At 38.5% G+C, this 72,089-nt stretch overlaps 1 protein-coding gene and 1 pseudogene across 1 annotated transcript; both read right to left on the bottom strand.

The window, feature by feature from the left end:
- Positions 1-32,428: 32,428 nt before the first annotated feature.
- Positions 32,429-55,175, bottom strand: LOC148008842 (potassium transporter 10-like). The gene is made up of 10 exons (XM_087673986.1): positions 54,808-55,175; positions 53,734-53,888; positions 35,730-35,955; positions 35,403-35,648; positions 34,868-34,918; positions 34,516-34,776; positions 34,386-34,438; positions 34,077-34,191; positions 33,692-33,946; positions 32,429-33,606 (listed from the first exon to the last, which is right to left on the bottom strand). The coding sequence occupies exons 2-10, from the start codon at positions 53,872-53,874 to the stop codon at positions 32,579-32,581; spliced, it is 2,376 nt and encodes a 791-aa protein (XP_087530112.1). The 5' UTR covers positions 53,875-53,888; positions 54,808-55,175; the 3' UTR covers positions 32,429-32,578.
- On the bottom strand, positions 37,039-37,529 carry LOC148008843 (uncharacterized; annotated as a pseudogene).
- Positions 55,176-72,089: the final 16,914 nt, after the last annotated feature.

Genomic DNA, 72,089 nt, shown 5'->3' with positions numbered 1-72,089 from the left:
TTGATAGCCCATCACACCCAATAAGGAAAGGTTGCCACCACTCTTCTTTGGCATCAATGCAAAGGTTGACAAAGTGGCTATGGTAAGTCTCTACCTTCAAGCTCTACTACTACCTACCTATTATGTTGAGCTTCTAACAAATATGGTAGATAATACATTTTCTCTATGTACTCACCTACTCTATCGAAAAGGCACACTAAAACTGCACAATTCACTAAAAGAATACATGAACACTAAAGGATGCCTTTAGCATGCACTTAGGCTAGTTCTCCCTAAATTGTGAAAATGCCTATTAGAATTATTTATTTTTTAAATGGAAAAAGAAAGAAATAAATAAATAAAGATAAGCACATGACACTCTCACAACACCTAGGGGCCACCCTAGCCCACACCCCACACCATAACCTCAAGGCCCATCAAAGGCAGGACATCCCAAGCTTTCTTGGCAGACATGCCACCCTAAAGATATTAGACAAACTATCCCACTAAGCTCAAGGCACAACTAGGAACTACACACAACATCCTGGATAGCATGGAACATATCAATGAAGTCTACTTAATGATAGCTATGCTAGCCAAACAAGATCTCATATGACACCTAGAGCAGAAAGGGTATGAGGATCGTGGGTAGAAGTAATGGGGTTTCTAGAAGATAAGCATTATTCTCCTAGGTCCCCTATTACTTTGGAACCACCAACTTTCATGACACCACCAATAGATTTTCTAGACCTACCAACTTTTGATGATTTCATAACAAGGTCCATTGAAGAATAGATTGATGTACAAAAAGAAGCCTATGATGCTATGGTGAAAGAACTTAAAGCACAATCCCAAAATGTATTAGATCATCCCATTCTAAGTGAGCGCATGAGGAATGAAGAGGAGAGTAGCTCAAAAGAAAAATCAGAGGAGAAACTACAAATGTACATGGCACATGAAGAATCCAATGAGGCAATAGTTTTTTATTTCAAGATCAATGAGGTCGATAAGTTTAAGGAACCCCTACCCCACAAATAGCTAGAGTCCTTATCCAAGTAGCCGATAGCATAGTAGAGAAATGGGCTCACCAAGTGGACCATGACTCCTTCAAAGCATCCTATCAGATTATGAGAGGATGCCTGAGGGCATAGGGGAAACCCTAACCCTAGATTTTGCATATAATAAGGTTGAAAAATAATGGAAACAACTATTCTTGTGTGTGCCAACTTTTGATTATTGCTTTCTTGCTTTTGCAAAGAGAGAGAGAGAGAGAGAGAGAGAGAGAGAGAGAGAGAGAGAGAGAGAGAGAGAGAGAGAGAGAGAGAGAGAGAGAGAGAGAGAGAGAGAGAGAGAGAGTGTGTGTGTGTGTGTGTGTGTGTGTGTGTGTGTGTGTGTGTGTGTGTGGTGAGTTGAGAGCAAGCAAGAGTGAGGGTGACAGATAGCTCCATTTAAGTGGACATATGGCATTGATGCCATCATCTAATTGAATTCTCTATCCCAAGTTTAAGAGTAGCCATACATGAGAGATGGAAATGTTATGAAGCTTGGACCAATTGCTTGAGCTTAATAATTTTCAAAAAATCAATTGATATATACTCTCATTTACAAGAAAGCTCGAGAGAAGGTTTGGTTTGACAAGTACATCAAACAAAAAGATTTCCAAAAAGGTGATCTACTAGTGATTTATTCTATTAAGGAACATAAACAAAAACTAAAATGTAGGGACCTAGGTCTTTTTGCATATGATCAATTAGTAGAATTAGTAGTGTGGAACTTGAAACACTTGACGATGAAGGTATAGGTTTTTTCAATGACAATCAAATCAATAGATATTGCCCACCAGCACATCAACTACAAGAATCCCCAATGGCACTACCACAAATTGCCATACAAGCTGTCAAAATCATTGAGCTTGACACCAAAGTTGAAGATCCAATACCCACCACTTATCTTAGGATCAAGATGATGAAAGTATGCTTACCATCTTCTATGTGCTATTTGACACAAAGGGAGTTGGAAATGAGGTACTATTGGGCCACCCATTTAAATTACAAACCAAACGTGTGGCTAATTTTGAAATGCAATGCATTTATTTGGAGCTATCCAACATAAAGGTCAATTATAACTTTTAGTAAGGGTACACGTGCTTCCTCCAATAAAGCAGCACTAGTGACATCTTCAACATCTTTCAATACACCTCCTATGAAGGGGGGACATATTCTCCTCAACAAACTACCCAAATCACAAGTAGCTCAAAGCATGCCAAATAGATGAACAAATAAGCCAAATATAGTCTCAATATAGTCCACCAAAAATGGATTCTCAAAACACCATCTCAAAAAGAAGAGGTCCAATCTCATACTTACTCCTCATGAAATTTTGTTCCTCACCAAGAAATAAGGAAACACTAATATTGCAGCCACAACAAAGCTAGATGGGGTTCTAAGTTCCTCCTAAAGGTGCATGGCTACTATACTAGCAACAAATTGATATGGCTATGCCGAAGATGGCATATACCACAACCATAATAGCCTGGCTAATTTACATTAGAACAACTCAATTCCAATAGCCCAAAAGACAAGCTCAACAATGACAAGTGATGAGTGCTACACCTTCAACTAGTCTATTGAAGGAAGAAAGCACACTTGTTGTCAAATTATCTCACAAAGAGCCCATGCTCTGAACTCCATTAGGAGAGTTGCCAAGGAAATAAAGATCGCATTTCCACCAAGTTCAAATTTCCTTATTATTATATCATGTGCCACTGACAGTGATGTAAAACCAATAGTTGTAATAGTGTTGCACCCCACATGAATCCTCAAACCAACCCACAAAAGGTTGTTATAGAAGACTCATCCAACTCTAATAATGCCTTTATCTTAACTCAACCCCCTCATAAAACTCAATTGGTTATTCTTAAATTATCACGGGAATATGTTGTTAGAATTTTGGATATGATAGGTCAAGGAGAAAAGGCCACACAAGAGAAAACAAGAAAATCACTAATGCCATTTATAAAGGAAGAGTAGGTTAATTACAAGTTAAGGATGGAAATGAAGGGTACTGCCACCTGTGATACTAAAAAATTCATAACTTGGGGGAAGTGGTAACCAAGAATCCAGGCACTAATGAATTGGTTGACCAATGTGGATTAAGTGCCTATATGGAAAAGTTTGAAAGAGAGGTGAACAATGAGAAATGCAATGAGTTCCTCACAACCTAAGACATGAATAGACATAGTGGTATATTCTTAGTGAATGATAACAATGGTTGACACATGTGGAAATCTCACTCATATTGGGGGTAGTCCATAGAGCCTTAGGCCTATCAGAAAAAAAGGAGAAGAGACTAAAGAGGGACATCTATGCAATGTTGGGCATGGACAAGAAAAAGGTATTCACCAATGATGGTATGAGCTTGGTGGATATCCTACATCCAATTATGAGAATCTAGGCAAAACTAATACACATGATATTTTCTAGCAACAAATACAATTCCATGATGAGTAACTAGAAAGTGTAGCAGTGGTGGGGATGATGGATAATAAGAATGTCAATCCCTATGTTAGAAAGACCATCCTTGATGCAACTAAGACACTTAGATCTGGTACATAGGACTCAAATAGATCTAGTGACAATATAAGGAAAAGAACCACAACCAAAGCCACAATAATAGGATTCAAATGTGTGTTAACAAAAATCATACAAGATGTCATCAAGGAACCATAGACAAGAGAGAGACTTACAACCCAGAAATCTCCAAGCATGTCAATACAAAAAGTCTTCCACATATGCAAGTACATGAGACCTTGATTCCTTAGGAGATTGAGGGGAGTAGAAAATCAAGAGATTGTAGCTAGAAGCAAGGAAAATTGCTAGAAGATTTTTAGCAACATGACAAAAATTGAAGACTCAAGAAGAACCCATTGATAGGAGGCAAGACCTTCAAGAAAGCCACCAATATCAAGCAAAGGGAGGTAGGGCTCCACTAAAAGCACTTCTACCACCAATTATGGAAACCACACCCTCTATCTCATTACATACATTAAAAAATGTGGCTAGAAGTTAGCTAACGAACATGATCTATAGACTAACAACACAAGTTGTTACACTTTGTTAAGAAAGATCTAAAGAGGCCACATTCATAGGCACAAAAAGAACAGCAATTGTAGATGCTAAATCTAGGAAAAAAGTGCAAAAAACATCTAGGTTTGAAGGGTCATCAACTTCTATGCCTTTGGTCACACTAAGTTCAATGCAAGGTTTTGAACAACTATTGAAGAAGCTAGAGCAGTAGAGAGATTAGGGGAGTTTTGAGGTCTCGAAAATGCCCTATAAGCAATCCTAGAGTGAGAAAATATTTTAGGAAATAAAAGTATTTTTTAGATTCTTAAAACTTTTATATTTTGGTAAGTAAATATATCAAATTTTTTTAATAAGTCATTATCGTGATATTCTCATGGTCACATCAAACCTAGAAATCTAGGCCACCATAAAGGTTATAAAGATTTTCATAATGAAGATCTTACTCATCCTCATTAAAGTGAAAACTAATATTCAATTTAAATTTTGTTCAATGTTTGATTACTTCCATCCCCATTCTCACACTCTTCTTCTTCTTTTCTGCTTACTAGTTTCTTCTTCATTTTCCTTCTTGTTTCTAATTCACATAGTTTTTCAATCCAATCTTCTAATCACATCCTTAGCTATGGATCAGTTATCTAATGATCTTTGTAGCTCTAGTAAAAGACCTCTCTATCATCTTCATATTGACTTGGATAGTGAGTATGAACCAATAAGGAAGATAACAAAACCCACTATTATTATAGAGTCTACAAAAAATATGCTTAGGTTTGAAGGAAAGAAGAATCTTGATCTTTGGTTAGATGGCAAGCCATGTCCCAAAGATCCTAGCAAAAATAGTACTCCACCTTTCTATAATAGCTCTTCATTGATGAGGTTCATTAGTGATGGTTATAATGGGTTTCTAAGTTATATACTTGGTTGCAGAAAAGGATGTCCTAAGATTGGAGAAGTATCTTTTATCAAAACATAACAATGAGTTGTTGTAGAAGCTAGAGGGCTATCAATAGAGGATTCATTCGTTGGAGAAACACATCAATATTATCAACGAAAGAAAACTATTTTAGGCCTTCGAAATCAACAAAAGGCTCTTAAAAATATTGAGTCTCAAACGAGAAGGAGGTGGTTGTAGTAAAAGAATCCAAGTAGCAAGGTACCACTTTTTTCACTTTAGAAATACTACATATGGTTTTATTTATAATAAATTATATTGATTTATGATGTTAATTTTGTTTAGTTCTCTTCTTCAACCGAATATAAGTGAAAGAGATTCTTTAAAAGCATCTCAATTTTACTGTCATATTCCTCCTTCAATAGTTTCAAAAGATATTTTGGAGAACAAAAATTTAAAAAGACAAAGAAACAATGCTTGGAGTCATTCATAAAGGATCATTCTTTCGATATAGAGTTAGTGCAAAAGACACTAGATAGTATTGGTATTAGTTGAGATGCTTATATGCAGCTTTTTCAGCTTTTACAATCAAATTTGAAGCAAGGACAAGTATGCAACTTCCAAGGCTATCTGTGGTTAGAACTATTAGATAGAGAGTGAATAACAAAGTGATGGAGATTTTGGGTGAGTCTTTCTATATCAAGGCTAGATTCAAGGGCAAGAAAAAGGAAGTTGTATTCAATGAATTTAACAATATTTTCCTTGTTATCAAGCAAGAACAAAATACTTTAGACACAGAAGACATGTGAGGTACTCACTCTTGGCTTTGAAGTTTACTATTTCAATGTAAAGCATGCTCATTAAGGGAACTTGAGCAAGGCTTCAATGTCCTCTTCCTCCTCTTGGACCAAAAAACACAGAACAATGGGCCATAATGACACTTGATTTCATTCATCTCACATGTCCAAAACCATATGTCATACTCGACATTTATAAATGTTTGCATAACATATCATAAATGTTAAAATTCATTTTCATTACAACTCATAATTGGAAAAAATGAAAAGAAGATTGCCTTATGAAATGTTAATTGAGTCTTTAGGCAGGAAAGTAGGCATGAAATTTCATGTCTCATTAGGCATCAGACTTAATTTTGGTTGGAAGACTTATGAAACGTGATAATGGAGGTCATAAAGCCTTTGCAGAGATTGATATTATTGCATTTCATAAGGCAATGAATTGGTTTAGAAGAAAAATAACAGATTTAATCATTTTTAATGCTTAAAAATAGCTCATTCAATTGTTTTTCAAAAACTACAGAAAAAAAGTGACAAATAGGAGTTTGTTACTTAAGAAATGTATTACTTTTTGAGAATGAATGGGTTTTGTTAGGAGTACACATACTATCGGCTTGCGATGCACAAAGGATACGGTTGTGGAAAAAAAAAATGTGTGGAAGAAATATTTGCACAAATACCAACATAAGTTCGTGTATATATTTATCAATGGTCACCATGCATTTATCCAGAAAGGTACCATGCACTAATTCAAAAGACTTGTATTTAAAGTGAAAAAGAAGAGGTTAAAAATTCTCCTATTCACTCAAAAAGTGGTGCCATAAAGGGGCCATCATGTTTCAAAATGTCAATGACACATGGCACAAGTTCTGAGGCAACAACAGCCTATGTGCTGCATGTATCAAGTAAATTGTGCATTATAATAGCCACACATATGAACAAAGGTCCTTTTAAAACCAATTTTTGAATCACAAAAGCATTTTTTTGAAGACTACGCTCTTTTCTTACTCTGAAAAACCAACACAAGGTAATTTCATCACAACTCAAAATTCTCCAAGACCCACCACACAAGGTAAGATTTCATCACCTAGTATACAAGGTGCTAAAGTCTTAGATTTATTTTTTTTGAAAAATCTTGGCTAGCTCAATAGTAGCAATATCATTTTTTGAATTGCTAACGAAATTTTCTTTGAATTTTTCTCTAAATCTATCCAAATTTTCTCCAAAAATTTTGACATATGAAACACAATAAAGCATAGCTCTTCCTCATGTAGAGTACCCAGTTCACGTTTCATATGTCAGGGGACTGCACTATTTGATGGAGATTCAAGTTGAAATGATTTGATAATTATCATCAATCATTAAACCTTTAGTTTCATCATTTGGAAAAGTAACTCCATTGATAAATAGTAAATATAGGATCGACGTGGGAATGAGGCTATCTTACTAGTGTAAGTTTACCACTAAGTGATTGCAAATGACATCACATCAAAGATTTAGAGGTCTATGGCCCAATCTTGCACTATTTTACAACTAATTTAAATAGCCTAATTTGATACGGTCCACTTGTTTTTTCACTCCTATCTAGGATTGGTTTGGGTAACTAAATATATTAGTCACCATGCTTCTATGTTCAAGGAACTTGAAATTTGAAAAATCTTGACAAGCTCAATAGCGATATCATTTTCCGAATTGCTAATAAATTTTTCTTCAAATTTTCTTCGAATCTATCTAAATTTTCTCTAAAAAACTTTGATGTATGAAATGCAAAAAGGCATAGCTCTACCTCACACAGAGTACCCAATTTGCATTTCATATGTCGGGGGGCGAGGCTACACCATTTAATGGACATTCAAGCCGAAATGATAAGACAACTATCATCAATAATTAAAATTTTAGTCTTATCATTTGAAAAAATAACTCCATTGACAAATAGTGAATATATAATCGATGTGAGAATGGGGCTAACTTAATAGTGTTAGTTTACCAAGTGATTGCAAATGACATTATATCAAAGATTCGGAGATCTATCCTAAATTTGAGTTTTTTTTTGCTTCGTCTCAAGATTTCAGATGGCTAGAACTAAGGCTACTACAAGAAAGCAGAAAGTTGATCCTAGATACCTTACTTCAAAGATCCATTAATCCTCCTAGCCTTCCAAACTTGTAAGGAAATCAAAGGGCCAAGAAGAAAGTTTTCATAGCATGTTAGATGCCTAAAGGAGATTAGAAGTGCAATGAAGGCTTTGGATAATGCAATTCCAAAACTACCCTTTCAAAGGCTTGTCAAAGAAATTTGTGATAAGCATAGTCTTGATAGTTTTAGATGGATAAGAGCAGCTCTCAATTGCATTCAAGAGGCTGCATAAGATTTTTTGATTGAGTTTTTTCAGGATTCCTATATCTGTGCTACTCATGCACCTAGGCTTACACTTATGGACAAAGACATGATAATTCTTAGGAGGTTGAGATACAGGTTTTCAAAGGTCCTTGAGCCACTCCCCCTTTCTAATGTGAAGTGTGCCTCCATATAGAAAAAAGAAAGGTGATCTAGGTCCTAAGGTTAAAGATGTCACCCAACCATGAAAAGGACACAAGACTACATGAGAAAGAGAAAAAGGCAATAGAAGAGCAAACAAATAAATAGAGGGAATATAAAAGGAAGAAGGCAGAAGAAAAGGAAGTAGAGCACCTCCTATCTTTTGAAGAAGAGCTATCTATCCATCTTGAAAGGGCTGATCCTAAGGGCTTCAATGTTTGTTACTTTTTACTTGGTGATATTAACAAAAGATTTGATATGGTACTTTTTTTACTCTGACTGTGTTCAAATCCTTAAGAATAAAATGAGAGAAGTAAATGACTCTATTCTTCTTGCTCGAATGAGGTATAATATACCAAAAAGTATTTGTACTCACTATATTATTCTAGTAATAGGCTTTCATATTTATGCTCACTATCTCTATTCCTTTGCTAGATGTGTAATGCATGATCTCCCCTTTGATATACATTTTTTTTTTTGAGGTTCTTGATCTATCTATCTCATACTATATGAGGAGTGAGCTTGATGCAAGCACATTTGATCATTGGTTCAATCCAATTGACTTTGAAACTTTGGAGGTTCTTCTAATTCCATACAATGAAAAGTAAGCAATTTGATATTCTTTTATATTTATTTGAGATTTTATTTTGCTAAATTATTGAACTATGATTGTTTTTAGTTCTCATTGGAGCCTAATTGGAATAGACTATGTGGAGAGGTAATATTTCCTCATCAATTCTATGAAAGGAAGCCATGGAAAAGCTAAGTTATAAGTTATATAATCTAATGTATCCTTGATATTTTGATTTTTTTAAATACTTCAAATATTTTGATCTTTTTTGCAATTACTCTAAATTTTGTTATCTTTTTGGTTTAGAGCTATAAAAAGATTGATTAAAGTGCTAGAGAAAAAGCCTCACATGCCTTCTGATTTACTTGCAACAATGCAATATAGACAAGTTGCAGTAAGGTCTTGATTTGAATGGTTGGAACATAATAAGAAAATTTATTCTATAAACTACCATAAACAAGTTTCATAGTTTTACTTTATATTGTTGGTTGCATTGTCCTCATCAGGTGATAATCACTCTTGTGGCTGGAGAGTAATTGCAAATGCCAACTGGCAAGAATAGACAATAGTGGGGGCTTCAACAATGAAGGGGACTTGGACAATGAAGGAGAGGAGGCGCATGTAACTATAGCAAGTAAAGCTATGCCTTCAATACCCAAGGCAACCAAAGCATCAAAGAAAGGCAAAAGGACTCCTAGAAAGGATGTCCCTTCTCCTAAGAAAAGTTCTAAAAAAAGGTGTAGTTTTGCCTCATTGCTTGTAAGCCCTTGTGGATAGTAAAGAGATATTTTCTTCAATATCTTTGCATTGTATATTCTCTCTCTTCTCATTGATATTTGTAAAAAATATGTTACAAATGTTTATTAATCAAGAAGTAAAATTAAATGTACACCTAAGTGGATATAATATGATATAAATACTTACTCGTTTATTATTAAGTTGGAACACAAATAAGCATGGTAGTTCAATATCTTCATTCTATAAATCCATCCTTACTTGATATAGCATACATGATGATCTAGCCTTTAGGATTGCAATAATATCCTCATTGAACCAAACATTAAGATCCACTATAGGATTGCTAAAATTATCAAGATTTTGTTCTAAAGCAACCAAACTACCACCAATATAATGCCATCTATTGTAATAAAAACTAAGGATAAAATTTTGAGTAGCAACCATATATTTACAAGCTATAGAGTCTTGATCTATCTTACATATAATTTTTCCTTCTATCCTAGTGTCCCATACCTCATCAACAAATTGTATGACATGATCATATATTAGTTTCTTCACTGAAAGCATGGCCTTTAATCTTCTTATCTCAGCATTAGAAAAGAAGTCAACAAATACATTAATAAGCATGAACAAAGTAACTTTGCTTAGCCAACTTGGGATATTAGGTTTTAATGCTCTCTTTATCTCAAAATTTTTTTAACATCTATAGCTCTCACTAGTAGCTGGACTTGGCAAAGGCCACTCAAAGCTTGAAAATTTTGGCAAAGCAAGGGGGGATATTGATCCCCATTGGCTATGCTACATGGGGACAATATAAGAATGGTCATAAAAGAATATTCCATTCTCTACAAGCTCTATCTTCTTTCTACCTTTATACATTTCTTCTCCAATCAAACCATGCATAACATCAATAACATCAACAATAGGCTCGACCGATTGCCATTTCTTAATATTAAAGGGATAGACATCTAGAAGACAAAGAAACAAATGTTATAATGGAAAACTTTAAACCAAGCTCAAGAAAAGAAAGACTTTAAGAATCAAATTCTTACAATTCGATCTATGCATTGGAAGATTTGAAGTTCCAGGTTTCAAATATAGTTCTCTATGCATAAACACAGGTTGCACCAACACCTCTTTTATGCTATTCTTATTTACTCTAAGATTGAAATCTCAAATTCTACCCTTCCAAGCAGAGATGAATGAGCTCTCATATCTTCCTCTTTTCCCACATTTTGCCTATTGCATGGTGATCCAACTGTCTTTGTTAATAATAGTAGGAATCCATCTTTCGTCTTTTTGGAATGAGTTAAAGACTGATTTGGATGCTTGGATGCCTTGTTGAAGGTCAAATTTATGTATCCATGGTAGAGAGAGAGAGAGAGAGAGAGAGAGAGAGAGAGAGAGAGAGAGAGAGAGAGAGAGAGAGGACTAGGCTACCATAAAGGAGGGACAAACACGAGAGGGATAAATTAAAGAAGGAAAAAAAATAAGTGTCAAGCTTTTACTAATTTGAATTTAGATTAAACTGACCATTATCATTAATCCAAACATATCATTAAATAAAAGTGGCCGAGATTATACGTCATTAATGCAAATAATGTCAGAATCACAAATATAAGAGGTTAAAAATAGATATTGATCATATAAATTTGTAATATATATATATATAACCTTTTTAAAATAGAATTTTTGTTATGGAGGCTTTGCTTCTATTGGTCTAGAGCACTCTCTCTCTGTCTCCTAAAAGGCACTTTCAAGACCTCAACACTCCTATAATTGATCACTTAGAAATAAAACTCATATAGCATATTAGTGGCAAAAGACCAACGAAACCTTAGATGTGTTGGAAAGAGAGAATAAAACTCATATAGCATTTTAGTGGCAAAAGACCAACGAAATCATTAGTCTAAAGGAAGAAACTCATGCAACATATTGGCAATGAAAAACCAAAGAAAGAGAGAAAGAACTCATGCAATATATAGACAACAAAAAACTAGGGAAAGAGAGAAAGAAACTTATATAGCATATCAGCAACAAAAAACCAGAGAAAGAAAGAAACTCATGCAACATATCAGTGTCAAAAGACTAGGAAAATCTTTAGTCTAAAGAAAGAATTGGATGTATTGAAGGAAAAGAATAATAAAAGAAAGGGGTATGAGGAGCTATGAGAGCAATACAAAGTCAAAAGAGAGAATCAAGTGCATCTCGAGAGTCAATATGCCCAATCTATAAAAGAGAAGACCAAAGTGGAAGGAGAGCTAGATATACTAAAATAGCTACAAAGGCAACTAATGAGAAAGTTGGAAGAAGCAAGAAAAACAGAAGAGGAGGTACAACATAGGAATAGAAAGCTTATGGAGCTAGAAAATGAAATACAAAAGACCATATATTACTATAAAAAACTCTAGAAACAACTAGAATATGAAATGCAGCAAAGGCAAACCTTGAGTCAAACCTAGAGGGAACAACAAATGACACTAGAACTTCTTATTACAAAATAGAAAAATAGGGGGCTAGAGCATGAAAAGGAGAAGATAGGCCAATGAGAGGAAAAAAATGCCAACATCATGCATGACTTGGCCATGCGCCTTACTCAAGTCAAATGTGGGAATAATTTGGTGATTGGAAGGCCTAAGGCAATAGAAGAGGTGATTTGGGCACAACAAAAAAACTTCACCAACATATTGCTTGAAGTGTCAAGGCCATGTGAGGTGGACACCACTAAAAACCTTAAAAGGAAGTTGCAACTCAACAAATCAGCACTCAAGCACACAGTCTAGAAATAGGAGTACCCCAACTAGAATATGAGATGATGAAGAAAGATCAAGTGTGTTGCAAACTAAGGAAAGCTAGACTCTCAATAGAAGAACTAAGGCTGATTAGGATTGTGATGGGTGAAGAATCCACTCCAACCATAGAGGAGCCACCAACATCACCTCATGTGCTTGAGTTAGACTAGAGCTAAAAGAACTTAAGAGGCTAATATCACAAGAACCAAAAACCATAGCAAAAGATGGAGAGGAACCTACATGTCCAAAAATAATAACAAAGGCTATGCAAAGAAGAAGGGAGAAGGTGGAAAGAAGTAGGAGAAGGAATATATTGGATGATAACCTAGAAGCATGGGTAGCATTCTACAGTGCACTTCCCTTTGAAAGGGGGGATCCCAACTATATGCCTTATCCAAAGAGACATGGACTTCAATATGACTCCAAAAAGCATGGCAAGTATGATTTTCCTCTAAGATGAGCTGGAAGACAACCTCAAGTTTCATGAAACCTGATTCTCTTTCAATTGGTTTGTGGATGACTTCTCAGGTTATGTAGAACCTACTTTCATTACCATGTGCAACCACCTATGACTACTTCTCTAGCTACTCAATTAGATAAAGGTGGCAAGAGAACAGGGTTTGGGTCCACTTATCTTTGGCATAAATGCAAGAATCGATAGATATGCCATGGTGAGGCTACTCCTTTGAGTCACTTTTCTACCTGCATAAGAAGACAATGCCTCCACAAGATCAAGGGTTACGGTCTAGGACAGTTCAATGTGCAATGAGTAAGGAGGCTAGTTCTAGAGCTTCAAGTGTTGCAATGCCCCATGATTCATGATTGTTGTCATCAAAGCCTGCAGTGGATGGATGCACAATCCATTGCACAAGAACCACCAATGCCTCCTTTAGTGTACGATCACTTCTAGCACTATTGCTTGCTAGGATGATGTAGGTCCATCTCATGTGGCCAAAATGGAGGATGTTACTTGGATTCATGTATCTGAGGCAAGCATGATTAGTATCCCTATCAGCACATCAAATCATGATAGTTCAATTAGAAAAGAATTTGAGCTAGAAATGTTGTAGGATGTGGTGGATACATTTATCATCACAAGCAAGGATCAAAACCCCCATTGGTGCTATTATGAAGAATGGTGCAGAATGAGGCTATTAGGGTAGTGGGTTTGCAAGTTGAGAAGTTCAAAGATGCATTTGATAGATATGCCTATAAGACTATTAGAAACCTCTTCCTTGTATATATCATGCAACCAAATTTTGACATGGTGATGGAGGTTATAGATATTGACTTGTTAGAGTGGGGGCTGCTCTAGGCAATGAAGAATGAGGAGTTTGAGTGTGCTTGAAGGCATGGAGTGGGAGGATTTGAAGAGCGAGAAATTCATAATCTAAGATGGCAACTACTAATTCAAGGCATGGTATAGCCTCATCTCCAAAGGTGTGTGGTTTGCAATAGGGTTTCCAAGTGTTGTTGACACATAATGCACACAATGACAACAACATTTCTTTTCATGTAGTATGGTCCCATATAAAATCTCGTCGTGTCAAAGTGAAATGCTAGTTTTTGGAGGTCAAGAAAAAGAGAGAGGGCGAGCTCTTGATGGCACTATAGGCTCAAAATGAGTAAGTTTCTTTTTCATGTGTTCTTATGTCTCTTGTTTGATATTTTGAGAGGATGTTGGGCTCCAATTTTAGTCCACCATAGGATAGCATACATAAATGTGGCTCTAACTCTCTCCCATGAGAGCTTTTATTTTTAGATAGTAGAAATGAGGGGGGATTTGGAGCCACTTTTATGCTTTATAAGAATTTCCATATCATCGTCCTATTAAAAAAAGGCGAGTCCACAGATAACTTTATCTATTGTACCTCAAATTTGTATCATATAACATCTCATTGGAAAGTTCTTGATGAGTTGATTCTAACATGCCAACCTCCTACACTTTTGAAGTTTATGTGCTCAAGCTATGGCCTCCTAACCAAAAATTAACCTCAAAAGGTCTATAATGGTAGCATCACCCTCATTGGTCCTTAAGGAATATTCTCTAGAATCCCAATAACTTTAAAAGGCACAACAATGAGTCCAAATCTCCCCAATGCAAGACATCCATCATGGCAAGCCTAGGAGACAATATTAGTAGCAAGTATATAATACAATTCAAATTGTAATAGTATTGTATGCTCTATGAAGATCTCTATAGCATTTCTATGTAGAGTTTGCGATAAGTATTAATTTATTTTACTTTTTAAATTAAATTTATTTTGGCTTTGTGTACAAATGGAGACACATGTTGTTGTATATATTATGGTAAGCACAATAGTCCTTTGCAAAGCACACTCGCTTACATGTTCATCAACATACTGCAAGCAAAGGTGGAGGCCATGGACATGGAGTAACATGTCACACTTACTCCACCTATGACATGTATGTTGTCCTAAGGAAATGCATGTTGAGGATGCTTCTTACATAGTTTTAGGTTTCATTATATCTCTTTTCTATTATAGCCAAGCTAAATCTAGCTTGGAATCTCTCTATATGTTCAAATATTTTAAACAAACTCTTTCATAAGTCAAGATAAAATTGGCTTTAGAATATCTATTATTTTGACAATATATTGTTCAATAACTTTTTCTCTGTATTCATTTTGTTATATTTGAGTTTAATTAGTACATCTAGGCATTGATCACAATTGGTTTGATGTAATTGATATCCAGAAGGGGGGGGGGGGGGAGAGAGAGAGAGTCATTGGTTGCAAAATTGCACTTCCAAGCCTTTATATGGAACCCCTCTATGCATAAGAAATTTGTAAAATAGGTATTTCAAAAATCCCTTCTTTTGAACCCCCGTGATATACTTGGGTATTTCTATGATCCACCTAAGTTTGTCATATGCACAACCTTCTACATATATTCATGAATGTGTGTACAAACTTAAACTTCTCATTCAATCGTATGTTTTGTTTAGAATTGTGCTTTAAAAATGTTTTCATTATTAGTAAACCATTATAAGTGGCATCATGCATCTACAATGCAAGGTTTCTATAGAGTATGACTAAAGCATCCCTATTTAGAGACCGACTTCACACTCGTATTAACCATTTGATTGTATTATTGATGCCTCTTAATTTCTTTGTGAATAAGAGTGTGGCTTGCAAATAACCAAGGTTGCCTTTGCCACAAGCCATGGCCACGGTTCACATTCATGAACAAGTATGCTATATTAACAAAATGCAGAGAGAGTTGATATATTGACTTGATGGGAATCCACTTGTGGGAGATGACCATGACAATTTCCAACATATATGAGAGTTCTTGAGGATAGGGTTTAAAAGATGACCATGACAATTTCCAACATATATTAACAAAGTGTAGAGAGAGTTGATAGACTTGATGGGAATCCACTTGCAAGAGACAACCAAGACAATTGTTAGCCTATGTGGTGTGACATCTTGAAGATATGGCATATTAGATAAGGGATGTGCCATGTCTAAGTCCAAAGACTTAGGTGAGTAAAAATGGGAGTGAAAGCACCAAGGCCACCCCTACTTTGACTAGGCTAGGACCTCAGTTATGCTAATAAGGAGAGATAAGGTATTTGAGGTGAGAGACAGGCGTATAAAGAAGAGAGAGAGGTGAGCTAGAGAGAGAAAAGGGTCTTGGGGAGAGAGAACATGATTTCTACCAATCAATGATTGCCAAGTCTTTGGACTTTAGCAAGTTCATGGAATACCACCATTTTTAAATGGTACTCCACAAACACTCTAAAGTTCTAACTTAAAGTTAAGAGTGGTCAAATAAACCATCCGCACACTATTGAACTGCACTATGTGAAATTGTGCAAGTAAAATTTACAAGGGAGTGGCCTAGGTCTAAGGCGGGAGATCCAATGTCTGAAGATTATATTTAAGAAAAACCTTGATATTCCAATTATGTTTCTAGATATCATTGCAAGATTTATCAATAAATACAATTGCTAAGGCTAACAAAAAATTTAATAGCAATGGTTTTGAAACAAAAAAATACAACTTGTTAAATAAAGAAAAACTAGAGCTTTCTTATGACATAATAGATAACTCTACACCTCAACATGACTAAAACACTAAATATTCTATAAGGGTGTGTTTCCACCCTATTGCCACATTGACATGTCAAAGATATTTTAATAGTACCAATAATTTTGGCCAAGTTTTTAGAACTTTTGTTGTTATTAGGTTGCAAGGATTAGTGAATTGAATTAGATTTACAAAGATTCAAGCGTTGACTAATCAAGTTTAATATTTGATCTTTGAACCTTTGCCATATACAGTTAATATCCACTATCTAATGTTGCCGTTTAAACATGTATCTTCCCCTTATTATTATCAAGTTTGTGCCACCCTCCCTCAATCACATCATTGAATAACCCCTTTTATCATCGTTTGCATCTTCAAATTTTAACATGAAACCAGCTACGAAGGAACCACCACAAGAATGAGATAACCCATTGATAATGGATTCTAAGTGAAACTATCACAATGATGGTGCAATGAAATGGAACATATGGTTGAGAGAGAGAGAGAGAGAGAGAGAGAGAGAGAGAGAGAGAGAGAGAGAGAGAGAGAGAGAGAGAGAGAGAGAGAGAGAGAGAGAGAGAGAGTGTGTGTGTGTGTGTGTGTGTGTGTGTGTGTGTGCACGCACGCTTACATATTTGACACTACAGCCTTTTTTCCTTAATCTCTAAACTCAATATTTGACCTTTCACACTTCACCATGTTTTCTTAGCATCTGTTATCCAATTTCCATACTTTATGTTTGTATCATTCTCATATTATCATCATTTATGCCAGTCCCTCTTACAATTTGCATTGTGAATAATTCCTATTATCATCACCCACATCTTCAAGTGCCTGTCCCCCCTTCCCTCTCTAGCTTGAAAAAGAGATAATTTTAAAGGGAGAAATTGAAAGAATGAAACAAGGGAAGAAGAATGCTACAAGGTAGATGAACTTTGATTCTCATATGAGATCCATGTTCATGCACAAAGAGAAGCCAAGACCATAGTATGGTTATGATGACTCCTAAGTGTTAAAGTGGCATCGAGAAGAAACACATGGATGAGAATGGTCTCTCCAATTTGAAAATTTCGTCCACCCCAATTCAAGCAAACCATTTAGCATTCCCTTCTCAATCAAAGAAATGATAACCGATAGCTAGGGGTTTGAACAAATATCTAAGGAATTCCAATTTATTGCATATATGAAAGGTAATTTCTTGTACATTATTTTGGTATGATTTTTCTTGTTTTCTTTGATCTTGAAACATTTATTATACAAATTGCAAATCAAGAATGGATGGGAGCCAGTGAATGATAGGGTGGACCCTAAATTATGGCTAGGGTTTGCAAGTGATAACACAATGATCCTAGATTGTGGGTAATGAAACACACAATGCAAGTGTTGAGGCTATGAATACTATATTAGGGAATATGAGAATTCTCATATAGTTTGGGAATTCCCAATATAGTGAATATTTGGACACATGGTCGTCCCCTTACTTGAAAGTGAGGTCTAACCTAATTACTATATAGGCTATCTTTCTAAGTCCCACTTTGAAGCAACATGGGTTAAGATTTAGCCACATGGCCAAATCTTTATTCCTTATTTGAAAGTGGGACTTAGGAGATTCCCAAATTCTCTAATATGGTGTTTATGGTGGATGGGGGTAATGCAGGCCTTGGATTGTGACTAGATGATGCAAGCTTATGAATGATGAGGGTAATGGAGTCCCTTAATAGTGGCTAATAGTTGGGGCATCAAATTAGTGGGCTTAACCTAATTCCATCATATGCTTTGTGCAAACTAAGATTAGATGGAAGGATTAGGCAAACTAAGATAGAAATAATGGAAAAATAAGGCCCTAAATGGGAAGAGGGACAATGCCATAAATAAAGAGGAAAATTAGGCATCATATCAGAAGATTTGACCCAGATAATTGATCTAGGGAGTTTTTGCAATGAACACATGTTAGAATGAAAATTGAAAGAAGCTTTTCCAAAATGTTATACAATATATTATATTAAAAGGCTTTAAAGCTAATCGAGTTCATGGGTGCAAAGTGGGTCATTGTGACCTTGATGCTAACATTCTATGGACAAGTGGACCCCATAAGTTGGATAGCTTTCCATAGCTTTCCAACAAAAATGAATTATCTAGGTTTAGAGCCACAATTGACCTATGGAATGATTGAGAAGCTCACACACACACACACACACACACTTACTAGGGTGATGCCACATAAAAGAAGGCCACACACACACATACATTTCACTACTTGATCTTATGAGAATAACACACACACATACACACACACACACACACTTACTAGGGTGATGCCACATAAAAGATGGCCACACACACACACACACACACACACACATTTACTAAGGTGATGCCACATAAAAGATGGCGACACACACACATACATTTCACTACTTGATCTTATGAGAATCACACACACGCACACACACACACACACACACATTTACTAAGGTGATGCCACATAAAAGATGGCAACACACACACATACATTTCACTACTTGATCTTATGAGAATCACACACACACACACACACACACACACACACACACACACACATTTACTAAGGTGATGCCACATAAAAGATGGCAACACACACACATACATTTCACTACTTGATCTTATGAGAATCACACACACACACACACACACACACACACACACACACACACACACACACATCACTAGTCCTTTCTCCTTGCTTTTACTCACACACATGATTCCTTCCTACACACACATGCACATGCACTACATTTCTACTTTATCTCATCTTTAATTTCACACTTATCTTGTCACACAAAACACATGCATTTCCAATTGGCATCTTGTTATAATGGAATTTTGGCACATATGCTACCACTTTTACATATTCACCTACCTACCTACACACACATACCTAATGCATGGCATCTTACTAATGTACATCATCTTATTAATGCATGGCATGTTAAGTACACACACTACCTGTACTTTATATTTTAGAGACTTTTTGATTGATAGTCCTATCCTTTTATACACACTAAACATGTGATAATGTCCTCTTTTGCATGGCTATTAAACATACATAAATGCATATACACATGTTAACCTTGTATATACTCATTTACTCACATTCTCACATGCAAAAACATACACAGACACACATTTATCTTAGCTTTGTATATACTCTTCCATGCACATGTACACATGGTACTATGACTAACATACTTTTAAGAAAAGGCATATGCGTGTGTACTCACACACTTTTTCATAGATATGTTTTTGTGACACATGGTACAACCAACATATTTTTAAGCAAAGGCATAGAAACATGTGCATACTCGCACACTTTTCATAGATATGTTTCCATGTACTCTCACACTTTTTCATAGGTATGTTTTTGTAAACACACACGCACACACACACATTCTCTCTCTCTCTCTCTCTCTCTCTCTCTCTCTCTCTCTCTCTCTCTCTCTCTCTCTCTCTCTCTCTCTCTCTCTCTCTCTCTCTCTCTCTCTCTCTCTCTCTCTCATATATATATATATACATACACACGATTATATCAACACCCACATGTTTTACACTTCACATATGTGCTTGCTCACTCACACTTGTATAAGCTATACACACATTAATGTTTGGCATACATTCGGTACACATATGCATCCCCTATAGCTAGTTTTGAACTTGCACACATTCTATCACTCCATATTTTCTCATCCAATATCTTGTCTAGTAATCAACCTAATATTTGCACATATTGGTAAACCACCACCATAAGGAACTTTTAATCATTCCCTATATAGGAAATTCTATGAAATGTGGGGAATTGGCTAATATTTCTTATATATGCATTCATGTATTTGCTACATATAACTAGGGAATTAAATTCCCACATCTATTAGTAGGAAATTACATATCAAAATAGATAATTTCCTACATTCTTTCAAAATTCCCTATATAAGAGAATAGGATCATGTGATTCCCCACTTCTTATAGTAGGGAATTATAGATCACTTTAGTGAATCCCTATGTACTCTCAAAATTCCCTATATAAAAGAATGTAAGAATATTATTCCCCACTTCTAATAGTAGGGAATTATATGTACATACAGAGAATTGCTTGCATTCTCTCAAAACTCTTTGTATACGAGAATATAAGAAATTGAAGCATTGGTCTAGGTATTTAAGATCTAGCACTTTAACAAAAGCATACTTTTCTTAAAGTTGGAATTAAACACATAGAGATGAACCTTAGATTATCTAAGAGCCATCTACCCCAAGTACATACATATACACATGTATACATGCATGCATTGTCATCACACATGCCCTTTCTACTCCTAGTTAAATGGTCATATCTAGATGTAGTTGTGGACTTGTTTTTCCTTGGATTAAATCTTAGAAACTTACTAGAAATGGCCCATATTGTACAAATGGGTGCCCTCAACCTAGTTAGTTACTCAATCCAATGCTAAACATGGCTCTATTTTGTTCATTTCGTGCCCATCTAATGTAATAATGCTTCTTGCCTTTGCTCTAATAATATGAGAATGTCTCCTATTTACTCCTTCAAAAGTTTATACCCACATATTCAAGAATGTAAAAATTTTCATAAAGTTTAGGAATTCCTAATCTCATTTATATTTAGATACATGGTCAAATCTTATCCCCTTGCTTGAAGGTGAAATTTTTCCTAGACACTAAAAGCAATCCCCCCCAAAGTCCCACTCGCAAATATGGGGTTAAGATTTAGCCACTTGGTCAATTCTTTACTCTTTATTTGAAAGTGGAACTTGGGAGATTCCCAAATTCTCTAATATTGTATTTTATTTCAATCTCCTCTATTAGGCTTTGGTTTTGGCTTGTTTTGCTATCATTTATAGCAGCTTATTTGTATGGATTGTGCTTTGATCTCTTGCATTATGGCCAATGGGTCAAATGACAATGCTATCTTTAACATTAAGAAGTTGGATGGTAGGTTTGAGTGCAAAAATTATAGATTAAGCCATTGAGACATGAGGGTGTAAAGCTTGAAGGCTTTGATGCAAAGGATTGGGCCGAATTAGATGAGTTATATAAATCTACAATCATTTTGTCACTCTCTAAGCAGGTCTACTATAATATTTTCTCTGATGGGAAAACTGCATGGAAGTTATGGGATAAGATTTGCAATATCTGTGATAAGTAGAGCCTTGCTTCTCAGATATATTGGGACTGAAGCAACTCATGAAGGAGGGGACTTCCATATCGATCCACTTAGATGAATTTATTTCTATTTTTAGCCACTTATCTTTGTAGGGAATTGAATTTAAGGACAATCATCCTCCCTTAGTCTTGTTGGTTACATTGCTTGAGTCATGGGACACATTCCATACTGCTATGTTTACAAATATACCTATTAATGGGTTGAATTTGTAAGATGTAGAGGGTGTGCTCTTAAATGAATAGGTTTCTAGAAAGAATCTAGATGCTTTGCACACCTCTCATGCTTTAATATTCAAAGGCAATAATGGTAGGAGTGATAATGATTGCCACGGGAGAGAGTCTCAAAAGGCTCATTCTTCTCAATACCGTGGCCCATCTTGTAGTGAGTCCTGGACTGTAAGTTTGTATTGGCTTGTCACTATTGTGGAAAGCAAGGTCATATTAGGTCACAATGCTATAAAATGTGTGATGACAAGCGTAAGGAAAAGGAAAAGGATAAAGTGTAGGAAAAGAATGAGAATCACATGATTCTCCTTAGCAAGTATGAAGTCAAGATTGAAGAGATTAATGCCATGTAGACTAGTTCTAATAATGCCTACATACTTGGAGTTTCTTCTCTTGATGTTTTATAGTTGATTGATACCTCGTTCACCTTCAGTGTTGGCTCATTGATTGAAGGGCTTCATTTCATTTCACCCCTCATTAGGAGTGGTTCCACTCTTATTAGAGCATGACACGATGTGTCAGATTGGGGTAATGACCTAGCATTGGATATTCTTGGTATTGGATATGCCCAGCTTCAGTTTCCTTCAAGTAGTATGTTTACTTTGCATGATGTATACCATGTTTTGGCTTTGATCAAAAGCCTAATAGTTGGATGATGCATGTAATGTTATATCTTTTGATCCTCATGGAAGCTTACCCACAAGAATCTTGTCTTGGCACGAGATGCTAAGTGTGTCACTACTTATTTCTTACTTATATTTGGGTCTATTGACCATGTTTTGGTAGTAGCAATAGTATCACATATATCATTATGGAATCATCACCTTGGACACATGTCATTAAAGGGAATGAAAACGTCTACTTATTTGCAATATCTTTTGCCCCTTGACTATAAGTGTTTTGATTCTTGTAATCATTATCTTTATGACAAGTAGACCTACAATTCGCATAAGAAGTCTTGTATTATACACATAGCTAAGCCTTGGCTCTTGTTCATTCTGATGTTTGTGGATCTATGTCTTACCAATCTTTAGGTAGCGTGAAGTATTTCATTACTTTCATTGATGATTACTGCATAAGGTTTGGGCATATCCCATAAAGCCAAAATTAGTAGTCTTGGCTACATTTCAGTGTCGACTTGCTTCTGTTGAGGTCAATCTAGGTAGAGGCTAAAATCCTCTGATCTCTAACAATGGAGGCATGTATCTAAATATTTTGAGCATTTTTGTGATGAGAGGGGTATTAAGCATCAAATGACTACCGTGTACACCCCACCTTAGAATGGTATGGCTAAGTGCATGAATAGGATGATTCAAGAGTGAGTCTCTAGTATGCTTAGCCTCGCAGATTTACCAAAATGCTTTTGGGCTAAGGCAATTACTACTACTGTACATTTGATTAATTTATTCCCATTCACTACATTTTCCATTTACTACTCTTGACTATTAGGTTTGTAGAGTAGGTATGGTCTAGAAAACTACCATCATATGCTCATTTGTGTATCTTTGGTTATGAGGCTTTCTACCATGTTTCCAAGGACAAGCAGTTGGATCCTAAGTTTGTAAAATGCATCTTTCTTGGTTATGGGAATACAAGTGAGATGGACTATTGCCTATGGGATTCCTAGGCTTGAAAGGTCATCTACAATCATGATGTTGTTTTCCATGAGAAGAAAATGCATAAGTAGTCTGAGCAGGTCATTGAGATATGCATGGTGATATTTCAAGAGGAGCTTCCTATTATCGTACAACCAACTAGATAGACTATAGTAGCTAATGATCTAGTGGCCCAAAACCATGATGTTAGACCAGAGGTACATCTCCCATAATCTACTTTGTGATGGTCTACTCAAGATAGAAGTCAACCTAATCGATTTGTGCACTTTGTGGACTATGTTATAGTGAAAGATGTTGGTGAGCCTCTTACTTATGATGAGGCCATGCGTGGAGGTAATAGTTACTCTTGGGAGAGAGCCATGCACTTAGAGTATGACTCACTGTTAAAAAATCATACATGAGGTTTGGTTCCTTTGCCTAGTGGAAGCGTACTTTTCTATGCAAGTGGATGTATATGTTAAAAAGTATCCCTATACGTCCCTAGCCAAGCCTATAAGGCCCAATTGGTTGCTAAAGTTTTAAGCAAGGGCACAATGTTGACTTTGATGAAGTCTTCTCACCTATAGTCAAGATGATAATCCTACACTTGGTATTGGCCTTAGTTGCACAACTAGATCTGGACCTCTATCAAATGGATGTCAAGACAACTTTCTTACATGTGGACTTGCATGATGAGATTTACATGCATTAGCCTCACAGCTCTGAGAAAAAAAGTAGAGAACACTTAGTATTCAAGTTGAGAACGAGCATATATGGCCTTAAGCAAACACCTAGGAAATCGTACCATAAGTTTGATAATTTCATGCACTCACACGCAATGATATGGATCTGTGTTTATACATGAAGAAGACCGGTGATGGAAGCCTTATGATTTTGGTACTCTATGTGGATAATATTCTAATTGCTAAGAGTGCTCATACTGAGCTATATGCCTTGAAAGGTCAGCTCAAGAAGAGCTTTGAGATGAAGGATATGGGACATGCCTTGCATATTCTTGGGATATGCATCATGCACGATCACTCTAAGGGGCTCCTTTACTTATCATAGAAGGAGTACACTTTAAAAGATCCTTGAGCAATTTCATATGCAGGATGTTAAGCCTATTGGTTGTCCTTTACCTTCTCATGTGAAGGTTAGTCAAGCTAATTTTCCGCACATTGATGAGCAAAAGACTAAGATGGAAAAAATCCTTTATGCATCCACAGTGGGTACGTTTTTTTATGCCATGATAGCCACTCGTACAGACATAGCATTTGCAGTTGAAGTTGTGGTATGCTATATGGCTACACCTAGTAGGCAACATAAGAATCCCTTAAGGGTATCATGAGGTATCCTAAGGGTATTGAACATATGTGCATATGTTATGGTGGCTAGGATATAGGAGTCATGGGGGATAGTAACTCTAATTATGTAGAACATGCAGATAGTAGGAAGTCCACCTTTCGCTATGTCTTCACCTTTGCTAAAGGTGTTATTTCTTAGATGTCCAGACTACAGAATGCATGGCTTTATCCACTATAGAATTGCAACCACTGAGGCTTGCAAGGAGGCCCTCTGTTTAGACCATATAATCATAGAACTTGGTATTTCTGATGTGGTTCCTATCCTACATTCAGATTCTATGCATGCTATTCACTTGGCTAAGTCTTCCATGTGAAGACAAAGCATATTGAGGTGTGTTATCACTTTATCCAAGAGGTCTTTGAGGACAAGTCCATTGAGCTTGTCAAGATCTCAACTAACCAAAATCCTACGAATCCAGTTCTTAAATGTCTCTCAGCAGAGCATTTTGCATTCCTTAGGAAGTTTGTAGGTGTTGGATAAGATGATGTATTTCCTCATCCTAGTGAACTTTATATACAATTGTACTTTGTCACTTTTTTCTTATTCTCTCATCACTAGGGACACATTTGCCTTTAAGTGAGAGGTTGTTGGGGGTAAAGACGCATGTGTCTAACTATCTATATATTCATTACACTTACGATACCCACACACCTATACACTGCACGGGGCGAGCGCCCATCAATGTCACTTCATTCTTTATTCTTTCAGTGATATTTAAATAAGGGAAGGCCGATCACACATTGTGACTATTGGATTTTCCACATCCTATGTCACTTACTCTTTCTCTCTTGCTTTCTTTACCGTAGCTCTTACTTTCACTCATGGGCTTTCACTCGAGGCTTCTTCCAATTAGATTTGACCATGTCATTCATGATATAATGTATATAGATGAGTTTGCATCAAGGCAAAGAGGATCTCGACATGCGGATCAATGGGAGGACACTAAAGGAGGTTCCACTTTGTGCTCCAGGCAAGGGCCACAACGAGAAAACGGTAAGCGGCTTGCTTGGTGCATACCATGCAAGCTTGAGGAGGGTGGGATAGAGAAGAGACAAAGATTGAGGAAATGAGAATGGAGGAAGCAATGAAAACAAGATGTGAAAATGAGAAGAAGAATGAATTTTAACCCATTTAAACCTAAAAATCGAGTTGATACAACTTGATATGCATTGTCCATTGTGTGATCATGAATCCATAATGTTTTATTGGAATGCGATGAAACTTTACTTCTGATAAGACGCCTCTTGTCTTTTTTTTGCCAATTTTTTGCCAAAAAAAATACATTGGACTCTTGGCCGCCTAATGGATGTTGTGTGAAGTTTCATCGCATTCTAATATAATTTGGTGTTTTTAAAATTATCCTACACTAAAATTATGGATGGATCGATAATCGAGAAATTAATATTGCTATTATTGGCCCTTAGAAACTTTGCACCACATGGACTATACAGAAGCATCAAGAACCTAATAGGTATGTATGTGAAGTTTTATCGCATTTCAATATAGTTTGGTATTTTTAAATTTATCCAACACTAAAATTATGGATAGATCTATAATCAAGAAATGAATGTTGCAATTACTAGTCCTTAGAAACTTTGCACCACATAGATTATACAAAGGCATCAAGAGTAATGTCTGCAATGAGAAATTGTAAATTTTTCGCATGTTTTTCTATTGAAATTGACAGTGCTAGAAAAAACTACAGTGAAGATGCATATTAAATTTGAGAGTGAAGAATGGCATTTTACTTTGTTCTTATAAATAAATATTCATTGAATAAATGTGTGATTTGTATAAGTGTGATAATAATGTATAGTATGTTAATGACACAATCACATACATTAACATAATCGAATTTAATTATATCAACACGTAGTACATATACTAGCAATTATGCATAGGCGATAATGTAACTCGTATATGTTCCTATTACTACTTTTGATGCGTGCGTATATTAAAAGAAAAATAAGTGTCATATGTGTTTTAAGAAACAAAACAAAACAATTAATTAAATTGAGTATATTGCATGAAATAAATATATATATATTTCTCGATGTTACACAATATACAAAATATTTTGGCTTTCCAAGACATAATGGTGTCGTAGCACTCATTGAATAAAATTCATCATGTCATTGTCTATGATTGTGCGTGCTTTGCAGGGATGGCCACTAGATGCATATCATCAAATAGGTTAATGAGAAACCCTTCTGTGGTCGCTTGTAGGGCCTCCATGACTGTAGCAGTCCACTAGCATGGCAATGGGCCATCAACCACTCATGCCCAAACCCTTTCAAGTTCTTTTAGCTGCATGTTCTACAATACTTCCCAAACAATATTTTGAAAGGATCCTTTTGGGATGAGAAGCTCATACCCACACTCAATTCTCCTTATCTCTCAAAGGGAAGAGAAAAAACTTAATTTAGGCGAGTACAACAGTTTTACATTGGGGCATAGTCACATGTATAGTGCATGAGGAGAACACTATTCTAAAAGAAGATAACATAACAAACTATATTCATTCCATTAGAACAAACACATCTTTCACTGCTTGAAGATTTCTTACAAGTTGAAAGTCCTTGGGAATTGCAATGATGTGCTTCACATGTATTGCATAACACTAAGCATTAGCCATGAAGTCTACTAAAAAGGCCTTTGCAATACACTGTAGAGCATGAAAACATTCTTTTGTGAAGCAATCGATTCTATCCTGACCTTGTTCCAAAAACCACATCTTGCATTTTTTCTTGTACAATCTCACGAACTTGAAAAACTCGCCTTCGAAATGATGAGATCAAAAGATCTCTCATACTTCCCGATTTCTCTTGGGGTCACTATACCTAGCTTTCACTTGTGTTTCTTGTGGGCATGCTAAAAAGAAGGACCCCTCTCAAGGCATCTTGAGAAAGTTGGGATAGGTTGAGAAGAGGATGGTCCATTCGTAAGTTGTGAAGTATCATTATTTGAGAGACTACATCTGAGGTAGTAGGTACTCCATGGAGTTGAATACGATATGGGGCTCTAAGGGGAAGGTTCTTCTCACAACTACCTTAGACATAGCCATTTTCCTACATAGTAAGGTATTTGAAAATTAAATTAATAAGATAGAAAGTGAAACCCTCTCATATAGTGCCTAAACTTTAAGACTCATTTATATAGATACATACACTCTCTTTCTCTCTTAAACAGTGAATTACATTCACATCGAACACATTCTTCATCTTACTGTCTTAGCTCTTTTTAAATCCATTTGCTACCTTCTCAAAGCCTTATTTCTAGACAATTGGCATGGTTTTCTTTAGTACTTGAGACATTATAACATGCTCTTTTAGTGACACAAAGTGATTCAATCATGTCTACAATCAATTTATTACTACTTTCATTTGCTCTCTTTTGCGAGAGTTGAGCTTCATCTACTATTATAATCTTGTATCACCAAGATAGCAATCAGTTCATTGGATTGCTACCATTCACCCCTCCACAATAATTAGTCTTTCTTTGGTATGCACCATACACTATCCAATGGGAATTTTCTATCCCTTGCATAGATCGAACTCTAATCCTTCCCTTTTCTGCAAAGTATGGCCCATGTGCCTCAAGGATATGCTACAAAGACATGTATCAAACATGAGAAAAATATGCTCGATAATTTATACAATTTATATAATTTTAAAATATTGACTTAGTATGTGTCGTATAATGTGTGATATTGTCCTATGCTTCCTCCATATTTTTGTAAAAGATATGCATAGCATTGATAAACTGTTGCTCCTCTCCATTGTCAAACACCATCTTTCAAAGCAAGGGAGCCAATTTACAAATGTTAGCTTTGACTAACCTTTTTTTACCTCCATTACTTTGATCAAGAAACACAGAATATAACTTTCCCATCCATCGTAATCTTGCGAGTTACGAATTGTGGCATTCTCTTCCTCATTGATGGTGCTGAAAAAACCTTCCTAGCCTTCACTTCTCCAAAGCAAATATTTTTTGGCAAGTTACTAGTTTTTCTTGATCTTTTTCAATCATTACTTGATGCTTATGTAGCCCAATTTTTGATAGCACTTGCTCCACATTCCTACATGTTACAATGGCTTCCTATTATTCTTTTTGTATCCTATAAGCAAAGAAAATATACTCATATACAAAATTTTCCATGATTCTAACAAAAATATGCAATGAAAAAATATGAACACAATCCAGTGGAATATTGAAGATTGGCTTCTAAGTGGGATCTTCTTTATCGTGCATCAGTGCAACACTTGTCATCCTTTTCTAGTTCTTCTTTCTATCCTTTCCTTCCACACTCTCTATTAAGATATATAGATATGAATGTTTTATATTTGCATCATTGGAGATTCCACACATGCATTTTTAAAATTTCACGTCTCTTGTAAGATGCCATTCCACCAAGTATTTGCCATACCTATCATCTGAGAGCATCTCGCCATATTTCTAATGATCAATGATGTTTGGAATGCTTGTGTGCGTAAAGAATAGCTATAGCATATTAAATGTTTCATTAGGAACCTCTGATGTAGTGAGCCACCACACATGACACTGTGATTGAACACTAACATTCCTTAAATTATTCTTGTTGAATTGTAAAACTCTGTGTTCATCAAAGTTACAATAACTCTTTCAAGCTTTACTCCTTTGACAATCTCACTTTCATCCAAATTTATGACAAAATGTAATTTACCATTACATTCCTTAATAGTCATATTGTAATATATTACCATTGCCATCTACACCTTGTATAGATCTATATAGTAATATGCATTTTTTGTCCTAACCTTTAGTGTTTTCACGTCTTGAACATACACAAGATCTCTTATCAACTCCAAATCCTTTGTATTAAGTTTCCCATGGGCCTCTATTAACTTTGAAGGTCTAAGAAGAGGTATGATGCTATTTCTCTACAACACACCACCAAACCCAACCTTCACACCCTTGAATATTTTTTAGTAAGACATTGTACTAATATCAACCTTGTCACAAATAGATTGTGGATCCATACATGAGAACTTGTTTGACACATCTTTCAATGTGAACTGAATCACCTTCTCCTTCACAACCTTAAACTTTGGATTGCTTAAAGTGTTTTTCAATGTACTGGTCTTTAGTAATTTTCTAATAGATGATCAAAGCTTACCCTCACCTAGGTTTTCATTCTGAGCTTCCTTACATGCTTTAATACATTGCTTCTAATGATTGCTATTCATAATTAACTCATTGATTGGCTTCTTCTTTTGTTTACACTCTTATGTTAGCTTGTTGTTTATCTTTCCAAGGTTGTCCAATTGTACCTTTGCCTCCTCGTATGAGATACCAATGTCATGGATATTATCCTGCATTGTGAGAATCTAATTATTTTGTTGAATTATACTCTTATTCAGCTATGCTACTTATCATATGAGCTATTGTATATGAAATCATTATGCAATGAATGCATCATGATAATTATTAATGATTGCTTGTTAGATTGTAAACACTTTGAATGCTTGATCATTGAGCCACTTACTATAACTTAGCAACCCATTATTACTCTCATACACATACTTTAGAAAATTTATCATTCTTGAGAAAGTTGAAGGTTTGATTTGTTAGGGGATCAATTGGATAGATTCTCCCATCAACTCACAAGTCCTATGCTTCAATCCCATCTGCATGTACATCTGCCTATAACTCTGTAGAACCTTTGGGTTGTCATTAGTACACTAGGTCATTTTGAATAATGAGACATATTCAACCTCTACTTTAATATGTAGCTCCTTCTTTCTTGTATTTATTTTACTTATTGCTTGTGTCCTAATTGCAAGTATATGAATTGATTACATAAATATGCTTGTGGGAATATGAGGTTTAGTATCTAAAGAGTTAGACTAGAGATAAGCCAAATGATACACTTATATATTAATAGAAATATGGCTATTGAGTATACAGTGATAAACTAGAGAGACATAAGTGGAGACACTGAGATACATACATAAAGAGGTTAATGAAAATAGTTAGTTTTGTGTCTATATGGAGATACATTGAAGGGGATGCATAGAGATGTTAATAGAACTAGGAAGCCTACTTGGTTGTCTTAGGAGATAGAGTGGAGATGCACAAAGACACACACAAAGGTATCAAAGGAAAGGAGATAGCTTGGGAAATGAAGGAGGATAAATGGACAGATATAGATAGATTGCATACAATGATTATAGATAAGTGATTGTGAGCAAGAGAGGTATAAGTAGTTCTCTGTGTTAATGAAGACTGTATAATCACAAAGAAGAGGTCACTCTAGAGCCATGAGAGGATAAAAAAATAAAGAAAAATGGCTTCAAAGAGGAGTATCCAAGAGTTTTCATATTTTAGAAGTTTTGATTTTACCTTTATAAACATCTTCCAAAAAGAAAAAAAATGACAAAAAGCTAGAATATTAAAAACCCCAAAATACTTTAAGAGAAATTCTCGAAATCTTATTTTTAATTGAAATATCAATTACTTTATATCTACTAATCATTTTGTATTGAAAACTAAGTACACCACTCCTAAAAAACTAACTCCTTTTTAATATAAAATTTAGTTTAAGAAAGATTCCTGAATGGGAGAGAATAAATCTAAGCAAATCCTTTGTGAAAACAAGCAAAATGAGATTGCAAAAGTGAAAAGAAAAGAGGATTATTTTATTATTCCTCACATCTTTTCCTTGTTTAAGAGAGAGAGAGAGAGAGAGAGAGAGAGAGAGAGAGAGAGAGAGAGAGAGAGGGCTAAAAGGCCCATTTTTGAGTTCATATTTTTCCTAATACATATATACATACATACATGTGTGTGTGCACATGCATGTATGTATACGTGTGTATACACAATCATATACGTTATACATATAGACACGTGTGTGTGTATGTATATATTGTATACATACATATAAATGTATGTATGTATAATATATTGGGTGTGTGCTACACATCAAGGGTTCGAGGACGGCACATATGGTCGATATCACGTAAGCATGTGGGGGGCCAAGGGTTAGGGCACACGCGTAACAGGTGTATGAGAGTTTGTTGCAAACGTTAGCGTTATGTGGCCCTACAGAAGCTTTTGTGGGAGGGGCTCCGTGTGTGCCACATGACCCTTCCCGCCGCTTGCCTTGTGCGCATGCTTCTGTTGATAATAGTAAATTGTAGAGAAATAAAGCACTCTAAAGTCTAAAGCTTTTTTAGTTTCCCGATTGGATCTTTGATTTTCAATCTTGATAGCCGGCCTCAAAGACGAAAAGGCTCTTTCTTTGCGCTAAAGGAACGTTCCAAACTGCGAGGTTCATTTTTGACATCCTACCTTGCCCTTTGACATTGAACCCTTCAAGATTAAAAGAACCTTGCTACCTTTGCAAAAATATGACATGGGGTCTTAGTTACTTGCCCTTGAGGCAATGATATAACATATTTTTGAGGGCAACATAGTCTTTACAAAAAAGCATTTTCGACGACACATGCAAAAACCTTTAACTCAAAATTTTAGAGGCATATTGGAGTCAAATTCTATGTATTTGCTATTCTTAAACCTGATGCTTTTCTAAATTTAAGATTTTTAAACCTTCTACTTTAAATTTTGAAGGTTGTTATGAAATTTTTGCAATTCATTTTAAGATAGACCTCGGATTCTATCCACCTAAGCTCCCTTCCACACATTTGACAGCTGAAATTCTTGCAAATGGAGTCCTATATAGACTTCCATGCAATGGTAGATTATACATAATACACTTGACCAACATTGAACAGGCTTTCATGGGGGATATTCAGTGCTGCGCTGTTCTCGCGGCATACACGGCGCAGGAGAGCATAAACATAGTCAAGTGCAAGCTTCTTCAGAAAACTTGAGTCTCTCCTGGCCCTCACAATCACATCTCCAAGGATGTGCACAACACCAGCCTCTCTAGCTTCATGCAAGAAAGCAAGATGATCCACCTCTGAATCCGAATCTTCCACAGGAACAGCAAATCGAACCCGCCGAATGGGTCGTCTCTGACTTGTGTTGTTCATGTCGATTGCCATCTCAGAAACTATGGAGTCAGCTGAACTCTCCAGTGTAAGAGAAGCCTCCGAGTCTTCTGGAGAATTGATGCCATCAGTTCCTTCTTCGGACACGGGATTGACTTCTGATAAGGCATCCTCTTGTATGAAAGCAGCCAAATGCCTCAAAAGGTTCTCTTCAAAGCCATCATCCCGCTTGTGCAGATCCTTGTATCCATACCTCGCAACACACCGATATAGACAGAGGTCCTTTGGTCCTATTCGCCGGATGAGGAATCTTTCAGCATGGGGAACAGTATTTACTGGGAGGTATTTGATGCAGGTAAAGACCACTATTGAATGCATTGCTGGTAAATGAGTCATAAAATGGGAGAAGATTGATGGAACCCCATGGGCTAGTTCTGTGTATATTAGCCCAATTCCAGGGACCCTCACAAGACCAAGGCTAGGACCCATGCCCAGAATATAAACCAGTGACACCTTATTCTGTACATCAAACTCGTACTTTTTAAGGGTCCCGTAATGCCATGCATACATGACAAGTAAAAAGAGAGCAGCAATAGCCAAAGGTGCCCAGCCACCCTGGTCAAACTTGAGAAGCACAGATGAGAAGAAGACTAGTTCAATGATCAAGCAGACCGAAACGAAAATGAGTATCAATATGACATTCGTCCGCCATACTAGGAGCATGACGAGAGCCATAAGTATGGTTGTCACAAGCATCACAACCACAACAGCAATTCCTGCACAAGGAAGACAAAGATGCAAGTGTCTGAGTCTTCTGCAAACTAGGCCGCATTGTGAAACATTTACGGATAGAAAACTAACCGTAAGCATTTCCAAGTTGAACAGTTGTCTGAAAACCTGCTGTCACGATTATGCACAGTACCATCAGTATCCAGTTGATTTCTGGAATATAAACCTGACCTGGAAAGTTATTAGATGTGTGAACCACCTTCACCCTCGGGAAACAACCAAGTGCAACTGATTGCTTGATGATAGAGAATGTGGCAGAAATAGTTGCTTGGCTAGCAATGATAGCAGCAATTGTTGCGATCACAAACATGGGCCAGTAAAGTGGAGCTGTAAACATGCAACACAAAAGACTTCAGAAAGCCCTGCAGCAAAAGTAATTAAGTGTAATCACTACTATCTTGAGTTTGAACTTTGTGCAACATCATGATAATGTTGGATTTGAGTGATTGAACTTTACATGGAATACAGTTGTAAAATGCCTGTTCCACACCATCAAGATTTTCGGATAGGAAGGCAGCTTGTCCAATATACGAGGCAAGCAAGCACGGAAACACCAAAAATGCGAATGCAACCTTATAAATCAAAAGCAAAACCAACTGAGAGAACTGCAGATCCTATTCTGAGTATTTAGCAGTGGCATATTCTAAATCATTTAAACTCGATAATGAGCAGACGCAGTTCAGCTCACAATAATCCAGCTGACAGACAAACCCTTTCCAATCTGAGTGTTCTTTCATTGACTTCTCATTTGGAGTCCCTTTAATACCTGAACAGGCAATGGTGAGAAATGTCCGAGATCTGCATATAATGCTTCAGTCCCTGCAAATTTTCAATATTAAGATCGAGAACATCATGATTAAGATTGTGAGGTATATTTGACATCCTAAATATCCCACCAGTTATGCTGAGAAGTATGCCTCCTAATGACAGCCAGCTTTGCACTGTGTGTGTTGTGAAGTATCGGACCAGATAAACAGGTGAAAATGCTCTCAACACCGAAAAGTCGTGCTTGATTATATTGTACAGTCCAATGGAACCAATTGCCAGAAACCAAATTAGAAGGGCTGGGGCGAAGAACCAACCAACTCTGTCTGTGCCAAAACGTTGCACACTAAATAGAACCACTAAGATGGCACATGCTATTGCTATGACGTGATCTGCATCAACAAGGTTTGTATCAAAACTATCAGTGATTTCTGAATATTGAATGCATAGTGATTCAAGAAGTTAATATTTTAAAACCCTCACCATTTTTCATCTGTGGATACTCAACTTTGATCCCAGTTACAGAAGAAAGGACTGCAAAAGGAATCATAGGCCAGTTAGTACACATCCATGGATAAAGAAAAATATGAGGATAAACAAAAATGCGCATAGCCAAATCTTGTACTACAAGACAAGTGGAGGAAAGGCCTTGTAAGCTCTGAGAAGATGTGGCAAAGGCTGTGCACAAGTGTGCATCATATTCTAAGAAACTACAAGAGCTTCCAGCTACATGAAACCAGCCTCAACTTCTACAGCAGTTCCAATCAACAAGAGGCACTGAAAATCTATTGTTCAATATGGAGACCCAAGTTCCTATCATCTATCAACACGTTTTTACGGTATCAGATTAACAAGCAAAGTTCACCTAGATAGCATCAACATAAGGGGATAAAGATGTAAGCAGAAATTTGCAGATACAACAGTCTAATATAGACTTTGGTTTAAAAATCTCAAGCTTGATGAATTTAATTGACAGTCTTTACATTGCGAAGAAGGCTTGATGAGCCATGAATGATACCTGAGATTGCAGGTGTCAAAATACCATCTCCTATAAGCATACTAGTGCCAAGAAGCACCAGCAAAACAAGAAAATTTTGTATATATGGCTTCGTTTCTAGATGCTCTTTAGCCTTTCCTGCTAATGACTTCTTATCTAAATCTCTGCTACTATATGTTGTTAAATTCTGGTCTGTAGGATGTAGATTAGGAATTGTCTTGACCTTCGCATGGCGACAAATCAAAGAATAGAGTGCAAATGTGCCTCCTGCAATACAGGACAAATACTAAGGCAAATAAAACTGCAAAATTGAACTCCAAACAAAGTATGTAGAGTCTTTGCAAGTACCTTCCCCATTGTCATTTGCTCTCATCACTATACAAGTATATTTGATCAATGGTATAAGTGTCAAGGTGTATATAATTAGCGAAAGAACCCCAATAAGATCTTCCTTCTTTTCAATGCCTTTTGGAAATGTGCTGTTGAATACATACAAAGGAGAGGTACCGAGATCACCATATACCACTCCAAGACTTTGAAAGGCAAACCGCAAGAAAACTAGTGAAGATAAGGCCTGAAAACAAAGGGTTTAAAAGTCAACAAATTGAACATCCACTAAAGTGGAATAAAGTTTAACATTGTAAGTTGGTGACAAAGTTTGGTACTCTTCATTACATTTAATCAATAACACAATGAACCGTATGAAAGATAATACTGAAAGAAATATCTAGACAAAAGAGGCACAAGAACAAGGCCACTAAGGTAAGGAGGTGTAAAAATTACAATCACAGCATACAAAATCTAACAAGGAATAGAGAGTACACAGCAAATAAGAGAAGAACAAAACTTTCTTTAACTTCAAACAAATTGATACCAGATGGCTTTGTCCACCCGTGCACTTTCACTCTAAAGCTTAGATGGCGATCTATAGATAATACATGAAGAGCTTAAGACTAGCTAAAAGAACTCAAGCTAGGTGATGGATAGATAATAATGTCTCTAGAGGGGTCTCCCTTTTATAGCCACTGAAACCGGTTAGATCAGCCTATTTGACCTACCATATTATAAACCTTCCCTAGTCAGCAAGAAAATATTGCATTTACTGTTGGGCCAGACATGGTTGTGTTATGAGCACAAAAAGTGCTCTTCGAGAGCGAGGAGATTGCTCTCACAACTTACAAGAGAAGAATTTGAAAGAGAAATCGAATTAGAACTTGATTGCAAGATAACTCGATTACGAGAGAATGCTCACAACAGTGTGGCTTGATTACAAGACAAGACTCCATACATGACAAGACTAGAACAAGACAAGAACCGGAAGAGGACTTACCTTGTAGGAACCTCACAACTGGTGTTGGCAAGACTAAAGGGCTTATAGCCCATGACCTATTTACACTATAGCCTAGGAAGGTTAAGGGGAACACATGTCATTACAAGAGGATGCCGCATGGCATGACATGCATGTTGATACATGGCATGACATGTATGTTGACACATGACACGCTAACATCAATGATAACATAAGCGATGATGCTGACATCTAGAGTGTCTTGGAATGTCCTAGAATGTTCTAGAATCTTCTAGAAAACAAGATTCTACCAGCTTGCATATAAACCAAGGGCCATTCTTGCTTGAGCGTTCGTTACATTACCCCCTTCTAGAACCGAGTTCCACGAGGGGTGGTGGTGTGCTTTTGAATAGGCCTTGGCTTGGTTGGGTGATGAAGATGAAATTAGCAAACCTTAACAAGAGCTCTTTGAAGATGTAAGTGTGGTTTCCAAGTTTGTTCACTTGCATCATAGCCCTTCCAATAGACAAAATACTATAGTCTACCTCTTGAAATTCTCAAATCAAGATTTTTTCTACTTCATATTCTTGGTGATCTTCAATTATGATTAAAGGCAATGGCTTTGGTATTCTTCCAAGGATATTGAATGTATGACATGGCTCCAAAAGTAAAACATGGAATACAAGATGGATTTTCATGGACCAAGGAATTTGGAGATGATGGGAGACTGGATTTACTTGGCCGAGAATCTTGAAGGGCCCAAGTCGTTGATAATCCAGTCTGTGGGAGGGGTGAGAAGAGCATAGATCACGTAGAAGAAGCCAAACTTGATCCCCAATTTTGTATGATGCATGTTGCATGCGAAGCTTATCTGCATTTCTCTTATATTCCTCTCAAGCTTGTTTAATCTGCGCTTGCAACTCTTTATGAATATCAAAGAGGTATTGAGCTAACTCTGTAGCAGTTGGATTCTTTTCCTATGATCTTACATGATTGTCTATCCTTGGGTGTTGATCATAATTAGCAAAGAATGGTGTGAATTGAGTGGAAGCATGGGAGGGATTACTACATGCAAACTCAACAAGGGGTAATAGATCCACCCAATTGTCTTGATGATAGTTGATTGTGCATCTAAGGTATCGCTCCAAAACTTGATTCACTCTTTTTGCTTATCCATCACTCTGTGGGTGATTGGCTGAAGAAAGATTTACTTGTACTCCTAGAAGTTTATAGAGGCTTCTCCAAAAACCAGACATAAACTCGGAGCCACGATCACAAACAATATCATCAAGTAACCTGGTACCTATTCCAAGAAGAGCCTTATTGTCCCTTCCCCATTAATACTCTTGGCTGTTGGGATGAAATATGCCATTTTTGTGAATCGATCAACCACCACCAATATGGAATCATACCCTCTGGAAGAAGGTAGTTCGGTAATGAAGTCCATGGATAAAAATGAACATGGCTTACTTGGAATAGGTAATGATTGAGGAAGACCATGAGGTTTCCACGTTTGCAACCACCAATAATCCCTTGAAACCAGCTTGATTGTCTTGTTAACCCCAAAATGCCCTACTAAGGGGAGATCGTGTCTCTTTTTGAGCATATACACTTGCAAAGGACTAAGATGAATATAGAGGAGTCCTTTATAATAGAGCAGCCCATCAATGTCTTAGAAATCCCTTTGAGTTTGTTCTTGGCCTTGATGTAATTGCCTCCTTATGTCCTTGGTGATTGAGTCTTTGGTAATTTCCTTCTTAACCTTTGATAAGAATCCAAAGTCTTCTGGGGCTTTGCTAATAATTGCCCTTAACTTCAGTTGCTCAGGTTTCAAGATTATGAAATTTTGTTGGTCATGGGCTTCATCACTTTTCTTGTGTGCCAAGTAGGATCTTCAAGACAAAGCATCTAGCTTCTCTTGTTAGTAGCTAGGCCTATAGATAATGATGAAGTCAATTTTGGATAGGAAACTACTCCATCTTACTTGGCCATGATTGAAGATACGAGAAGTTATAAAATATTTCAGATTCTTGTGATTTGTATGTTGAGCTAACAATGTACTAGCTTGACTTAAACAACCCCAAAACATGCTTAATTAATGAAGAAAACCTTGTATTATAAAAAGAAACGTGATCCTAGCGAGTTACCGTGTCCCACATGCAAAACCCTAATTTAGGAGCCCCAAACTTTCTATAAATAGGCATGCAGCCCACCACTCTCCCCAATCTCATTTTTGTAGGTTTCAAGAGCCGTATCTCTACTGCCCACACCCTATTTGTGGAGGACATCGTAGTCAAATCTCCCCCAGTCATTTGCTACCACCTAGTGTCCGATTACAGCCTTCACCAACTATCTCCGGCTATTGCCTAGTACCTTGGAGCTGTTGTTTACTATTTGAGTGCTGTGTTTGATGCAGATATTAGCATCTGGTGCTATTGCCAGCAAATTGGAGTTGTTGCCCTGATCTTCTCTCTCCTCAATGGGCTGCATTTACAATTTTTGGCTGCCGCCTTGATCTTCTCTCTCCTCCACAAGCTACGTTTGCATGTTACAGCTGTCACCCAATTTTTCTCTCTCCTTAGGTACCTACGTTTTTAGTCTTTCTCTCTCTTGGAACTACCATTTTCATCAGATTTAGCCTTCCTTGGATGCATTTCTTGGTGTTCGACACTCCAAGGATATCTTTGCTGCAATTCGAGATCCGTTTGGAGTACGACAAACTCTATAGCTCATAACCTCTGCCTTGATCCCAGAGATATGAGAGTTCAAGATTCAGTATTCATTGCATAGTGTGTTTGCTGCATGAGCACTATATATTCATTATTCATTGTATTGATTGTCTCTGAGTTACCCTAACCCTGACTATGTTTTGTGTTTATTAATTTGTGCTATGGTATGTTTAGTTTCGTATTTTTGTGTTTAGAGCATTTCTTCACATGGTATCAGAACTAGGTACTCTCTGAGAAACCTTGGTCTTTGATTGGAAAGCTCATTCGCAAAAGCAAAAATAACAAAAGGGTCAGATAACTTTGAACACATTCACAACACCGCTCCAGTCTCCACAGCCAAGCATGGATAGAAATGATCAAGAGTGGGCCTCTCAGCCTGCTACTACTCGATCTGATATGGGTAGAGAACCATCGAAGTACCATGGAGTCCACAAACCATATCGAATTTCTGCCACTAATGTCATCCTTATGCATAGAGCTTAGGTAGGAGGTTGAAGGTAAGCTTGAGTTTTCTCCTTTGAATTCAGTGTACTGAACTAATGATCTTGCAAGAACTTTGGAATCTACATTATGGACTAGCCATCTACAAGTGGAACCTGGCTCGGATTACACATCACTTCAACAGTACTTCTTTTCTCCAATGCCAGTTGAGAACCCTATTATTTCAGATTCTATGCCAATTGATTCTTTATTTTTTGTTGGATTGGGGGATGCTCATCAAGAAGGGACTCTTCAAAACAAGCTTTGGTTTGTGAGTAATGAGGAAGACACGTATTTCTTTACGAGCTTAAAACTAGGTAAGAAGCTAAAAGAAGAACTTGTAGGTACTCCGTCCCTTCCTTTTTCTTCAAATGGTTTTATTTCTCATGGTCAATATGGAGTAGGTGCATCTTCATCTAGTGCATTTAATGGACAAAAGGAACCAACCATGTTTCCCACAACAACATCCCTCACAAATCCATTTGTGTTGTCACCCATCCCTCCCTTATCTTTTGCTCCACCTTCCTTTCCACTTCCATTAAGTGCACCACCTTATCACCACACACCACACCGGGGGGTTCTGCACATTTAAGCACAGCCTTTAGGACCCCTACATACCCATTTCTGAATGGAGTACTAGCGACAGAGGCTCATCCTCCCACACACACACTTTCGTCCCAAACATACTCGAGTGTGGATCATTTAGTATCGCAGTTTGCCGCTATGGCATTACCTAGTGGACCATCCAATCATTATATTGTGCTCCAACCAACATTTGAACAAGGGTATCGTGTTTCAATGCCTCCATCTACACCTACAGTATCATAAGGATCTATGTCCATTTTGGTACCTCCGCAGCAATCGGCACTCACTAGACATCAGTAGCCTATTTCTGTCTATCCATCTTTACCCCCTACTCCTTGTCCACCACCACCACCATCACCATCTTTTCCTCCATCTTATCCCATCTATCCATATTCACAAACACCTCATAGTTCTAGTTCTTGATTTGCCAAGCATGCATTTAATGACAAGACTCATTTCAATGGGTCAAACTACATCATTTGGTCAATTTTGATGCGACATATCTTAGACTCTTAGAACCTATGAGATTTAGTATAAGGGCTGGAAGCCCCGCCCTTGTTCCATATGAGGTCGTCCGCTCATGGAAGGCTCGTAACATCTCAACTAGTGTTGAGCTTATGCTGGGCTTATTGCCTGAGTTTCACTCTCAGCTTCAACATTTCGACTTAGCATCCGAGTGTTGGGTACACTTGATGAACCACTACGTGGCTCGCTATGGCATCAATTTGGATCATAAGCTTCAAATTTTCAAAATCACAGACAAGGATGACTTGAAAGTCAAGTTAGCTGAGTGTTGCTATCTCCTCATCGAGTTCTCAACCATTGGGGCTCCTAAGTTCTCGGACAATCAGGTTACCTTGTTTCTCAACAAGCTACGAAGAAAATATTTCCATTTTGTGTAGCAAGTGAATTCATAGCCTCAAATGCCCACATTTTATGAGTTTGAGTGTCACCTATTGTGTTATGCACGGTTATTTGATCAATTTCATAGCATGCCCTCGATAGAGGGGGCTCTAGTTGCATCTTGTTAGAGGGGGAAATAGGGCAAGAGCAAACAAAACTCAAATCAAAATCAAAATCAAAATAGGATTAGTGAATCCCAAGGAACCCCTTGTTGAGCTAAAATATGCATTACTTGCTGATTAGCCTCTTAAACAACCCCAAAACACACTGAAAATGCTCTTTTAGAGTAAAACCCTAAAATGGGGAGCGGTTCGAAAGAGTTCAATGGAAACCCTAAAATGGGGAGTAGTACGAGAAAGTTTAGTGAAAACCCTAATTTTTGGGGCGCCCTTCCACATCTATAAATAGACAGACTGCTCCCATTCAGCAATCATCCTTGTTTTGTAGGTTATACTAGCCCACACACCCTCTGCTGTTGTTGGCGCCCAGTTTCCAGCCTACTGCCCGCCTCCATCTGTTGTCCAGCCATCATCGACTGCAGCAGCCACATCATCTTCAGCCTGTCCATTGCTGTAGGCGACAGCTCTCAGCTGCTAGCAACTGCTCCAAACTGTCCCAAACTGCTGTTCAGCCTGCTGTCCATCATCTCCAGGGTCAGCCAGCCTGCATTTCCAGCATTGCAGGCCCTGACACTCTCAGACACTATTTCAGCTTGCTGTTTACAGCAGACTGTGCACAGTTTCCAGCCCCCGATCGGTGGTACGCTGCTGCGTTTACCAGTTTACAGCCTCCAAACTGCTGCATTTTGGTGACCAGCCTGCTGCCATTCACTATTCAGCACTCCTACACTCCGACTGGTGGTCATAGATTTGGGATCCGTCTTCGGTGGACGTCACACTCCGACATTGCTCTGCCCTTGAGCACACTGTACACTCTTACATTCATTTACAGCATTCATTCACTTCAGAGTTGTATTCCCTCTCTCCCTTCTTCTGTTTGTGTTTGAGTTTTAAGTTTTGCGTTTAGGGTGTGAGTTTTGAGTTTTGCGTTTAGGATTTGAGTTTTTCCCTCTGTGTCTGTGTCTGTGTCTTTGTGTTTCTATCGTGGTCGTATACTCTGTGTGTCCTCAATGCAAACCCTAGCAGTCTTCTTAACACCCCTCAATCTTCTCTCAAACCTAGATAGCAAAATGTACCTAAAAAGAATAGGTATTGTCAACATTGTCAAAAGGTTGGCCATTATGACAAGGAGTGTTGATCTAAGGTAAGAGGCACACAACCAAAATCCAAGAATTAGACCCTGCACCCTAGTTGGGTAACCCCCAACAAGGAAAGTAGGGCGGTGGCAACCCTCAATAGGAGCAGTGGTGAACCCAAACCCACACTACCACTGGTCAGTTTTCACCATCGGCAAACTACTCACCTCTAGAGGGTTTGTGTGACTGATCTACAAAGGCCCACATCGTCTCCTTAGAGACATCGGATGCGAGTCTTGTTCACATCTAGGAGTTGCCTCCTGATGAGGTGCCTGGCAGAGGCCCAACCGTCACAGCTGTGCATGTCAGTACCTGTTTGGCTTGTGGATAGTGGAGCTACCCATCACATGACTCCTAGAGTGGACATTTTTCACTGACCTAGTTCTAGATCTCACTTCGCTGGATGATGTTTCTATCATGTCTCCTAGCTTGGGGTAAACTTGTTGTCCGTTCAGCAACTTTGCCAGCTGGAGCGAGTAATTTTCTTCACTACGACCACAGTCCAAGTCCTAGACTCTCAAACTGACTTAATGATTGCTTAAGACAAGGCATAGCCTAATGGTCTTTACCACATGACACACTTTCTTACCTAGTCGACTACCAATGATTCGGAGTTCCATTGCTTCCAGACTATGGCCACCACATGTGAGTCCACGGACTTTGAGCATCTTTGGCATTTTCGCTTAGGGCATCTTAGCTACAACTCTCTTTACGAGCTGTCGTGTCAGGGGATGATTGAGGGCCTTTCACACCTAAAACTATCTCGAGAGGTTTGTAAAGCATGTCAGCTAGATAAAAAGCATTTCACTACCACCTTAAAGGGTGCATTGTACTTCTTTTTGATAGTGGATGATTTCTATAGATAGATGTGAGTGTACTTCCTAGAGTACATGCCCGATGCTTTCACTTATTTCAGTGCTTGGATATTGCTCGTTCATGACTAGATTGGTCATCGAGTGGGTACTATGAGGAGTGATTTTGGTGGCAAGTTTACCTCCCAAATAAATGCAAATCTGAAAATCCAAATTTACCTACTAATCTTGGACAATACACACACTCGATTGGCCCAAAAATTGGTGCCCCTTTTAGTATTTCTTTAGCTTTATTGAAGAAAAAGTTGATTTAAAATGGGATTCTCCCTATCCCCTTTGCAATCCAAAATCCTCTTATTGTCCAAAGTGACCAGCAAGTCTTCAATTTAATTTGCCCCTTGATTCGGGCACTCGATTAGCCTTCACCCACTTCATAGACAGTGGAAATGCCCCAAATTCAATGGTTGGCTAGTCCTCCACTTGAATTAAGCTTAAATTCATCTAGCATGCTTCCCAAGGCTGCTGCTAAACCCTAATTTCTGCTGTAAATTACGGTTTACAGCAGAGAAATTTGCAATTTCTCAACCTCCAAGGGTCCAAATGCTGAGATCTTCAGAGCAAGGCTATGAAATGGCTGGGAAATGAGAGAGAAAGCTGTAGAGAGAAAGAGTTTTGTCATAAAGAATGACTAAAAATCAGTCAAATGCAGCTACTGCCTTGCCACAACAGCTTGTAGATGCAAAGAATTGAAGAAAATTAGTCATTTACTGCTGTTGCCCTGTCTCAACAACTTGTAGATGCTATCACTTGCTGTTGATTGGTCTTCTCCTGCCCCTGGCTACCTCAGAAGGTCCTCCAAACGGCTGCAAATCAAACCAGCAGCATCTCCTCCCTCTCTCTTGCAAGCTGAAGACACTAAAAAATGCATCTCTCTAGCCTCTAAAGACGTTTTTTTGTCTTGCATGGGCATTTTTGACAAGTGGCAGCCTTCCCAAATGGTTTTTCCAGCATTAGCCATAATTAAATATTAATTTTCAATCTTTAAATACTAAAAATTAATCTAATAATTATTTCAGTGCCCTGAAAAATGATATGACTGGCCAATAATTAAAGTGACTAGGCAACTTCCATTCCCGAGTGTCTCTGCGCCATCTTTGACCAACTGACACTTATGGCTAAATGAATGACCTGGGCCAATAACTGGCACCAGATACCACCAGTACCTGTGTGGCATAACTTATAGCAACGTTTGCCTTGACATGTCGTGATTTCTTCGGATCCTGGGCTCGTAAATTTACTCTAACTCTAGTTACACCTTACATGTGCAACATTTACTTAATCATGTGATTAAAAATTAATCCACATGTTAAGTGAGGTTTTAAAAATACACGTCCTCATGACAGTTTTCTATGTCACTTAAGTCATATAGTGCATGTATATAAAACTTCCATACTTTTTTATATCTTGAATGAAACCCGTTTCTAGCATTTTACAAAACTCATATGAAACCTATGAAACCATTTCATACATCTCATTTCAAAAACCCTTGGCAACTATGGTTATAACCCTTCATATGGATACTTACTGCAGCTTTGAGTATAATGAACATGGTTTGCTTGAAAAATGTTATTTTTTTGCTTTTGAAATAAATGGGTATGACCTATATAGGTTGTAGAAATTGCAAATGTTACGTGGAGAACTTGATCACATGAAGTAATTGGCCCTTTGGAGAATGTTATTGCAATGTCTTTGGCCTTCCACCATCTCTTTGATGAAATGCAACTTTATTTTTTTGGCAAATAAAGTGTGGCTGATTATATTACTTCAGAAAAAACCTGAATACAAAGAAGTGATCATGCTCAACAGACTAGTTGGAGCTAATGCAAAGTCACAGATATATCAAGTATACAAGCCTCTCCTCATGGCGCGGTCTAGGGGGGGCAAGAAGCCATGGAGGGGGGGTGTATCGCCATCTGGGGTTGCCTGCCTACATCAAGAAAATTAGGTCCTGGCTGCCCCAAGTGCGCATAAAGTGAAAACAGAGCTCCTAATGAGCTCAAGATTTTCCCTGCACCTGGTCCCATCGGTCGTGAAGGAAGTGGATGATGGAGGTCTAGAGCTCTGCTAAAGTCGCATGCACAGAAAGTCTCTCCCCGCCAAGAACCTCCTAGCACCGGGTCTTCCAGATATGCCATCCAGTGAGGCTCCCTACAATCTCCCATACCTCAGAGCGGTCTGCTATGGACTCCAGTACCTGGAGGATGGGTAGGGCCTCCAAGTTGACCACTGTGCATGACCCAGCCTCAATAAAGAATATCATGTCCTGCATCCCAGCCTCATACAACAGGTGACGGCCCTGGCTGTCTGCCTGCTAGTAGCAAAAAGCTCCCCATGAGATATATCCAAGGCTGGGTGCTATACGGAGAAGGATGCGGCATGCTCCTCTCCACACAAGCTACGGCGCCTCACACGATCAAAGGTAGTGCTTTGGAGTTTCCAGAAACTGCTGTGTGCAGCATTTACACCCTCCATTCTTCTGCATCTGGGCTAACCAACTCCCCACCGCTAGGCCTCCATGTGCCACCAGCCATAAGAAATACGATACCCTCCTCGGCCTCCATTTATCTCATAGGCGGCACTAGAAAGTCCGTCTGAAGGCATTCGTGATGTTGTGCTCCGCCCAGTACCTACTACACAATGGCGCCCAGTCCATGTCCTCCTACATCAGTACGTATCTACCAATCCTGGATGTGTATTCTAGGAACCTCGGTGGCTTCTTGGTGACCGCAATGGCCGGCCATAGCCACTCTCATGGGTCCCACTCCAACTCGTCAAGTGGCTTGCCCTCCCAAATCCAGAGGCACCACTCTCGGAGCTCCTCCCAAAAAACATAGGGGTCCAGCCGCCATGTTTTTCCTTGAAGGCCAACCACCCGAATCCTCCTCCACGAAAGGACAGCTATCCCCTCATCTTGCTGCCCTCTATCAAGGGCCAGACGCCCCTCCTCCTGTACGGTGAAGAAGGTTCCATGTGGGGTGCCGCCCACTCTACTTGCCACCTGTAGGGGGATACCAGTTGGTGAGAACTTAGTGGCCCATACCTCCCCGGGCTCTATCAGCTCTCGTATTGGGGGGCCAAGCCACTCCTGAGATATTGCTGCGTCAATCTCTCTTCTCCTCAACTCAACCCCTCTCTAGCAACCTGATGCCCGTTGCAACACCTCCTCGTCCACCATCCTGTATACCTCCCGCCAGGTCCTAATGGTGCGAGCCGGGCCGGCCTTCCAACCACCCCACTAGATGTGGGGGTGTTTGCCAATCTATACCCCCTCCTGATCTCTGACCTGGGGGTTCCAAATCACCGGCTAATCTGCATAGCAAACACTTAGAAAACACAAAAAATGAACAAAATAATGAATCATGTGCAATGATAGCAAACACTCAGAAAACACAAAAAATGAATGAAATAATGAATCATGTGCAATGAATCATGTACAGAAAACACAGATGTAGAGGCAGCTGCCAAGAGGTGGGAGATTGGATGGAACAAGAGTGGTAGTCAAAAACGTAGGTGTTGATGGACAATTAGGCCTGCTGGCATCAAACACAGATGGTGTTGGTGTAGGCAAATAACTTGTGGGAAGGTTTTCCGTGCAGCAACAATTGCGGATTTGTGTGTGTGTGTGTGTGTGTGTGTGTTGGGGGGCGGGGGGGGATTGTGTTGGTTAGCGGGGTTGATTTATTCCTGTCATGCGCACATTTATTTATTCATAATATATGAAATAAAAAGTAAATTTCCACGTATTGAAGAAGGCTGCATAGCATCCAATCATCCCTGTCCTAGTGTTTCAGACATTGCCTCATAATTTGGAGAACTTGGGTTCAAACCTTTTGAATATTATTAAGTAATTGTATTTTGCAGATCTCAATTTCTCTTTGTCTTTTATACATCAATTTCTCTTTGTCTTTTATCCCTGTCCTAGTGTTTCAGACATTGCCTCATAATTTGGAGAACTTGGGTTCAAACCTTTTGAATATTATTAAGTAATTGTATTTTGCAGATCTCAATTTCTCTTTGTCTTTTATACATCATTTCTCCGGTTGAGTGTTTTTGGTGCGTGCGAGTGGCAAGGACAGATACATGTCAGTATCCTACAGAAAATGACAACTGTTACCGCAAGTTATTTACTTGTGGTAAGGTTTGTCATGCAGCAGTAGGTACCCGCAAGAGAGCCAGTTGTTGACCATGTAGGCAACAGCTGAGGGAGCTCCTGGGTGGCCTTAGTAGGCTGCAAATGCAGGGTCAGACCTGTTGTTGATGGAATAGATCACCTGGGAGGCAAGATAGGAGATGAAACACAGTAGGAATGTGTGCTAAAGCAAGTTGCTGGGGTGGAGAGAGGTCATGGCCAGCAGGGCGAGATGTTTATGATGATGGTCAGGCTGAGGAAACACTCCAAATCAGGTTGCTTGCATGTAGAGACCTTGAACAAAGTTGTGGCAGCACTTGGGTAGACTCCACGAACTAGTGTGGACAATAGTGGAGATTGCTGAGGGGTGAACTGACCTAAAGAGGAATGAATGAAGGATGAATGAATGCCCACAACATAGGGATTTCAGTGCATTTGTCCTGCCATGTGAAATAAGTACCAGTAAATACAAATAAGCCTTTTTGGGGCTGTTGATGAAGACCTAAAATAAGTCTTAACATGCTACAATTAATTGTTAATGTATGTGACCTTCTTAGGCCCAAAAAGGTGCCCTAAGAGGAGCAAGAGACATTATCCACCTCCATACAACATTTAAATGTATGGCTAATATAAGCACAAGAGGATTCCCAAGTAAGGATCGTCATGTGGCAAGAGTCTCAATGACAAGGGTAATCAGGAGTTGAGATGGAAGCAAAATGCAGCCCACCCTACCTATACAAAACTGAAATAGAAGCACCTGTAATCCAAAGCTCCACCTAGGAGGAAACCTATGAGGAAGAACAATAGACAAGGGTGAAAGTTGAGAGTGCTTGAAAAATTGATCTCAAAAGAGAAGCCAGTAGCTTCATAAAGAATGCGAAGGCGTGCCTGATCCTAGGCATTGAGACAGAGGACAACTATCCCCATCTCTATGCTGGACAAGATGCAAAAGCACAGCCACTGTCATGGCTCAGACATCCGAGGCTCCAATGGAGGTAAATCTTGTAGATCCTGGGTAATCAATAAGTGTGCAAAAGGACTGCACAATGAAGAGTGACCCCCTATGAAACTGGAGAAAGAATATTCCCCTTTGAAGGCTCCTCTAGAAGAAATAGGGAGTCTAGGAGAAAGGGGTGCCACAGATGACCTACTCAATGCCCCTATTGAAGTCAGTGTCCGTGGAGTCATACAAAAGAGTGGGAATGTGCAACTCTTGCAGAGTCATGGGTGGACGATAGCCTCTGTCTCACAATGGAGTTGATTGTGGAGCCAAAGGTGGTATTTAAAAGCATCTATCTTTCATTGGAGCAAACCATGAAACTAAGCACGATGACAAACATAGCAGTAAAGAAACGCATTTTGAGACTTCCAAAACGTTTCTACAAGTAGAAAATGTTTCTATGAGTAAAAAACATTAGGTTTTTTGAAAGACAACTATGAAGCCTGACTTTAGGAAATGTCATACGTTGCTATGGGACCTTAATTGGGGCCTTTTTTAACCCTTCTTCTATGCTCCTACTATCACACATTGCTTTGTTGTGTGTGGATAACAATGACTTCTCAGCCCACCAGAGTTGATTTTGGATGAGAGACTTAGTTTTCTAGCATTTTGTTCAGTTATCGGACTTTGTCATTGTAGTATCTATTCTTGTCTCAAGAATAGATTATATGACTCTAGTCTCATTTATGAGTTATGTAAGATGTATATTGATTAATTTTGGATCTTGACATTTTGTCATTTTGTTTTGGAATGAGAATCATGATGTTGCAAGTTAACCCACTCCACATTGCACATGGGCTATGTAACATCTCTATTTCAATTTTGTGTGATATGTATTATGAATCGTTATGTCTCAAGTCTGAATCATATTATAGCTTGTCTAAAGACTAAAATTGGACATAAATCAATAATGGATGCATATTGTGTTATTCTCAATTGATTCAAATAGCAAAGCAAGGGAACAACCAACAAACACGTCAACAACAGCCATAATCAATGACACACTAGAGGATGGATGAGAATGCTTTGTCAAGGGAGTGAAATGCAGTCCTCTAGGCATGGGCATGTTAGAGAAGACACCAGTGTCAAGGTCTCAAGGGAGCCAAAGATCTAATGGAGGCTATGATAGAAGGAGTACCTCTTGATTGGAGGACAGATAGAAACACTTCTCAGACCTGGGTTGGTCTCTTCTCTAGAGAGGACATTCTTCTAGTAGTCATTGCTACTAGCAGCAGAGGCATGACACTTACTTTTATGGTTGAGGAGAATGGCCGCCTCCAGCAAGAGGACTTGAACCGCACAGAATCCACAAGATGCTCTAGACAAAGGATCAGAGTAGTGGCACACTATGAGATGAAGTGGTACATTGACCCAGACCTAGCCACTTGCATGTTAAATGGATAGAGACATCTGGGCTTATCAAAGAAGGCCTCTCCAGAGATTACAATTGGATCCAAGAGAGTGTGTGTGTAGGGATCCATTTCTTGATAGGCCATGTGACATAGCCTTCTTTGGTTATTGTACTAGGCTAGGGGAGGAGGATTTAGATGAGCAAGATCAAAGCATAGCTAGCAATCACCTCCCATTAGCATAGACGAGGCAACTTGGATCATTTCTTATCATATTTTTGGAGGGTAGATGTCAACTTTAGGCCTAGGAAGATATCCCTCTTTCTGTGGCTATTAGCCTATAGGAGCTCAGAATTTCACACTTGGCTTGGATATGGTAGAGACCCAATGGCTATACTCCATGCTCATTCCATGGCATAGCAAAGACCATGGTTGCAACCGGGGGGGCTATAGCTTGGGCCATAGAGAGGGGCCTTGCATGTGGTTGTGAGGATGTTCAGGGGAGCATTTCTTTTCTCATCATTGGGCAACATTTGAGCAAGATTCTCACTCCAAGTCACTAGCATGCACAATGGATGTGGGCATATTGTCATAGATGGAGTTGATTGATAGTATTATAGCTTGGTACATTTGAATTGCAAGGTGCAGCCATGCTGCAGACCTTTAGGATATATCCAGAGCAGAGACTCTTTCCAGGATCTAGGTAGAGATCATCCACATTTTCCATGGCAGAGAGAAGATGCAAGGTGACCTAGAGGATTAGGAGGAGGAGAGAGGCCTTTCTACAGACCTGGGAGTCCGGCCCCTTTTCCATGCTGCCTCTCAAATGGTATGGCATTATAGCCAACTAGATTTGTTATTTACATAGTCATTATATTTGTGATGTACTTAGCTACACAAAGATCTTTGTACTTCGTAGTATATCTCAAGTGGATTTTCTCTTTCTCCCCTTCCTTGGCCAAATTGACCTCCTTGACCTTGGTGGGCCCTTCTATTGGTTCATTGGCTTGCCCCTGGCATATGGCTCCCAGCAAGATCACTACCCTGTCACCCTGTTTGAACTTTGTGAATCACTTTGGTAGGTCTTGCAACATTCTTTGCTCATCAGCTTGTGGCTCCTTGGGCTACTTCCTTCTATCCTCCTTTAGCCTTCGGTGTCTTAGGTGAACGGGTAGGTTCCCCTAGTGCATCTAGTCTCACGAGATTGAGGTATTTCGGGATCACTATCTAAGCTTACTTTCGACTCAGAATAGAACTCTCTGTCTTCACTAGAAGAGGGAGTCTCTCCTGGAGGTCGCACCTTAGAGGGTGAATCCGTCCTGAATAATGGTGCGGCACTTGGTTGGACTAGGCTTGCTTGTTCGTAATCTATCACTCCTATGTGCTCCAACCATCCATGTGTATGACTCCTTTCTTGATCCTAAAAATGTTTCTCTTGCTTGGTTTGGAGTCTGCGCTAGAAACTCTTAGGGAAACTATGAAATTCTAAAACTTGAGAGAAATCATGAGGAATTTTTCAACATGGACTTATTAAGAACTAACCCCGAAAAATTAGTCAAGGATATAGTTTAATCTAGAAGCTTTGATAGAAGATTTTAAGACCGGAAATATCTCTAAGTTGAAGAAACAGCCTTAAGGCCAAGAAACTTGGTTATAAGAATGTCATTATAAAACTTAAACTGAGAGGTTAGAGACCCCAAAATCCAGATGCCCTAGGGGAAGAGCTCACTGCGTGAATTTCAAAGGTCGATTGCTACGAGATTAATCATCACTTGAAAGTTGCATGAGTGTTTGAAGTCATAATTTCTTGGAAAACAATGTTTGCATAAACTTATACATTAATTGATTTTGTTTTTTTATTGTTCACTACAACTCATGCAATGTCTTGGACCCATCAAAGAAAGTTCCAAATATTAAATCATGTCCCCATGACATATCCCCTCCTAGAAAATGGCAAGCATCCTTGATTGCATCCTAGTGTGACAACTGAAACATGGCAGCCTTACCTTGACAATACCTCTCAAGAACAATTTGAGAGCATCCAATTCATAAAGGACATGAGCAACTTGGATGATGATGCCCTCTCCATCACTCCTAGGATAACATGAAAGGCTCTCCATAATCATGATGAGGAGACTTGCCACATCTTCTATGGTGCCCAAGTCTGGCTTTCATAAAAGCATGTTGGACACACCAGAAAAGGACCAGGCCTTGTACTTCTTGAAAGACAATGTCTACTCCTTAAATACAAAGTGAAGTACAAGCTCACATGCACAAAGCCTTGTCAAGCCAAGTGTGTCATTTGCATTTCAATTCTTTCCCCTATGCACTACAATTCTGCACAAGTACATTCTTGTTGACTATTTCTGTTGCATTATCTCTACATCCATAAAAGTGGACACTCAGCTATAATCCAACATAGACAAACAAACTCCCAAATTCAAGCTTATACATCCATTTTTACTTTGTTTTAACGAAATACTGTAATCTTTTCACAAGCAAGGAAAAGTGCAAGCAATCTTCATTCTCAAAGAAAACACACAAAAGAAAACTGTGTGAAGCATGTCTCAATGCATGACTGCATAATGAATGTTGAGAATTGTCTCATGATTCATGACCAATCGAGGATACCACATCCAATCCCATAACTAGACGTGTTGTATTCAGGAACAATTAAAAATCCTCTTACATAATCTCATCTAATGAACTGTACATAGGCAATCCATCCATGTTTATCAAGTAACTGATGTATCTTATTCATCAAATTGGTAAACTATCAATATTAGGTCAAATACCTCCGGTGTAGCACCTTTTACTAAGCTAGCTTTTCAGGACTACATTCATGTTCAAAGTCATGGGTGGTGACAAACACCTTGCTTTGATAACAAAGACAGGCATGTGAAATCCTCTGGCTGTCACAGAATCACAGCAATAAGAGAAGATTGTCTGACCAACCTGGCAATGGATCAATTTAGCAAGGCCAATATTGATACAAAGGTGCACGCTAATCACCACCCTCTAACTATGTCATAGCTCAAGCATGTTAGAGCATTAACTTGTCACGATCTCAAAGCAGCCTCACTGCAACAACCTTCTCCGCTTGCCACAATGTCTACCTAAAACAGCTTGACACTGGATATGCAGCTTGTCATCCAGGATAAATGGTTTAGGCATAATAATCAGCTTGTCTTAGCCTTCACATTAACTGCACATGCTTTGCTGCCATCTTCTGTCAGGTTTATCTATAGACAGCAGAGATCTATATCAATCTCCTTGCCTCATTCTTCAGGTAGGCACTATTGAAAAGGACGACTTGATGACAGGGATTATCACGACATTTAGATTTAGCCAACATAGATCCAAATGGCAGTATCAAACTGTCTTCCAAACATATATTCAGTATTCTGGATCAGATGCAGATGCAGATGAAGACAATAAAGATTAAAGGAGGCTAGGAAGGAGGAATCTAACACATATTCTAATCAAGTACCCCAAACTAACAAGCCTAACACCAAAACAATATTCTAATCAAGTACCCCAAACTAACAAGCCTAACACCAAGGCACTGTGATGTCCCCAAGACTGTCAAACTGGCAGGCTAGAACAAGAAACTCTAAGCCCAAGGGATTCTAATTATCACCTAGACTCTAGTGCGCTCACAAGAAGAGATGCCTAGGAATCTCACATGATTTGAGTCTCTCTCTCTCTCTCTCTCTCTCTCTCTCTCTCTCTCTCTGTGGGTGTGTTGTGAATTAAACTGACCTTTGGTCCCTGAGGTAAGCCACGAACAAGTTCGACATCACCATCAATAGGAGGGTCGAGTTGATGGTCAAGCTGTATAATCCTCTCAGCATTATCATGACTTGTACTATTGCTTGATTGGCCAAGCATGAAACTATCCATAGCCAACTAGAAATCTAAACAAGACAGTGTAGCTCCATTAGATATACATATAACCGCTCATAGGATACCCAAAACACAAGTAACAAAACTTGAGAAGGAATCTAGTGACAGGTATAGCTAAAATGGCATTGATGATCATGATGTCTTTCTTACTATAAATGTATATCTTGCCCATTAGTTTCAACATATCTATCCTTAAGCTTCGTATTAAATCAACTACTTAGATTGCCAACTAAGTACAGTAATTTCATGATTTTAGTGTCCCCCAATTCAACAATGACATCTAGTGTAAGACATCTTTGTGTAGCATAGAGTTCCGGAGTGTATAGCTTGCCAATACCCTTGTCTTATTATTGAACTAAACCACATAAAGGGCAAGGAAGATCAAATGTAAATAAGATGGAATGAGAGAGAGAGAGAGAGAGAGAGAGAGAGAGAGAGAGAGAGAGAGAGAGAGAGAGAGAGAGAGAGAGGCATGTGAGTGTGAGCTAGTTGTTAGTCTTATGTTAATCTATTGAACTTGACAATGTACCATTCAGTCTCAAGGACAAGAGATTTTAGACAAATTTCCTCTGTAGTTCCCACATTGTGAATTATGACAACATGATACAGCTTATGCGAGGGAGGGAGGCACCTGATACATAGCTAGGTATGCGATTCTCCCTCCTGATACCTAGCTAGGTATGCGATGGCGCCATGACATAAGCTCATGATGTTGAACTCTATAGGGAAAAGCAAGGGAAAAGACCCCCTTCTCCCGCATGGGATTGAAATGTCACAAACTTCTTGTGGTTACACTCGCCATTCACAGTTCACGAGCTTACTACAATGCAGCCCACTCATGAGATTACTTTAATGCAGTCTACTGAAACCACAGGAACAAAAAAAACAGCGACTACTATTTATAAGCAACTTCAGTCACATTGAACTCACCAAGCTTTTGGGAAGCGGAATTATAATTACGTCCGCCAGTTCACGGCGCCAGCGCCAGCTTGTGTAATTTGTTTTGTGGGCAAATGTCAAAGAACAAGCTGGGTGCCTTCCCTTCTCGCACAATTCTGAGATAGCTCGGATGATTCTTCGGAGTCACGTGCATACACGATAATATTGTTATGGTGATTGTTGCACGCATATTCTTCTTCTGGCATGCCTCGGTCCAGTGGGCTTGGCTGTGTCGTGTCGTCGACTACGTCCAGCGCCGTCCGCTTTCATGAGGTTGCTTGCATGCTTTTTAAGAGCCTCGTGCTGCTTTTTGCCCCGGGAGCCTTCTTGTCATCACCTGCTGGCCGCATTATCATCAATCAGCCATGAATATTTTGTACTACTGTTTATTCTGTTTCGGGAGAAACTTTAACCTATTTTCATTGCTTACATGGCACACATTCAAAGAATCCAAGCCAGCTATTATAAGCAAAAGCAATTTTATTTTATACAATGCTATTTTGCACTAGAGTATCCACTAAAAACCTAGGTTTAATGTAGAATGATTTGCAAACTTTGAAGTATTATCTTTAAAACCTATTGATAGAACGTTTGGTGAATTTTTTAGAAAAGAAGATAAAAATTATATGCATGTAAGATAAGAGTTAAGTCAATAAATAAATGATAATACTGATCGGATATAAGATTTTAGGAATGATAAGATCTATGCAAAAGATATATGAATTATATGAAGTAGGATTTTAATTAATTTTAATGTAATATAATAACCATATAATATATAAATTTATATTTGTAAGCAAGTATATTAGAGTCATGACTCATCAATCATAACCGTTCAGACTGCTACTAAGAGTGTGATGCAAAAAAGATTGAAATAATCTTTTTTTTGCAATGTGATACTACTATATTGATTGAAGTAAGGTGTTGTATTTAGGAGTGTAGTAAGGCTCAGGACCAAAGGATAGTTGCCCAAGGTTGTTGCTCTTCCATATGGTGAATGACGTGAAAGCAGAGTCACTTAGCTTTTAGATCTAGTGGCTCAAGCCTTGCACCTCCTTCAACCTTGTCCATGGTAGTCATATCCCATCCTATTTGGGGCATCCTACTAGAGCTATCTTTGCCCCATAAGAGGTGCCTAAAAGCCTTTTCTATGCAGGCCCATGATACATTATTGAAAACAAACAAAGAGGCCATGGATATTGTCGTTGAGGCTAAGAAAGTCCCGATCACATTGACCTTTCTTGCAAGTGTCATAATCCATATTCTAATAGGTGCTCCTCGTATCGGATAATCTCCCTAGGCTTGATGGTTTTGAAACCATAGCTTAGCATTGAGGTTGCGGGTCCCCCCACATAAGTGGCAACAATTTAGACTTGGTAGATTAATGATAGATGAGGAAAGCTTAGCAATGGGTACAATTCAACGAGTTTGCTTAGATTGAAATAATATTTGGTGCGGGACTCTAGTTAAAACATAATTTAGTTTAATATGTGTTAATGGGTATTAGATACTATTAATGATTCAATGGGTACATCAGGCTGAGCAAAACTGCCAACGTGGACAATATCTAAAATAAATTTTTAAATTTGTTTTGTTTTTTAATTATTAAATGTGTGTGTGTGTAGAGAGAGAGAGAGAGAGAGAAAGAGTTTTCAGTCTCCAAATTAATGTTCATTAAAAATTGAGGTTTAATGTAAAATGAATTGTAAAATTTTAAAAACTACCTTCACATTTTAAAGTAAAATTTTTATACTTTTTAACTTTAGAAAAAAAATATTTTTTAAAATGAAAAATATATATAATTTGACTTAAAATCCCTCCAAAATTTTAAGTTAAAGGTTTTTTATCGGTTACCAAAGAATTCCCTCTCTCCATGTTTGATACGGCGCTCTCTCTCTACGTGATCTCCATCTATAACAGCAAAGGACTGTACCGTCCTGCTTGCATGTTTGTGACTTCTTGCTGCGTCCTTGTATAGGAAGGTGCTTCTGTTGTAGCTCCGATGCTATTCCTGCTGCTAGTGGCTCCGAAGTTGCGTTCGTGTTAGCAGCTCCAGCGCTGTTGCTGCCACCTCGATGCTGTTGCTGTTGCTGTTGCTGGGGGCTCAGACGTTGTTGATCCACCACGCTGTTGCTACAGCGTTCCTGCCGGTTGCTCAGCGTCATTTCTGCTGGTGGATCTGACGCCGTTGGTGCTACGAGCCACCACGTCGTTGTTGCTGCTGCATTCCTGTTGGTGGCTCGCTCCTACCTGATCTGCCATATTCCTGTGTTTCAAGTCTATCATTCCACCACGCTGTTACGGTTGCGTTCTTGCTGGTGGTTGCGGCCTCTACGTTTTTGTGTTCCTGCGGGCGGCTCCGACCTCTGTGTTCCTGAGTTTTGGGTTTTATCGTCTTGTGCAGCTGCAAGGGACTGCAATTGCTTGTACCTGCGTGATCGTTTTCTAATGAGCAATGGACTGCAACTGCTTGTGCCTTTGCGAACGATCACAAAACTTGCTTGCAGCAACGTACTGCAACTGCTCGCACCTTCTTCGAACACGATTACACAGATGCAGCAGCCTGCAACTATTCATTTGCAGTACATAGACTACAATTGCTTGCATCATCATCGGAATATTGAATAAGATTGGTTTTTCCTCGTTAGAAAACGATTCGAAATCTAAGTTAAGTTCAGTTCCTACGCATTAAAAAATGATAGTTTTAAGTGTGATTTGCTTCAGAAGTTAGACCATCTACTTGAGAATACTAATATGAAAGCAGAGGAGGTGTTGATTGAGTAAGCAAATAGCTTGAGTGAGTATACTAGCAACTCACTATTGTTGTTGTCCTCTTGAATGCAGGTCATTCTTTAGAGGAACTTGGTGACCTTTTTAACTTGCATCTAGTAGTGGAAGAGGGGATTTATATCAATGCCGGACTTGCTATTACACTGTGGGGGAAATTTTTTAGCAAGCTTTCTTGGGCGAGCTTCTTTGGACTAATTGAATATTAGGTGAGCTTTTGTACCAATGTTTATATCCATAACATCATGGTTTATTACACATGATTACCCACAAATATATGACTACACAATAATAATTACAAAAGAGAACTTACACAATAACTTGGTCTATATAATTGCAATTTGAGGATACAAAATTTGGGAGTGGAACATCACAAAATAAAACATGGGAATCAACTAATTGGTGAGCTGAGCCCAAGACCAAGAAAAATGATTTTGAAATGCGGACCTAGCATGCATGCAATCTAGGTTGACAAACAATGGTTAGCGTTTGAGACATTCCCACTCGCAAGCTTGGGTTAGTGCACGAGTATATCTTCTTTTTCATACAAGCCCAAAATCCTCTTAAATACAAAGAACATATATTTAAAAGCTAGGTAAGGCTTCCCAACACTCTCTAGTTTGTGAAAATCATTGTACATACATGAAGGCTCTAGTTTAAAATGCACCTTATATAGCCCATCACTATCTATGGCTATAAGAAAAACCACATACCCACTCATTTCCAATTGTAACTTCATTCACAAGGCTTGTAGTTGTACTTTTTGTACTTGTGACTCTTTTTTCTACCTCTCATGAAAACCCTTGTCTCTAGATTGTAAGCCTTGATAATCATGGGATTGAAGGAAGTGATGGAGTAGCCACTAGAGGTGTAATACTTCCGTACAATTAAAAATTAGTTGGTTAATTCGAATATTAGTTAGTCAATAAATAAGTTAGTAAGGTTACTAACTACAGTAAAAACTAACTAACATTAATAACTAATAATTTTTATTTAATTAAAAATATTTTTAAAAAAAACGAGAGTCGTAATCTGATATTTTTCCCGGATTGATAAGGACTGTAGCCACCCTTCACGGAAGTTACAATGTGAACGAGAGTTATGAGCTCTATTAATCATTAGTGTTCATATACTGTATAATATGGATGGTCCAAAAATATTAGACTTTTAGACAAAATTAGTATATTTTAGATATTCTACATATTACTTATTGTAAATATCTTAAAAAGCTATGGAGATTTCTAGAACAAGATATCATGCAAAAAAAGTAAGTGGTTTTTTTCAGCTTGTTTTGGAGATTTAATACAAAAAAAAGGATTGGCGAAATCCCACATGTCGCGATCGCAGTTTACATGCAATAAACAACACTTCGAATAGGGAGAGGTAAAAGGAGTGATCTAAAAGATTTCTAATCAAGTGTCTTGGAGTTTTACCTCCCTTTGGAGCCAACGGGACTGTCAGAATTGTGATTTGAGTATCAAATTGCTAAATTTTCCAAGATCCCCTCCACAAAGAGCTCTTCTTCTTAGTCACAACCCTTCTTTTCTTGTTTAGCTATAAATATGAGGCATGGGGAGTAGTTAAAAAAGCACAAGGAGACCCCAAGAGGCTACAAGAGAGATGTAGAGAGAGGGAGATAGAATGATACCCCTCCAAGAGATTGCGAGAAGGAGCTTGAGAGAGAGAGAGAGAGATAGAGAGAGAGAGGAGTTACCCCGAGAGGTTGCGAGGGAGAGAGTTAGCTCTATTCCCTCTATCTCAGTCTTTGACTAAGCTATCTTCTCTTACGCTCTCCCATCTCAAATCCTCGTCAGCTCGCGTAGTAAGCGTCAGAAGGTCCCCAAGAACAAAAGAACTCTACTTTTTACACACAAATCAATGTAGAAAGCTTGCACGACATGAACAAGAGACCAATTGGGTGCAATCTCCCCCCATGTCTTGTGTGAGCGCTCCACAAAGCATGTATTTCATATATTAATCATCTTCAAGCTCAAATAATAGCCCAAATTACAAAATAGCACGCTTTATCTTTTGAGTTTGCTTTTGTGCCAAATAGAATTAAAGCTAGTGGACGCCCAAGAAGTCAGGCGTACCCAAATACAATGTTCAATACAAATATCTAAAATATCGTGCGCCCATGCGCATACAAAAATAATAAATAAATATCAAGTGCTTTGATAAATAAGCGTAACAAAATATATGCGCCATGCCTAAGATACGCGCCCATAAAAAATTGACGATAACTTGAATATACGCTATCCTCCAATGCTTTCCACTGCCACCGCTGCTTGCTCTACACATCAATTGAAGCATTCACAATTGTTAGTAAAATAATACAATTAAATCGACAAAAGTGAATACCTAGCAGTCTTCAGCTACATAAATAAATTGGTTAGAAATCAATCCTAACCTTAATTTATCACGAGTGCGCACTCTAAACTCATAAACGTTTATTAATTTAAATATGTATTTTGCGGAATCACCCGCTATGGAATCACCCATATACACATAAAATTAACAAAATGCCCGAAAAGGATAGGCGTCCCCATCGACTTCTCACACAAAGAATCCACTTTGTGTATGATCCCCGGTAATAAAATATTATGGAATCCACCGTAAAACCTCACGGAATCTACTGTGGTACGGAATCCACCGTGAAATATGCCTCCTGGCATTAATAACCAATGGGACTGCGAACCAAGGGACTGCAACTACGGGAAACATGTTATCAAGCATTTTTCTGAAAACTGAAAACCCGTAGTCAAATTATAGTTAGGTTTGATTTTTGTTAACTTAGTTGTTTGTGTGACTATTTGTTTTGTCGTTTCGTAATCGGATTTCTTGTGTTTGTCTAGCTTAGGATTTGTTTCTGTCATTTTGTTTGATTTGTTGCGTGTGAAACTTGATAGCCTTGGTCGAGCTTGGTAATTTTTGGGATAGGTTGAAGCTGGAGTTTCCTAGTAGCTGCCGAACATTGTGGAACAACGTATATTTTCTTGTCGAGACTCTTACACATCACGGGGATATGGGTTCACGAGCACTTCACGTTACACTTGTTTGATACACTACACGCGAGGGCTGTCTCCTATTCTTATTAAATACTTCCATGCCATGGGTCGGGATCATGCACATTTTGCACCATTGTTGAGCACTAGTACGACATGAGGTCCGCTGCAGCTATATGCAATAAATCCTAGTTGCACGCGCACATGAGAGAGCACCTGCCTTTGAGCACGCACATTTTTTGCACGCATGATATTTGGGATGCTCATCACAAAGTTAGGAACCACTAGTTGAGTGTGCAAGATGGTTGGGTGAGTCAGAGGGTCGTGATTGACGCCGCCAATTGTGAGATGGGTTGTTCTTATTTGGTCAACATCTTGAGGACCATCATTTCCAAAGAGATTGTGAGATCTTGGATGGGTGGAGCAGAGTATGACATATTTTCTTGCTAAGTGTTGAGAGGTGAGGATAAGGAAACTTAACTTTAATAAGGAACTCTGTTTATATCATGCATGACACACGAGCACATCTAGATAGGCTAGGCACAGTTCTTCAATGCATCCATATTTTTTCGTGTGAGCATTGTTTGAATAGAAGCATATCATGGATTCTCGACCAAATGAACGATTTCTCAAATCAAGAGTGGATAAGCACGAAGTTCTATTTCAAGCATTGTCTTTAGAGTCACATTGCATAGCAGGAATACAACTGGTGATTACTATCAAAGGAGATGGGTGCTAAGAAGGAAAAAAGAGTTAAAAGAATGACAAGCTAAAGAAGGGGTTTCTCTTAGGAAAAATGGAATGGATGCAAGGATGCTGGACAAAGATAAAATTCTATTACCTAGTCAATTTAAGGGATAGTTAATGGATGCTCCTAAATGCTCTTTGTGCCTACAGACGAATGGAAATGATCTTCTCTACGCCAAGTGTGGATTTTGTTCTTTGTGGTTTCATGGGGATGCAATTGGGGTTACTGAAAACAATATTCAAGAAGACGTTGTTGGTTTCAAGTGTCACAAGTGTTGGAAAAAAGTGGTATTTGTTGTCCATATGGGTCGAAGGCTAAGAAGATCGGACAAAGCTCTTAGGAGGAAGTTCGTGGACATGATGGGGAATTCATTGATTTGGACAATAGAAAACAAACATTTAGAAGCTCTAAAGCATCTACGACTGTACTCTTGCATGCACCAGAGAAACAGCTTGCACAAGTGATTTCTCCCACTCCATGCATGCCAACAAGAAAATCATCAGAGCAAGCTGAGGAGCTATTATCTGAGTCTTGTCGATATTTAGAGAGTCCTGACATATTGAGACCATCCTTTATATATATAAGTAAGGCTCCTGAAGGCCTGATAGCCACTATCAATCCAGAGCCTCTTGCTACTTGCTCAGGAGGTTGGAGATTACATACAATTATGAATTTGGAGGACGATGCAGTTTGGAGGAGAGAAAGGCTGGAATCGTTGGAAAGGACAGGACTCACTATGGCGCGAGTCTGCGGAAGCAGATCAAGGAGATGGAGGTCAGTCAACATGCCAAGTATTTCTACGAGTTCTGCCCGGCACGCTTGGCACTGCAATGATCACGAAGCGAACGAGAAAGGTTGACAGAGCGACTAGTATTTTAACTCATCAACAATATTGGTATCTTCATGGTTTAAAGTTTTTCGGATAGTTATGGCAGGAAATTCGACGGCCAAGTTCCAACACTGGCGGCTTGAAGTGTTGGTCGCAGGCAAAACGGCATTTTAGATATCCAGGACGACGGATTGATGGCGGGCAAGCTCCTGCGTTTTCGAAAAGGAGAGGAGGCTTAATCAAAAAGGCCATAGTACAAAGCCTTTAAGGTTTTTTTGAAAGAAACAATTAAGCTTATCGAAAAGCCTTCCAATTGATCAAACGGCCATACAAAGCCTTTAAGGTTTTTTTGAAGAAACAATTAAGCTCATTGAAAAGCCTTCCGATGGAAAGCCAAAAGTATAAAAAAGCCTAAGGCTTTTTAGAAAAGAAAAAAGCCTAACTTGTGTGAGAGTACTTGTGAAAACTATATAAGGAGAGGAAGAGAAGAGCAAAGGGCCTTCTTCCTCAATTCCAATTGTATTTTGTGAGAGAGGTGAGAGGAGAGTCGCATGCAGGAGTGTGAACTCTTGTCATGCTAGTTGTGAAGTCAGAGAATTCGGATGTCGAAGCGCCGAGTGATGGCCCAAGGTTATTAAGGTATGAAATTTCCATGATGTTGGATTTGTCTTCAAAGTTTGTTTTGAACTTTGTGCAAAGTGTTGGTGTTTTTTGAACTTTACGAGTGTTTGAGTGATGCTCTACTCGAATTTGGGTTTTAGTTATTTGAGCTATAGGAGGCATTGTGTGTTGTCTTGTTTTCGTGTGTGTGCGTGTTGAGCACCCCCAGCTAGCTGCTAACCCTATCCAAGGGGGTTTTTTTTTATAACCACAATATCAGGAATGTGGACCGAACCCATCGTGAGAGGTCTCTCCGTAGAAACGCTTGTTCATAAGAGGATGCTTGGGTACCAGGGGGCTCTGGCTATAAATCTGAGACTCCCGAATCCTACTTAGATGGTCTACGTGACTCGGGAAGGAATCTCAAGGCCATGTTACCAATACAAGGGCAGAAACTTGGAGAAAAATAAGAGCATCCGGATTGCGGAAATCATCCCATGGATGGGATTTATATCTCAATTGAAATTTTAATATAAAGTTTATTTTCAAGGAATTTTTCTGATCTGTTTTTGTGTCAGTGCATAAAATTACGTAAAGGAACATGCTCGGAACATGTGACTAACGAGTTAACTAAGGAAGTTGCTAGTATGTGTTACCACTAATGTGCCCCTAGGTAAGTAGGAAACTAAAACTATCAAGGAAAGCGGGTGCGGAACTCCCGGTGTGTCCATCCTACGACAGGGTGGTCCCAGAGAACTGGGAGACTTCTCAACATTTAAATCACGACGACGTATTGACCTTAGCTAATGTAGGGTAGAACCTTGGCTCGTATCATTTTAGGGGATCGGAATGGGACTTTACCCTGCGAGTAGAAAGGTCGAGCGATACATCCCTCTTGTTTCCCATTCTCTTTGAACCAAGTGCGATATGAGTCCACCTTCGTTTAGATGCTTTGTGCAAAGTAGATCGTATGAAGACCATGCTAGAAGGCTCTAGAATGGCTTGACCATTAGAAACCCAGGAAGATTCAGGTCAATCCTAACAGGGTTGGTCGATATGTTTCATTGCGGAGTAGACTTGGGAGTCCCTAACCAACAAACCCTGTGACATTCCGAGGGAGTGCCAGGCGGCATCTTTTAGATCAGGACTACTAAAACGTGCCACGACCTAGGCATGTTACAAGAGGTATACACATGGTGGCAATTGCTTTGGTGACCACATGGTCCACTCACCTTGTGATTGTTTCTAGTCTAAATTGTGCACTCATCAAGTTCCATATCTCATTATATGTGATGTTTATGTCTCCTTCAATTATCCCACTAACCAAGCCAAATATGCATGGAAGCTATGTCACTTTCTTGTGCATTGCCTTTCCACCACCACTTTCTTATCAATTCTACTTATATTGTGGCATCATCCCTCTATCACCCTTCGTTTAGGCTAGCCTTCATTGCTCAAATGCAAAAGGTGCTCCTATTGCTTGTCCTTATTGACAAACTTTGTTGCATACCCATTGCATAATGCTATAAGCTTTTCTTCTATTGGAACAAGCATCATCTCTCTCTTTCCTCTTGCATAGTTTTTAGGCCCCCATTGAAAATAATCTTGATGGCTAACCAATTTTCGCCTACCTCATTAGTCATGAACACGTAAAAATTAGCATGTGGATATTTGCATTATTGCATCATGGAGTTCAACCACTCCCAAAATATTTGGATGGTAATGTCTACCTCCATCTCACAATGGTTGTCATCAATTAACTCTTGCAGACATTAGAGTAGATTGCAACTGAGAGGGAGTTAAAAGATTCTAGCATCCTATAATGACATTACATTACAAATGCAAGTATCTCACCAAGCAGGCGTATATACGTGGCAAGATATTGTAACCCATTCATTGATTCGATGGATGTGATCAAATTGCACCCATATATTGCACAAATCTCCATTGCTAGACTTTCTCATGCAATTTAGTAAGTTTACACTAGAAGACCTTTTGTAGAAATATTAAATACAAAGCATTTGTCTCATAGTAAACCCTAGCCCAAGGAAGCGATTTTTGTGGAAGAAGGTATACATTGATCTCTTCTTAAGAAACAATTATGTATTTTAGCACTCTTTTGTGGGCATAGAACTCATTTTCTCTTGTTGCACAATACATCAAAATCTGCAATACACTCAAAAAGTTAGTAAACTAATGTGGTGACTTAAAGTACAAATTGTATACCTAATTTGATTATCAAAAAGAGATATTAACTTACTAGGAAATGCATTGTCGTTGATTTTGTAGATAATCTTGAATGGTCCATAGAATCTAGGTGCTAATTTCACAACTAGGTGTTTATCTACACTTTGCAATCTACGTTTTTCTATTCTTAACCAAACATAGTCATCAACTTTGAAATTCATGGCCTGTCTTTTCTTATTTGCTTGCTTTGTATATGATTGCTGGGCTTTGGCAATCATGTCTTTAACTTCATAAAAAATAGTAGCGTGCATGTTAGCAATATCATCAGCACTCTAAATTTTATTTGATAAAGATGCAACATGTATAGACAATCTATAACCATAAATCACTTCAAACGGTGCTTTCTTTGTAGCTGTGTGTGGAGTATTGTTATATACAAACTGAACTAAATGTAGATGTGTATCCCATGTGTGTGGTTTTGAAATAGTGTAAGCACGTAGAAGATCTAAGATAGAATTGTTAGTAGCTTCTGTTTGACCATTAGTTTCAGGACGAAATGTAGATGAAAAATCAATCTTTGTTCCTAAGTTAGTAAACAAAGTAATTAAAAAATTATTACAAAATCTAGAATCACGATCAGAAATAATAACTTTTGGTAATCCATGATTAGTAAAAACAGTTTTCAAAAACAATTGAGCTGCTTGAGATGCTGTTAAAGTTTTCTTGTATGGAATGAAATATGCTTGTTTACTAAACCTGTCTATAACAGTCCAAATCATATCATGGTTAGCTTTAGTGTTAGGTAAACTAGTAATAAAATCCATAGAAATCTGTTCCCATGGTCGTGATGGAATAGATAAAAGCATAAGTAAACCATACTGTTTACCATGATGCCTCTTAACTCTTTGACAAACTAAACATTCAGAAACAAAGTTAGATACATCAGTGTCCATATGTGGCCAATAAAAATCTTCAGTCAATGTATGCAAAGTAGATATAATACCTCTATGACCTTGATATGGAGGACAATGAATCTCATTCAAAACAAAAGATCTAAATGGAACTGTAACACATAATCTCTTTTCATAAAACATGAATCCATCATTGTAAGACAGTGAATCAATAGGAATCCAGTTATTTGCAACTAATTTATTCCAATCATCTTGAAAAGTAATATCCTGATGATAAGTATCTTTCATAGAGATAAGAGAATCAAATGATATGACAGAAATATTATGAATGGTCGGTCTTCTACTTAAAGCATCGACTACTACATTCTCTTTTCCTGGTTGATATTGTATAAGGGGATGAAAACTCTAAATGAAAGCTACCCATTTGATATGTCAGTCAGAGATTTGGGGTTGACTAAGGAGATGTCTAATGCTTTGCTGGTCAGTCTTAATCATAAACTCAGAACCCATTAAGTAATGTTTCCATTGTCGTAAAGCTTGTATAACAGTAGTAATTCTTTATCATATGTAGAATATTTAAGTTTAGATGGTTTCCGCTTACAGCTAGAATAGGCTATGAGATGATTATCTTGCATAAGTACGGCTCCTATTCCAGATCCGCTAGCATCAGTAACTACTAAAAAGAATAGTCTATTGAAATTAGGTAGTTGTAACACAGGAGCACGGGTTAATGCATGTTTGAATAAATCAAAAGATTTTTGTTGATTATCAGACCAATGATAAACAATACATTTCTTTAAAAGTTTAGTCGAAGGCAAGGCAAGTAATGAAAAATTTTGCACAAACTTCCTGTAAAAACTAGCAAGACCTAGAAAAGAACGTAACTCATGCACATTTTTGGATATGGGCCAATTCAATATTGCTTCTATCTTCTTAGGATCAACCTTAATATCTTCTGATGAAACAATGTGACCTAAATACTCAATTTCTATTTGAAAGAGTTCACTCTTTTTTGGGTTAGCATACAATTGATTATCTTTCAACAACTTGAAATCTAAAGACAGATGTTCATAATGTTCATTCTCATTTTTACTAAATACTAAGATATCATCAAAGAATACTATAACACAATGCTGATATTTCAAAAATATGCAATTCATCATTCTACTAAATGTAGCAAGTGCATTAGTCAATCCAAAAGGCATCACTAGAAATTCATAATGTCCAAATTGTGTTCTAAATGCAGTTTTGAATATATCAGATTTATCTAATCTCACTTGATGATAACCAGATTTAAGATCTATCTCACTGAATATGGTAGAACCTTGTAGTTTATCCATAAGATCATCTACACTAGGAATTGGATATCTATTCTTTACAGTAATTTTATTCAGGACACAATAATCAATGCACATGCGATAAGTATTATTCTTGAACTTCTTTATCAATAAAACAGGTGCGCCAAATGGAGAACTACTAGGTCTAATTAATCCTCTGTTTAACAATTCTTCTACTTGATTTTGAATTTATTTCTGTTCAATTTGATTATGCCTATATGGTGCTTTACATGGTGGTTGTGTACCAGGAATTAAATCTATTTTGTGATCTTCAGGACGTGAAGGAGGTAGTCCAGGTGGTAAATCATCAACAAAACAATTTTTAAATTGAGCAAGAAATTCTGTATGCCTAGGATGCATATGTTTCTCTTTAGCTTGAAGTTTATTCACCCAAATTAAATAAGATTTACTACTTTTACGTAATGCATGTTTAGCTTGAGTATGAGTAAGCAGTGGAAAATTATTAGATGCGTGCATACCATGCAATGTAATTTCAATTCTTTCACTAACTTTGCAGAAATAAAATCATGTGAGCTACCATTATCATGCAAAATAATCTTTTATTTTCCATGCACTAAACATTTCATTGTCAACAAAGAATGTGGAGTCGGCATACCTGGTAAAGTATCCGAAGGAGTAGCAATGTCGTCTTCATCTTCCGTAAAGTCAGGCATTTCCTCACGTTCTTCTTCTTCCATTGCTCCAAAATAATTGATATGGATAGGTGGCTTCTTCGATTGGCAATTGGCTGCTAGATGTCCAGGTTAATGGCATTCGTAACACACTATAGGTTAAATTGGCTTTAGATACGTTGTTGGCAATGGCAAGAAGTCTAGGAATATTGAGATTGGGCTGTGAAGATGGCTTTGGATTTTGATTGGTATTTGATGGCAAAGTAGGTGGTTTTGTCCAAGACTTACGGAAAGAAGATGGAAGAAAACGACTTTGATTGAATCTTCTAAAATTTGAATTAAATTGCTTGGAACCATAGTTACCATTTGCTTGAAATTGTTGTGGACGCTTGTCTCTTCCTCGAATCTTGTCTTCAGTGTCATGAGCCAAAGAAATTGCATCTTCAAGGGTTGTAGGCTTGAACATATTGACTTCAGCGTAGTAATGTCCAAGTAAGTCAGACATAAACTTGCGTTTGTGAGTCGTGTGGGAGCCTTCACTCAACCGCCAAGACCCACAGACTGTTTATTGCTTCAAGCGTTCCAAGCCGAGTACTAATGGCTACCTCTCACATAGCCAACACGCCATCCCTATCTATGGGTATAGTGAGCTTACCTCCATGCCGTTCGAGTTACCTCCTCTCCCGCGCTCTCTGGTAGCTCCACGATTCAAGTGCAAGCTTCATCCTCAAGCTCCACGCTCGAAGCTCCAAGCTCCACGCTCCAAGCTCCATTGCTGTTACGTTTTAGTCGAGCCAGGTCAAATTTTGAAAAATTGGATAAAAATTGCACTCGACCAATTGGTTTGAATTGCAGGGTCCGAGTAGGTCACTCAGACGGGCCGAGGCACAGAGCTGAGGGCCGAATTTCAGAGTTTGAATCGGATGGTTTTGATTCGGACGGCCAAATGGCAAATTCGGACCAAGTGATTTGGACGGGTTGAATGGCACTTGGGCCGAGGGTCGAATGTGGAGAGTGGCCGAGGACCGAATTGGAGGCTTGAACGGGTCGTTCAAACGGGCCGAGGTCGAATGTGCCACGTGGCAAAAGTTTTGATTCGGACGGGCCAATGGGCTCTCTCAAACAGTTTTGACTCGGATCCACTAGGGTTTGGCCGAGTGGTCGACCGAGTGGCCGGCTGGTCCAAGGGCCTAGTCTGGGCCTCGAACCAGAGTCGACGTGACTCGGACGCGCCGAACGCCGCGCATGTTTTCGCCGAAGCTCCCAAAATTCATCATGCAAGGCGCTGGGGACTGTCCCCCTTGTCGAACAACTCCAGAGTGGTCCTACTACTGTAGGGGGAGGTGTAGAATTACCTGGGCTAGCCAAAGATCTCTTTGATGCCAAGATTGAAGCGGATTTCCTCGCCAAGATTTCCTCTTTTCTCCTGCTCTCGTGAAACCCTGCAATGCACAATGTGGCCTTTCTTGCCACTTTTGGTCCTTATACCCTCTTCCGGGTATGGTATTGGCAGCCCCAACAACTCACTTACCGCGCTTAGGCATCACAAGTAAGTTTTTTACTCCTTTTGCACGATTCTTGCCCTATTTTTGCCATGTTTTGCAACAATAACCCTAATGCTTATTTTCTTTGTTTTTTTTTGTTTTCTCCTACTCTAATGCATACAAATCACAAAGTAAATACCTATTCTACTCCATCTCATTACATAACTCTCAAAAAGAAAAAAACCTACTTTCCAAGGAGATCGAATACCATCTTCAACCCCCTCACTACCTACCTATCTCAAGCACCGGTTCAGGGAAACCCTTACTTGGATGCTCAATTCGAAGCGCGTAAGCGCTCAAGGCTTGAATCCGTTGGTCCCGGCAACGGAACCAAACTGTGGGAGCCTTCGCTCAACTGCCAAGACCCACGGAACACTTATTGCTTCAAGCATTCCAAGCCGAGCACTAATGGCTACCTCTCACATAGCTAACGCGCCATCCCTATATATGGGTGTAGTGATCTTACCTCCATGCCGTTCGAGTTACCTCCTCTCCCGCGCTCTCCGGTAGCTCCACGATCCAAGTGCAAGCTTCAAGCAAGCTCCATCCTCAAGCTCCACACTCCAAGCTCCATTGCCGCGAGCAAGACAAGAGAAAAGAAGAGAAGAGAAGAAGAGAGGAGAAGATGGAGAGCTTCTCCTCCTCGGCCCCTCACCCTCACACACTCACTCCCTCACACTCTCACACTCCCTCTCTCAAGCACAAGCTCAAGCAAGCAAGAAGAAGAAGAAGAAGAAGAAGAGGAGAGCCACTTTTGGCCACACATAAGAATGAGCTTCTCATTCACTTTTCAACTTTATATACAAAACCCTAAATCCCTTTTGGGCAGTCATCCCCTTTTCCCTTTTTTACATGGCCAGCCATAGCCTAGACCCTTTTTCCCATTGTCCTTCTATCTTCCTAGCTTCCTTTCCACCGCCCGTCTACATTTACAAATTGCACAGGTGAGAGCCCGCTGCTCCTTGAATTAAACCATGATACGCTTGCGCTCTTTTACAAAAGTATTGATTCACACTATTTTCTTGTGTGCCTTTGCCTTCCATTTCTCCTGCCTTGGCCTTTGTATTTGTCTTTGTCTTTTATTTTAGCTTTCCGGCTTTTCCACTGCCTGGTACTCTTTTACAAGATTTTAGGGTGCGCCTTTGTATTTTAAAATGCACCTTTCCCCTTTTGCAGCTGCCTAGGACTTTTAAGGTTGCCCTTGCACTTTTTGGCCTTTTCTCCTCTCCTTTCTTCAATCGAGCTACCTCTTTTTCGCCTTTGCCCTGCATCTTTTTTATCTCCTTTTGCTTTCTTCGTGTTGGGGTTAACAAGTCGCTTCAGGTACATCTTCAAGCATGCGGAGTTGCAGTAGGGTGTTCCAAAAACGTTCAATGTATTGGGAAATAGGCTCACGATCTCTTTGCTGTAGAAGGTCCCATTGCTTTATGGCTTTTTCATGGAATTGAGGAGGAAGGAAATTCTGCAAAAACTTCTTTTTGAAACTCTCCCAGGTAGTGGGACAATCAATGCTCTTATGAACCACGGTCCACCAAAGAGATGCTCAATCGACTAAATGATTAGTGACACATTTAATTTTGTCTTTTTCAGTATATGTCTCTTCATGAAAGTAATCATCAAACTGACTGATAAATGCAAGGACAGTCTTTCCATCTCGAGTTTCATTGAAAGTACGGAATTTGAAATTTCTTTTACTTATCTTTGTTTCTTTGCGGATGGATTGAGCTTCGAGTGTCGCATTGATGGTTCGTCAGATAAGATCTTCGGGTTGCGGTCCATCTTTGTCGGTAGTAGATAGTTGCAAATTGGCCAATTGAACTTGCAAAGCTTGTCGGGCTCTTCGTTCTTCATCAAGCTGCATCATAATCAAATCCAATTTTTGTTCCATCGTAGGTTCGGGAAGATCGCCTTCAACCATTAAATCATCCATATTTTGTTCCGTCATCCTGTAAAAATTCAAAAGACCTCACACTCTCAAAATCCAATTAGCGGGATGAGCATAGCTCAAAGTCGGGTATACAAGGCTTATAGATTTTTGTTTGGCTTTTACGGTCTTTGTCTTTTGCAGTTGCGGGATTTGTAGTCTTCATAGAAACTATGTATAACCTTCTACGTGTGCTGAAATTGGTTCAGCAAGTCTGCATATGTGAATAGAGTTTTCCAGGGAACAATTTTGTAGTTCTGTGCTTCTGTGCAGGAACAGTCCTTATGGGAGTTATTGGAATTAGTCTGTAATGACTTCTATGACTTGTTTGACCTGACTTGCAGTAATCGCAAGACTTGGAGAACTTTAGTGATTAAGCTTTGGTAGAGCTTGAATGACTTAAGCTTATTGAAGCTGTCGATGAATTTTGAAGGGGGGGTCTCATTTTTTCCGCCGATTTTGTCGCCAGGATATCGCCCAATCGTCGATTTTATGGATGAAGCTTTTTAAAGCTTCTTATAAATCTTAAGCTTAATAAACTTTAGAGTAAAGCTTTTAAGCTTTGTAGCTATGGAGGCTTACTGTCTCTGTTTTAAAAAAAATGTCTTGAAGAAGGAGTTGTTGATGTGGTCCTCCGCCTCCTCAAGCCGGTCCTTCGCGATCAGAGGCTGTAGACAAAGGTTCTTGACCGCCAAGAATCCACCCGTATCAACCGTTCGCGATGAAACTCACTGTAGAGCTCGATCGTTCCAGGAGCTCCGCCTTCGTG

Source organism: Lygodium microphyllum, unplaced genomic scaffold, assembly GCF_053477565.2.
Source record: "Lygodium microphyllum isolate KBCC unplaced genomic scaffold, Lygodium_microphyllum_v1.1.10 scaffold_63, whole genome shotgun sequence".
Classification (NCBI taxonomy): domain Eukaryota; kingdom Viridiplantae; phylum Streptophyta; class Polypodiopsida; order Schizaeales; family Lygodiaceae; genus Lygodium; species Lygodium microphyllum.
Note: the sequence above shows the minus strand (reverse complement) of the source record. Positions and strands in the feature narration are given on the sequence as shown.

Excerpts from the sequence above, each read along its gene's own strand:
- LOC148008842 (XM_087673986.1), bottom strand. The coding sequence starts at position 53,874 with ATGGATAGTTTCATGCTTGGCCAATCAAGCAATAGTACAAGTCATGAT. Across the intron at positions 35,649-35,729 it reads AGCAAATGACAATGGGGAAG|GAGGCACATTTGCACTCTAT; the intron begins GTACTTGCAAAG and ends CCTGTATTGCAG. Across the intron at positions 34,439-34,515 it reads CATACTTCTCAGCATAACTG|GGACTGAAGCATTATATGCA; the intron begins GTGGGATATTTA and ends GAAAATTTGCAG.